Here is a 59,638-nt window from a genome sequence, read left to right as displayed (position 1 = left end):
GGATGCTTGGCACAGGCAGGCACGGGAGGCAGCCGGGGTTTGTAGGGTGTTAGAAAGCACCAAATGATTTACATCCCGGCCGCCAAGGGAAGCGGCGTCTGACCCGTGGCACCCCCACACCTCTGGCAGATGGAGCTGTGCCATCCACAGCCTAGAAATCACTCTGCGCCTGTGGCTTTTCCATTGAGAGACAGCTCCCTCTCTTTGCTCCTAATATTCCTCGTTAGTTCTCCTTCCTTTTCCTCCTATTTCAAGCCAGACGAGATGCTGCTGTGGACAGCGATGCTGTCTGCACCGAATCCTTGCTAAATCCTTGCGCTTGGCTCTGGAGGTCTCTGTGGGGCCATGGGCACACGTGGGTCCACAGCAGCACCAGCGGTGCAAAGCCTGGCTCGAGATACCCACAGGACCAGACACCTCTCTGACTCGAGGGTCTAGCTGGAGCAGCGAACGGGGTGTCAGGGTCCCCGCTGATGCTTGTCCTTCTCTCTTTGCACCTGCAGGGAGACGGGGAAGAGGACAGGAGCAGCAGCAGCTCCGACAGCGACTCGGAGGTAACCACACCAACAGCTCCATGCTGGGGCTTGGATGGCCCAAGGGATTTGCACCTGCAAACCCCCGCGTGGGCGCTGGCTGCGGGTGCTATTGCATAGCTACAGATACTGGGGGACGGAAAACAAAACACCCAGCACCTCCCTCACATAGTGTCCCTTTTTTTTCCTGCCCCAGGACCACGGCAGTGACAAGGATGAGAAGGAAGACAAAGATTAGTATTTCCATGCCGGAGCAGCAGCGTATGCCCTGGGCACACCGAGGAGGTGGGGATACAAATGGCAGCGCGTGCTGGAGGGGACCTTGGCCACTTCTAGCCAAATAAAGGTGTTTGTGGCCTCCAAAGAGAAATGCTATTTATTCATCTAGTCACACTGCCTCCCGAGAAGGAAAAGGCCAAGGAAAGGCAATGGGCAGGGAGCTGGGATCTGGGTGAGCACAGACAGGTTTAAAAATCCGTGAAAGACTCTGGAGAGACATCCCAGGCCTCTGGCTCCCTGGCTCTCCACAGTCCTCCAAAACCAGGCTCTCCTCTATCCTCCTTGTCCCCTCCGTGCCCCTTGCTGTGGGATGGAGCAGCCTGAGCCGGGACAGGTGCCTGGGGCTGTGCTGAGCTGTGATTTCAAATTTACCCAAAATATACGAAAAGCAGTTAGAAAGGGGGGGGGGAAACCCCAACACAACCTCCCCCTCCTGCAGAGCTGCCCCAGCGCGGGGGCTGAGCGTGTGCGGAGCGCGGGGCTGGAACCGGGAGCAGCGCCGGGGGGGGGGGGGAGGGTGGGAAAGAGAAAAAAAAAAAACCAAAACACCAAACCAGGGAAATATTGGGAAAAATGAGCTGGCACCGCCATCTACCGGGGAGGGGACGAGTGGCGGCGGGTCCCGGGGTTTCGTAACCGCTCGGCTGTTTTGTAAGGCTCCCGCAGCGCCGCCGGGGGCGGGGAGCGCACCGTCCCCTGCGGCGACAAGGGACATCGGAGGAGGCCGTTGTGCCCCTCCGAGCGGTGCCAGCACCCCGACCCACCGCTGCTGCCGGCGGTATCAGGCCGAGCCCAGGAGTCCCACCATCAATGACAACCTCAGTGCAAACTTGAGCCCAAGCTCACCCCGCCGTGTCGCTGCCTGGATTTGTTTTCCTGAAGGAGTCTATTTTTAAGGGCATTTTCCCGAGTAAGGCAGATCTCAGCCGAACTCGAGTTTAAGAGTCAGCACCACGGAGGATTTTACTTGAAACCACAGAATGTGGCTTTTAGATCTTGTTTTCATGGAACAAATGCAGCCGTCTCTTGTATAATCACACCAAACAGCAGGAAAGATGATGAGGAATGTTGTCTTAATTATCCAGCACAAAGATTAAAGAGACAACATGAAGACGGGAAAAACAAACAACCCCAAAAGCTAAACTGGTTTTCAACGCGCTGGTTTGGCTTCAGCAGGGAAAGACCGAGCCAAAGTGCCTTATTGCTGTGTGAACAAGGGCGCTTTAATGTAAAATAACCCTGTGGGGGGGTTATTTTACATATTTTACTTTCCCCTCCATGCAAGTATGCAGTACTCTTGCACAAGACACGACCTACTTCCAAATGGTATATGGAGTTGCAGCATTTTACAGTCCCCTCAGGCCATGCTCCCGCAGCACGGCAATCTCTTGGAATAAATTCTCTGCGTCTGGACATGAAAAGGGGAGGCCCTGCCTTTGCTTTTTAAGTTAAACGTTGGAAACTTTTCAAGCGTGCTGTGCTAGGCCATTTTCTGAGGTCAAGGGTGCCTGTAGATGCTCAGCTGGAGCCGAGAGGTGTGTTGCATCTCAGTGGCGTGAGATTCCGCTTTTCAGCTGATGGCAGATATCTCACCTGACAAGCTAAAAGCCCTAAAAATGTCCTCTGCACCTTGGGCCTCAGCTCCCAAAGTGGGTGAAGCTTGCAAGCGGCTGTCTGATACCCCACCAACGTGTCCTCACAGTGCCCAAATCCCAGCACCTTCATATCCTTGGTGCCAGCATGGGTGCACCCTGAGCTGGTGGGTGATGGTGAACACTGAGCCAGGCCGTTTTACTGTTTGTGTTTTACGGTCCCTGCTTCAGGCCTCCCCGCTAAGCTCTGTGCAAATGTAACATGTGCAGCCAGATCCCCATGGCACAAGAGTAAAAAGCGAAACACACCCTGGCATCGGCTGTGCGAACATCCAGGCGTCTCCTCCGGCAGCTGAGGCGTTCTCCATCCTGGCTCCGGCACCTCGTCCTGCACGTAGCTCGCTCCCCTCTGCTGCCTTGATTTGAACCGGTCAAGTTTCCCTGGAAAGTTGCAGGGGTGGAAACCCATTTCAAATTACCTGGCGTCCCCAAGTCCTCGTTGAATCTCAGCCCTGGCTTGAAGCCAGGCGACGTGAACGGGCGTGCAGCACGAGCGTTCACGCCAGCCATGGGGCTACGGGCTCTAAAAACAGCTAGTGGAGGAGGCAAAAAGCAGGTGGAACATTTGGGGGATGCTGAGGACCCTTAGCGGCAGGGGGACAGTGGCTGTCCTGTGGGACACGTCCCCCAGCGTGACCTCGGTGTGCCGAGCTGGGTGCTTGCCCGCAGACGTGACAGCCAGCAGCTTCCCAAGCGCTGCTGGGCACGAGGTCTGACTTCAGCGGGGTGTTGAACCACCTCATTTGCTCGAAGAAGCATCTGCGAGCTTCAACTTGGGGCTTCTTGGAGCTGATGTGCCTTCAGCCGGCCGGGAGAGGAGCGTGGACACCCATCACGTCAGGCTCGCGGAGGGGTGGAGTAGGAAAAGAAGACCAGCGAGAGAAACTGGCAGCCGTGGAGTTACTTAAGCAAGTCTTGTTTACACGCATTTGCTCCCCTTTATATAATAACCTCGGCTGGTTCTCGGGGAGCAGGAGGGGTTGTGCTGCCCCTGCTCACAACATCTGGGGGTACCCGCAGGGACCCCACATGGCACCTGTCCGTCCGGGCCCTCGTAGCAGCAGAGGTGCCAAGAGAGCTTAGGCATGGAGAAAGAACTGATTTCCATACCATTTCAGGCAGAGGTGCCGCCAGATGACGGCCTTTTTCTATAGATGCCAACAATTTCAGAACAGAAAGGTTAGACCTTTATGTTGCAGTGAAGTTTTTCATCTTACATCTAGGGGCTTTAGTATAGAAAGCGTCCCATTAGGGAAACGAGCCTCTCTAAGGTAGAGATCAAAAAGAAATCTTTCCTCTATTCCCAAGTGACCTTCTTCATGGGAAAATTCAAGCTGCTTTTTCATTCCACTGAAAAATGGAAACAGTTAGAAATCCTGACTTTCCCAGAAAAGCTGATTCCTGCAGCCCTGCTTATGATCTGCTAATCTCTACAGAGAGCCCGGCAGAGGTTTCCTGTGAAACGACTCTTCTATTTTTCGCCCTGACTAATAAGAAAAGCAAAACCCAAACAGAACCCGAGTTTTGCAAGCGAAGGGTGTTTTGGAAGGTCAAGTCCCCGCTTCTGCCCCCGCTCCCTGCAGAGCACTCACACTCGCTCCTCTCCGGGCTGCGTCCTTCTGCAGCTTGTCCCTTCATTCTGAAAATCTGTAAATGAAGACTTTTCGCTAGGTTAATTAGCAGTTAAAAGTTATAGCAGAGCTTTATTCACCGAACTGCTTGGGATTCACGTTCGTGAAAGGGACTCTAAGGATACACAACTTTCACAGCGCCCTTCTCTCTCCTGCAGACCTCTCTAGGACTCCTGCCTTTGCTCTTTCAGAAGAGCAGAGCGGGCTCTTTACTCCCCAAACCTCACCGCAATAACATTCATAAAATCCACACAGAAACAGAGCCAGGCTTCTTGAGAAGGGAAACCTGCAATTTGCCGCGGCAGATCCACCAGGGCAGGTTTCTGGGTGACAGACCTTTCTGCTGAGTCCTGACCACTTGACCTCTTTACAAGGCGTGCGGTCCGGGCGTTACGAAAGGGCGCGCTGGCGGCGGGGCGGGTGACTCACCCACCCAAACACGATTCACCTGCCGTCCGAAGTGCAGCGAGAGGTGGAGGCGAAACAGCCCGTGGAAGAAGAAAAAAAAAAAAAAAAAAAAAAGGGCACAGCCAGAAATACTCGTCTGCTCCCTGCCCAGGCCACCACCGCCGCAGCCAGCCAGGGAGCCCACAAGCTGCTATTTCTAATTGTGGTAGAGACACAGCCCTGCTCATCCTGCCTGAAATCCAGCCCAGCACCTGTGTCCAGGGCTTCGCAGCGGCTGGATGTGGGGAAAAGGGGCTGCAGGTAGAGCCTGAGCAGCCCCCTGCATTGCTCCCCCAGTCTTCAAGGTGCTTTGTTCTCCTCCATGCTCAGACACGGCTCAGCTGGAATTCCAGCCCCTGGCTTTGCAAGAGCTCTTTTGTCCTCATGAAAAAGGACACCTGCCATCAGGCTGGTGGCAGTGGAGATGCTGGAGCTGAAGGAATAAAGACCAGGGCAGAGGATGAGGAAGCTACACACAAAAGCTCACCTGGAAAGACGTCTGTACAGGAACCAACACCACGAGCAGAGAGAGGGGGAAAGATCTGCAGCCCCCCGGGCAGCACAGCCGGGGCGAGCACCCACCCGGCAGCTCTTGGCTGCTGGGGAAGGAGTATTCATGGGGGGGACGGATGCTCAGCTGCAGGACCTTGCAGCTTACCCACGCTCGCCCCGGACAACCCCACCAGCACCAGCAGATTCACTCCCAGTGGGTGCCCTGGTGAAGGGGAGCCAGGCTCCTCCACCAGTTAGCACCCCCCTGTCCCCCAGTGAGGCACTGGATGAGTGGGACAAGCTGGACCCTGGACCTGACCTGACCCGGGCAGGATAGAGGCGTCACTGCAGACCAGGCTCTGCCATCTGCAGAGCCCACCCGCCGCCACTTGCAGCCTCCTTTGGCAAAGTGAAAAGGAAGCGCTGGGTCCCCGCCAGCCCTGCTGGCATCTTTGTCAGGTGGGTGGGAGCTAAACACGAAGAGTGAAAAAGGGAAGAAATGAGAGAGGCGGCACGTACTCCCTTCTTGCTGGGGCAAGGAGCCAAGGCCACACGGGCTGGTGAATGAGCGGGGCAGGGCAGCCTGGTGAGTCCCCGAGCTGCGATGATGGGCCACCACGGCGTCACCCCTTGGCCACATGTCCCAGCTCAGCTTGTGAAGCCAGTAAGTTTTCTCTGACCCTGTAGTTACAACTGATTACAAATCAGCTCTCCCCATCCAGAAGATGAAGTGGGTGATGTGACCTCTGGGTTTGGCCCGCTAGGATGAAGCTCCCTGTGGACACCAAGTCCTTTGGAAGTGGTGGAGCTTGCTGCAACGTAAAGGTGGATTCATATCCTCAAAAAGTGGGTTCTGTATGGCTTTTCCTGCTCTAATCGCTTGGTTGTGTTATCCATGCCCTCATGCACTCCAGGATTAGATGGTGCTAAATGAGCCATACTGACTTTAGACCTCTCCATGGGATCTCCTACAGATGGAGGATCTTCACCTGCCCTTGAAGCACCAATGAAACAATTGCAATGCATCAAGGCAAGCTTATAGCACCCCGCACTGCAGACCGTGGTCTTATCGCTCATCCTAGGGCTTCCCCTCGGATAATGGGGACACTTCTGACCTTGCTTTTAGCTGTACTGCCTTCTCAGGAGTATGTGGCTTGTACATGACTGCCCATGGAAAAGGACATCTCCATGCATTTTACGTGGGACTTGCTTCCAAGACAGAGTGATAATGTTCTGCCAACCTCTTTGCCAAGATGTTTGGCCCAAGAGAGTAAAAGGAGGCAGATACGGATCTGGGCTCTCCCCCTGTGGCTCTCCAGTTTCCAGGAGTTCAGGCATAAGCCCAGTTACACAAGCAATGAGATAACGTTACATCGCGGCTCTGTGTCCTGCCAATCCGTGTGATAGTCAACTCACTCCTCTAGGAATGACGATGCCTCAGGCAAAGCCTGTATGACTCAGAAGGGAAAATATTAAAGTTTTCTTTAAAGGAAAATATTGACGTTTTCTTTAATTCCCCAACCCTGTTTACATCTGCTCCTCCTTACTGAGAGAGTCAGGGCCTCTCTGAGCTCTCAAGCAGCAGAGTTTCAGGACGGGAACAATACGCTGTAATTTAGATGATTGCTCCCTGCCCAGCGCCTCCTCAGCACAGTGCGGACCTCACCAAGGAGCCGGTGTGGCAATCTGCTTGCCTCTGCCCGAGGGAAAGCCAGGCGTGGAGCAGCTCCCCTTACCGCACACAGAGACCTGAAAGAAAAGGTGCTTGTTATAAAAGAGGAGCCAGGAGTCTCCCACGCCACCTGCTTCCACTTCCTTTTGCTTCACTTACCGGGACCAGCTTTGAACCGCGTGTGGCAAATGGAGAAACCTGCTGGTTGGATAACGTCCTGGATCTGGAAATATTGTGACGCAAAGAAAGCAAAAATTCCAGGAAGCTGATGTGTTTGTTGACAGGCTGGGAGGGGTATGATGCAAATAACTCCCTGCATGTTATTTGCACGTACTGAGGTGTAAAAATAATTCCTTAGACCAAGTCTTCAGGCTTGCAGACAAGCCGGGATCCAGGCACAGCGCTGCTGAAAGGGTGCTGTAAGCCGTGAGGTCAGGAGTGGGTCTGCACAGATGCTGAGGCTGGATTTGGCCCTGGCTCTTTGCCTAGTCACCTAGGCAGGAAAAAAACCCTAAAAAGCAACTGGAGCCTGATCCTGTGCAGGCTGCACTGGCTCTTACTCGTTCTCCTCCTCAGCTGGAATGCCGGCACGTTCCTCCTTCCACTGCTTTTGAAATGGGGAAACTAGTTTTACTTCTGTGCAACAGGTCTTTCAGGTCTGATGGTGAGAGCCTTGTCCGAGCAGGAGGAGCTCGGTGGGCAGAGCGGGGACAGCCGTGTGTAAAAGGGGTCGTGACATTCCCGGTGCAGGTGCATTTTCCTGTTTAGCAAGTGTTTATTATGGTGCCTTTGAAGACACCCAAAGGAGCACACGGGTCTCTCCTCTCTGCACAAAAAAAAGGCACCACTTGGTAGGTGCTGTCACTCTGAGTCACTCCTTAATCCCCAATGTGTCCAAATCAAACGTCAACGTTTGCAACAAATGTTTTTGCACGAAACACAGCTGGTGTGAAATCCCTGATCCCCATGTTGCCCTGTCAGCTGGCTGGACCACCTTAAGGAGGCTCTACTCCAGCAGAAGCACAAGTGGTGCATGTGGCTGGGAGCCAGAGGAGGAGCTGGTTTCTCCTGCAGCAACACCTGGAGCTCCTCACCCTGCACTGACCCTGGGCTCTTTCCCACCTTTAAAGTGAAAAAAAAATTAAAAAAAAATTACAAAATAAATCCTATTGTGCTTTGCAAATAGTTCCTAAACACAGTGTGATCTGTTCTGCGTTATGCAAAACGTGAAGTCCTCATCTGGCCAGCAGAATGGTTAGCATTAAGCATTTAAAGCTTTTTTTTTTTTTTTTCACAGTTATACTGAGTCAGCACAAACACATCAGTGGCAAAGCGAAAGCATTTGGAGTTCAGAACCAGCTCAGCTCTGGATGGAATGAAGAAAACAAATTGTTCTTGCACTGGCGCTAATGAAGCCTGGTTTCCAATGGACTCGCGTGTCGTGGTTGATTGATTTTTAAGTGCATTATGCAAAGGCAGCGGCACGTCCTGTCCTCACCGCTTACAGGGCGCTGGAGAGCCCACACACGTGAGAACACTTGTGGAGTGAATCAGGAGGTGAGGAAAAGAACGAGGCAGGTCCCAGGGAACAGCCCGGTGTCTCCCGGAGAATCTGGCTGGCGTGATGAAAGATGCTCCTCTCCTCTCTTGACTCCTGCTGCCCGTGGCGGAGGGCTGCTGCCCCCAAGCTGAGCCACATGAACAGGTTATGGGAGCACTCTTCAAGCACATTGCTGCAAAGTTGGCCACGATGGCTAAAATCACCCTCATTTCACGGCTCAAGAGCCATAAATGTGTCCTTGAGGGGTAACCTGGAGGTAAGACCGGTGAGAACCCCCTGGTGGCAACCTTTTGTTTAAGTGAATTGTCAGGTTTTGGTGGAAAAACTAGCCATGGCGAGAACTAAATCACGGGAGGAGAGTGGTGTGAATGAGCCTTGACCATCTGAGAAATGCCCACGGGAGAACTGCTGGGGGAATTGATGTGGCAAGTCCCTCTGGGAAGACAAGCAGAAGCTGATCCTGTGGATGGGGAACATGGAAAATGTCTCCCATGGGGCAGAGTCTGTGACAGCCCCGCGACGCTCCTGGGGCAGCCGTTGTCCCTAATGCTGCGCTCAGGAGGTGTTCGGGGCTGTGCTGCTGAACAGGGCCTGAGACTTCCCCAGTCTGAAGGGACCACTGAAAAAGATAATGGAACAAGCAGCGAAGCCTTCCAAGCCCACAGAAAATACTTAGTTGTCGAGCTTTTGAAACCACTCATGAGCTGTTTAATGTAATCACAGTAGGTTTTGAAACAAAACCTGCTCCACAGCCCAAACCTCTGCCAGCCACTCCCGTAGCGGGGCATGGGTTTCACCAGCACTCTTGTCCTACTGGTGATCTCCCTCCCTGGGCATCCCTTCCAGTGCGTGCATGGGTTCGGTTTGTTTTTGGGGACACGCAAACCCTTGGGGAATGTGCATCATCCTTACATAAAGTCCGATCTACTAAGCTCCAAAGTTGACAGATTTCACCTGTTTTCCCCAGCACCTGCTATGCAAGACTTGCTGGCTCCTCGCTGTACAGCTGTGTGGTGAGGGGATGTATCGCCCTTGGGACACAGAGCCCACCCTGGAAGTCTGTGAGTGAGGAGATCTTCCCAAAACAGGGTCTGAACTGGTTCAGTTCTGGATAAGCAGAGCATCTAGGGAAGATGCAGCTTCCCATCTACACTGGAGGGACACCCCTTTTCCCCAGAAACATCCTTCCATGACAGGTCTGCACAGTGGGGTGTGAGAAGGGGCCTTTGATGCACCCCAGCCTCGCCAGCCCTGGCTGCTCTGGGGCACCGCAACACCCTGCACCCCAGTCCTGCTCTGGAGAGCCTCAGCTAGCTCAGGCACCCTGCGCTGCTCCCGAGCACTCCAAACACCATGAGCATCCTGTGCCCCAACCACGCTGGAGCCCCCCATCCTCCTGGCTAGAGCTCCCTATGCCCCCCAGGACTTGTTCCACAGCACCCCAGATAGCCCAGGCAGCCTGCGCCATGGGCTGGCTCCAAGGTGCTCTGCTCTGGGGCACCCCAAAACATCTCCCAGCACTTTGCACCCTGGTCCTTCTTCAGAGCGCCCCAGATTCCAGCCCCTGGGGACTTCGTGCCCCAGCTGGTCCAGAGAGCCCTCCAGCACGCTCCGCGTGGCTTCATACTCGAGTACCCTGACTTGTACCTGCACCCCGGCTGCTCCAGAGCCCCCCAACACTCCTGCGTCCTGGCTCCAGGGGACTGGCACCAGAGCCCCCTAACACCCCCAGCACCCTGGCATTCCGGCTCCCGGGGACCAGCACCAGAGCCCCCCAACACGGCCAACACCCCGGCGTCCCAGCTCCAGGGGATTGGCACCAGAGCCCCGAACACCCCCAGCACCCTGGCATCTGGCTCCAACCAGCCCCCCAGTGTCCGGCTCTGGGGATTGGCACTGGAGCCCCCCAATATACCGGCGTCCCGCAGTCCTGGCTCTGGGGGATCGGCACTGGAGCCCCCCAATATACTGGCGTCCCGCAGTCCTGGCTCCGGGGGATCGGCACTGGAGCCCCCCAACACCCCGGCGTCCCGGCTCCCTAAAACACCCCAGTGGCCCACAGTCCTGGCTCCGGGGGATCGGCACCGGAGCCCCCCTGCACCCCCGCGGCGCTGCTCAGCAGCCCGTGCCCGACCCCACGCCGGGGTACCCCCTTCCCCCGCGGCCCCGCATCCCGCCCGCTGCCGCTCCCGCCCCGAGCCCGCTCGGCGGCGCCCCCGCTCCCGCCGGCTCCGTTACGAAACGCGGCCGGGGCGGGGCGGGGCGGCGCAGCGCGGCGGCGGCCGCAGCCAATGGCGTCCCCGGCAGCTCCGCCACCGGCGTCCCCCGCTGGGTCGGCTCCGTTGGGCGGGGGGGGACGACGACGACGGGTGTCGTGCCCCGGCGGGACGGGACGCGCCGGGAAGGATGGGCTGAGCCGGGCGGAGCGGAGCGGGGCAATGCGCGGGGTCCCGCCGGTGGCCGGGGCGTGCGGGCACCGCTGGCCCTAAGGGCAGCTCGGCTGCAGCCGCTGCCATGAGCCGCGGCCCCCCGAGCCCGTCCTCCCCACCCCGGGGGGGGAGCCCCGTCCGGCAGCCCCTCGGCGCCGGGCGGGGGGGCTTGGACCTGCTGCGCTGCCCCTCCTGCCTCCTCCTCCTCTGGGAGCCGGTGACCGTGTCGTGCGGTCACTCTTTCTGCAAGCCGTGCCTGGGCGGGGCCGTGCCCTCCCGCTGCCCCCTGTGCCAGGAGAGGCTGAAGCTGCTGGGCGTCGGGGCGGCGAGGTGCAACGTGGTGCTCTGCGGCCTCCTGGAGAAATGCGTGGAGCGGGAGAGCCGGCTGGCCTGGCTGGTGGCCCGCGTCCGGGACCATCTCACCCGTGGGGACACACGGGAGGCACTGAGGATGGCCCAGAAAGGGGTCGAGCTGGGTAAGCACCACCGGGCCCGAGGGGTTGGGATGGGGGTTGCGGATGCTGGGTGCGAGGGGCCGGCCCTTCCAGCCGAGATGGGGATGCTCCGGCTGTGCCTCTGGGGCAGGAGGGTACCACTGCGAGTCACTTTATCCCAGCACCGCGGTTGCCTTCTGAGCTTGCACAGTCCACAGGTGGGAGACCCGGGAAGCTGGAAATATTGGAAAGGCAGGTCTGGTGGGGATGGGGAGGGGAGATCCAGCTGCTGGGCATTTCTCCCAGTGTCTCGGGGTGATGGGAGGGGACGGGCAGCTGGAGAAGCCCTGCTGCTCATCCCGGGGTCCAGGGCTGCGAGCAGGACGGGGTGCACAGCCCGTGTCCCATCGGACACATGCTTCTTTCCGGAGAGGAAATAGCAGCAAACAGCTTCTTGCATCTTGCCGCCCGGCAGTATTTCAGGGTCAGAGGAAGAGCTCTGCCTGGGGGGGTGGCCATTACGTAAAGTGTTTGGGACTTTTCCAGTCCGGGACAGACGTGTCCTTGCCCCCAGAGCCTGGCAAGGACACAGCCTTGGCTGAGCTCCTGTACCAGCCCCATGGTGCAAGGCACAACCCCCCCTTCCCCCCCGTCCCCCTTCTGACACCGTCTCTGGCGAGACATTTGCCTGCAGGGTCAAGATTGGGCCCACGGGGGGTTGATCTGCTTTAATGTGTGGCTGTAAGTGGATTTCTTGGAAAGTAATGCTTAAATAAAAGGGGTTATACAAGGCGTCTGGAGCAGGAGATTGGGGCGACGGAGGCAGAAGGTCCTTTCTCCACCAGTGTTTCTATGACAGCAGTCAGCTCTCCTCCTGCAGCGCAGACACTTATTCATCGCCCGCTGCGAGACAAGTGCCGGAGGTTCAGAGTTTGCCTGGAATCGAAGGGCTGAGCGGGCTTGGCCGATGCCGGTGTTGGCAGCAGAGAGCAGGTCCCTTTATGCAACCTCCCGAAGCGTCTGTCTCATGCCCTGCGCACCCGTCCTCCGACACAAACGCACGTGCACGGTTCTCTAGTACTGTTTGCCTTACTGCCAGACTTTGATTGGGGCGTGCAATTATTTACCTTTTTTTAAAAAGCCTCTGTGAGTATAAAGAGGAGAAGTTGCCAGCTCTGTCCTCAGACTTCCCTGTGTGCTCCATTCCCTGAAGGACAGGGGAAGTCTGGCTCAGGGCAATAAGGAAATTGCAATCACAGCCCCAGCTCCCGTAAACCTGCCCTTGCTGGTGCTGCTCGGGCACCTTTCGGGACGCGTTTTACCACTCCAGCAGCCTGCAGACTGCTTTCAGGCTACACAACTTCTTACGGGCTCCCCTTCGCTTTCAAACGTAACCGCTGATAAATGTTCAACCCACGACAATGGGGTTTTTTTTTTTGTTCAGCATCGCACAGTGCAGCAGTTTGCAGTGCCCCGGCTCAGCGCAGCCTGCAGAGCAGTGCTCTTCACTTGGGAGAAAATCGATTGTCAACTTTTAATCTTCTGTTTTTCTAAAAAATGCACTGTAACGCGTAACACAGGAGACCTCCCAACACGCCTGGAGCCGGGAGGCTGGGGAGCGCTATCAGTCATTCATCAGCTGCCGGGGCCGCCAGCTGGCTGATGTCCCTGATGTCTAATGATATCATAGATCAAAAATAGCTGCAGCAGAAGAGAAATGCAGAATTCATAGTCCCATTTTACACATCTTGCTTTTACCGAATCGGTCGCTTTATTGCCGGGCTGTGCAAATGTTTGAATGCGTTTGCCCACATGGAAGATAAGCCTCTAGACTTTGTACCCATTTGGTCGGCTCTACCTGCCGTTAGGGGCTGGAATATTTCATCGTTGGATGCGTGCTTGTGGGGCGGGGTACCGAGCAGCAAGTTCCCATGTTTCCTGACTTGACCCCCAAAGTTCGAGCTAACTTTATGAATGAAAATAAGCTCTGAGGGATCAGGTGTTGCTCTGCTGCACAACATGGCCAGGGTACTTCGGTGCAGGAGCGTCTGTGGCCGGGCTCTCTGCTGCTTTCCGGGTTGCGGTGGCACCTTGAACCCCAGGCAGAAAGCAAGGTCTGCCTGTGCGCTGCGCTGGGCACGGGGACAAAAGGAGGCGATAGCCATGGCCGAACTTCCTGCTCCGTGATAAGACATGATGGGCACCTGGGCACGGTGACAGCGGAGGCAGGCAGGGGTGCGCCAGACGCCAGCTTCCCGCACCCTGCTGTCGTGGGGCTGCTACTCCGGACCTGCAGTTCCCTGGCAGAGCTGCATCAGCGCCGTGTTTGAGACAGGGCAGGAGGAAAGGCTGCCGGGGTTGGGAGTGCAGGAGACATCACCAGCAACGATGTCTCCCCATGATCGCTGCTCGGCTGCTGCCCAGCTCCCCCCGGACTCGGCTCACCCCAGGAGGAGCTGCTGGCCCTTCAGCAAGGAGGTGCTGCCAGCCCCGCTTTGGCACAGTAAATGCAGCACCAGTGCCTGCAAATGGTGCTTAATTTATGATGCAGGTCTGTCCTCAGAGCCAGCATCCTGCTGGTGATGGTGTGATTCGATGACAGGGGGACGGGTGCATGGACCCGTTGCCTTCACCGGCAGAGCAGCAGTGCGATGGATGTAGGTCGCCTCCGCAGCAAGCTGTGATATAACGGGGTGGGTCTGGGAATGCTCCGCAGTTCAGACCCACAAATGTAACCACACCTGGTTACTCCATGAGCCAGTGTGTGGGCTTTCGGGGTGCTGCTTGCTCATACTCCCCGACATCCCCACCTTGATTCCCCTGCTGGCGGTGCTGGTAGGAAGGAAGGTCTTTATGGGGTTTCCCTGAGGCAGGAGAGAAGAGGGTCTCACTGCCTGTTATTTAGGAGCAGGCAGGAGCATGTGGGGTGCCCAGCAGCAAGACACTTGGGGTGTCATGGCCAGCAGCACCTGCAGGAGCGGTGCCACCCTCCATGCCCCCAGGCCACTGAGATCCCATCAGTGACATCTCACTGACGAGGAACGGGATGCTCAGTTCCCTACCTCCTTTTTGGGAAATCTCAGCCTTTTCTCATAATTGGAAACCCCGAGTCACGTGATGGGGGCAGATCCTTGCACCCCTCCCTGGTTTCCCCTCTGCCCCCGGTGGCAGCCAGGTGGGTCGGGGAGGCTCCCTGGTGTTTTGGGATCTCAGGTCTCTGCAGCTGCAGGCTTGTTTGGTAACGTGTTATTGTGACTCCGTGGGTGAATCACATCGCAGAGCCTCCTGTGGCAACAGCCTCCACAGGGACTACGTGCACAGTACAGCCTTTTTTGGTGCACCCCAAAAGGATGGACGAGAGCCCAGATGCCCGTGTGGCTGAGCCCCAAAGCAGTGGTGGGGCCCCTTAGCTGAGGGTGTTCGAAAGAGATGGGGGAAAATGAAGGAAACGTCCTCAAAGAGTTTAAAAGTAGATACTTAGGGGAAATAACTTCCTTGCTGAGGCTTATGAGGGCAGTGATTCCTGCCGAAGAGGAGCGCAGCAGCTGGCGGTGCTCAGTGTGAGGCATCGTGGTGGCATCTCCCTGGCCTCATCCAGCCCCTCTGCCTCACTGCGGATGGACTCATCACACGGGTGATAACATTTCTCTTTCCAGCCCCGGACGCCAGCTCCCTGCGGCTGTGCCGGGCAGAGGTGTTGGTGGCGCTGGGGCAGCACTCGCGGGCGCTGGAGGACTTGGACGCTGCGTGCAGGGCTGAGCCTGGAGAGCACAAGGTGAGCAGAGGGCAGGCTGTGCTCGGAGCCAAATCTCACTGTACGGGAGCAGTTTCCCCCTTTCCTTAATTCTCCTAGCCATTGGATTCATCCTGCTCAGAAATACACTTGCCAAACCCATTAAGTTGCAAGTCCAGGCTGCAAGCTCTGCGTTGCACTAACGGAGAGGTCCGGCACCACATCCCTCCTTGCTCGCGTGCAGGTGGTGAGGGCACGTAGCCGTGCTGGTGTGCAGGATCGGACCTGGGGACTCGGGGAAGGGTTCACCAGGGGCTGAGCTGCCCTTGGAGAAATCAGCCCTGGGAGCTCGCTTGCTGATCTGTGAAGCACTCACAGAGTCGTAGGAGTTGGAAGGGACCTTCGGAGATCATCTAGTCCAACCCCCCTGCCAAAGCAGGTTCACCTAGAGCAGGTTCCAGGAATGCATCCAGGAGGGTTTTGAGTATCTCCAGAGAAGGAGACTCCACCACCTCTCTGGGCAGCCTGTTCCAGTGCTCTGTTACCCTCAAAAACACTCATTGGCAATAGTTCCATGGCTTCAAAGGCAGAAGCCCTTGACTCCTTCTCTAGGTCTCTATAGGGTTTGGTTGCTTGGCTTTTGCAACTGCTGTATTTTGGGAGATTCCTGTTTTATGGGTACCTGGCTGTGGGTGGACCTGTCTGTTTTAGACATCTGAGCATGGGAGCAGCACCGTGTCCGGGTCCTTTGGGTTGGGGACGGGAGCAGGCAGGAGGCTGGAGGCTCACATGGGAGCTGAAGGGGCATGTGCTCAGCTGGTCACTGTCTCCGGAGTCACGACAGGTTTTTCTGCTCTGCAGGGCTTCTTCAGGAAAGGCAAGGTGCTTCTGGAGCTGGGACAGAGAGCCGAAGCCCTGCTGGCGTGGGAGCACTGCCTGACGCTCAGTCCCCATTTCCATCCTGCTCGGAGAGAGATGGAGAAGGTGCGTGGGCCGTACCGCGGCAGCATCCACGTGATGGCCTTGTCCTCTGAAGGACTCGCATCCATCATGGTCATGCTGCTCTGGCCAGCATTGGGATTGAGGGAAGTCGTGTCCTGGTCCAAGAGCCTTCCTGTTACTCCGATACAGGTTCACCCGTGCAGAAAACTGCCCTTCCTCAGTATATGTCTTTGAGTCTCAAGTTTTGCAGGGTATAGATGCTGACATGGCGCAAGGTGGGCTTGGAGGCATAGTCACCCAAGGTAAAGTAGCCAGCCGAAAGCTGCCACTGGACAGCCAGTGTCTTTTCTGCACATGATTTCAAGCCAGCACCCGCTCGTGGAGCAAAATCACTGGTAGGGCCTCCAGCAGTGTCCCTGGCATGGGGACTTCATGCCTTGAGCGGTCACTTGCCCCCCAGGAGCGAAAGGGCAGGGGAATAGGCAATGACCTTGTACCCTGCACAGCTCACTTCCTTCCTGCTCTTTGTAGGTGATGGAGAACACGGGTCTCAGCCCTTAAAATACAGCATTTTTTTCACTGCCTTGTGCTGCTTCCTTCCTTATGCAATGCTAAGGTATTTGTTTGACAGAGAGCTCAGTCAGCGCTGAAACAAGTAACCCTGACGTGCCCTGTGGTGAGCAGGAGACTGCTCTGGGGAAAGAGGGAGCCTGGCAGCCCACCCACGTCCCTTCCTCCTTCTCCCAGCACCCCCTGAGCCCCACTTTCTCCTTGCAGATCCTCATGCGAGAGGAAGCTCCTCGGCCACGCACGGCTGCTGTACGCCAGGGCGATGCTCACCGGGGCTCGACTGGTGCCCAGGTGGATGGAGGGAGCCCTGCGCTCCCATCCTCCTCCCCAGGAGCTCAGGTAAGAGAGCCTGCAACCATCTGAGACTGCGATGGGACTTAATGTCCCTCTGGGACATCCCAAATTGGGTTTTTCCAGTGATGGGAATGGAGGCGTGATAAGGGAAGGTTGTGCAGGACCATAGCCATGTGTGTGTGGTTGTGTGCTGGGATGAGAAGCTGCAGGTAGCGGAGGGTGGGAGAGCAAAGACGCCATTGGAGCTGATGCCGGGGGGACTGGGGAAGGAGAGGAGGCTCTTTCTGTCTCCTCCTGTCCCAGTTTTATTCTGCAATACTTCTGGTAAGATTTTAGACTCATTGTTTTTAAAACACTCAAGTGACATATCATTCAGAAAAAAAAAGTCAGCTTTAATGTGTTTTTTTTTTTTTCCGTCCAGACCCCACATTTGAGAACAGTTCAGACCATTAGCAGCTAGTCAGGGAAGCTCACCTTTTGCTCCTTGCCTTCTATAGGGGAATTTGGCAGGTTTGGAGAGAGGGGGAAATCAGAGAAAATGCTCTCAGATACACCCAAATACCGTGTGGAACATCTGGACAGACTAAAGCCATGTTTTAACCATGAGGTGGGATGTCTGAAGGCCACACTGCCCCGTTGTCCCTTTGATGCCAGATGATAGTATGCAGCAATACACCAGAAAAACTCCCGGTGCCATCGGGCTCGGCGGGGCGCGTGGGGCAGCGTATTCAAAGGGAGAAGAGGTTTTGGGGTCGATTACATCTTTGCTGTGTCTAGGATCAGGAGGGAGAGCCAGCAGATGGCAGAGGGGACACTGGGCCTGAGCATGGCCGGGGAACAACCACCCTTTCCCAGCTGGGGCGACGGCAGGAACCGGAGACTTCGTCAGAGAGGCAGGACTGGCAGTTGGTAGGTGAGTGTCCTCAGAGGTACTAACATCTCATCTCATACAAAATACCTGTTTAAAATCTGCTTTGGCACTGAAAACTTAGTGCTGGGGTTGTGTGCCAGCTCAGCGAGCAGACACCCCAGGGACACCCCTCGGGGCAGCTCTGGCCAGCACATTTGCCGCTCCTCACGCGTGTGAGGAGGATCCGGTCTTCCTGTGCTGAGCTGGTGAACGTACACCAAACCTTTGGGTCTCACTTCATGAAAGGTTCTTGCTGAAGCCAGACATCCATTTTTCCCTGTGTGGAGCCAGGGAGAGGCTTCCTTTGGTTCCCATGGGTTTTAGCTCAGAATTTAAATTCCCTTGCGATGCACGCAGCGTGTCATGTGTTGGGAGAAGTGACACCTCCGTTGGCATTAACTTGCCAACAGTGTCCGGTCAGATGGCTTCTGTGTATGTGGATTTGCATAAAGCAGTGATGGTGCTTTTTGGCTGGTCTCCAGACACCTCCATCTGGGAGCTTCTTATGTCACTTCATCTCCCAGTGCCTCAGTTTCCCTGCCTGCAGAAGGAGGTAGGGGGATACCACCTTCCTCTGCCAAGCACCACGAGTCCCACTGATGTAAAAGCTATGGATGAACAGGGACAGGTTAATAGAGGGGTTTATGTCGCATTTCCTAGCAGTTTTGTTTTTAACTTTCAAAGCACTTCGTGTAGCAATTAACTACTTACACCTCAGAACAAGGTCAGAAAGCAAAGATTAATTTTGAGTATTGAACTGGGGGGTCATCTTCTCTTTCCTTCTCTTTTGCCGCTAGATAATGAAGAGGACACAGCAGCAGCAAAGTGCACCCAGCCAAGCCTGGAGGAGCTGCTGAGCGTGTCTGACTTGGAGTGCTCCCTCTGCATACGGTGAGTTCTCCAGCGGGAGAGCTTTTAGGATGAAGAATTAGCACCTGCTGGGCTTTCTTTCCTAGTGTGGATCTTTCCTCACATCTTAATAGCAAACTCAGTCCCCGATACTGCTGACGCGCAGGTTTCGGCGGAGATAAGAGATGAGAGGGGAAGACAGGGGCGTGCTTTGCCCTGCCAGGCTGTAAGAGCTCAGATTGCCCTGTCTCAGGGTGCAGCATCCTTAGGTCTGTATCGATGGGGACGTCGGTGTGGAGGTGGGGATGTCCAGCGGGGTCAAAGACTGAAAGCGATGTTTGCCCTGTGTACCTGCAGGCTGGAATGGAAAGGTGTTGCCCCAGGTACATACCATCCCTGATGGGGATGTTGCAAACCCAGAGGGGAGCGTTTCCGAGCTCTGTGCCTGCTGGAGGCGGAAAGGGGGACAGGGTAGAGCCCGTGTCTATCTGCTGGGGAAGGGCTGGGTGCTGCCACAGGGCGTGCTGAAACCGGGCTGTTTATTTCTGGTGTGTCCCAGGACCTCGAGCAGTTGTGCAGCTGGCTGCTGGCAGAGGTGTTGCACCGCTGGACCCGCAAGATGGTCGAAGTCTCTTGTGTCATGGCTTTGTCCAGGTCTGGGCATGGCACAGGAGAATGACAAAGTGGGGAGAGATGTCAAGATCTGCATTATGTGAATTAAAGTCTCTTCTGAGATCAGGGAAACATAATGTTTAGGAGGAGCCAGGGCTTAGTGCTGAGCAGGGCTTTCCTGGGAGCTTCATTTCATTTCTGATCCTGGAGCTCCCTGTGAGCAACCCGAGTGCTTGCTGCTGGCTCTGCCCTTGGAGCCCAGGAGAAGGCGGCACTTTCCCATTGACACCTTTTGGACTACACACCACTGTGGGTGTCTGGGGAACTGCAGCCCTGCTAGGACCAAGAGTTGCCGTGTGTGTACTGATGGTATCCATGAGGACCCTGCAGGGACGGGGAGCAGTGCTCAGGTCCGGGGCAGTTCTCTTCTTACATCATTGTGCAAGTCCAACAGTCTGAGCCCAGACTTCTAATTAAAGGAATAGTCCAGTTAGGAGTTATACTTAATTAACAGGAGTTACGAGCAAAGCTAAGCCAATGCAGCTTTAGTGAAGGTGAGTTTCATTCATAGCCATGGGCTACCAGGGCTTGGAAGACACAGAGTGAGATAGCTTTCCATGGCATTGCATTCCTGCAGCATCGCTGTCTTCAGTGCAGAAGGCTGGGGAAGGCAGCAGATTTCCCTTGAAATGGTAGGAGGGGACATGGGAAATGTCTTGTACCTGCTGGAAGCAAAAGCTCTTGTTCTCAGCAAGGGGATTCAAGGAAGGTGCAGGTACAAGGCTGGGGATAGCCAGAAGCTGCACCCGTGGCTTTGCCCACCCTGACCTGCTCGACCCTTGCAGCACCAGCCTGGGCCTCTGCAAGTCCCTGAGCGCTTTCTGGGACCCCAGCACTGTGGGGCTGAGACCAGCCGCGGTTTCCAAAGCAGGGTGCTGCGCCAGGCCTGGGGAACACCAGCTTTGAGGGTATCCAGCCCTGTGACAGAGGCTCTCTGAAGTCCCTCCGCTGGGCTTAGCTGTGCTTCTTCCCCCATGGTACTCTCCCCAGTCCATTAACTTTGGTCCCTTTGCAGGATGTTCTTCGAGCCAGTGACGACGCCGTGCGGGCACACCTTCTGCAAGGAGTGCCTCGAACGCTGCCTGGACCACCGGCCCAACTGCCCCCTCTGCAAGCAGAGCCTGAGAGAGGTGAGGGCATGTGTCCCGCGGGATGGAGCCCAAGGGATGGAGCGTGCCCAGGGCTGGGGTGGGAAGGTGCGATGCTCTTACATTAGCAGCTCCCTAGCATGGAGGTGTCAGCTCCACTCACGTGGGAATGACCAGACAGTTGATAATTAAGACCAAGAGATTCATTTCTACAAGATGCCACGGTGATTTAGTGAGATTGTAAACAGGACTGAGAGGTAGAGAGAGAGAGAGAAAGAAAGAAGCGAATGCTAATTACTTTTAAAAATGGAAATGGATGGAAAACCTGCTAGCCTGGAGATTTGATTTAATCTTTAATGAAAAGGGATTCGGATGAGACTGTCAGGGAAATTAGGTTGTCATACAAGGACTGCATCACTGTCAGAGATAGGACGCAGCGCTGGACGGGCCCTGGGTCTGAGCCGCGTCTGGAGGTCTCGGTGGAGCTGACATCCCATCCTGCTAGATGGCTCAACATCACTCAATAGATTTCATCCCTGACTTTCTCTGATCTAAAATTACCCTCAGCTCCAATAAAAGTGAGCATGATTCAGAGTCCGGCAGGGCCTCAGGGCTCCCCCCCCTGGCTCTTCTCCAACCTATTTCTGGGTCTCATTTCTTTTAGTACCTGAAGGCTGGAAGCTACAGCCCCACCGTGCTGCTGCAGGACATCATGCTGGCCACCTTCCCCGCACAGCTGGCCGAGCGCCGGGAGCTGCACCGGGCTGAGATGGCAGAGCTCTCCAAGTAAGCCCCAACCTGCTCCAGTGTGTGTGTGTGTGTGTATGTGTACATGGGGGCTGGGAGGGTCTCCAAGGGGCCTGTCCACTCCACACACCATTGCTCTGGCTTGGTTCTGCTCAACTGATGTCTGTCCCACTTCAAGGGCCATGTTACAGCAGTGCTGGATGGGTGCGGACGTGCCCCATGGGGCACCTGGGGATGAGGGGGCATCTCTGCAAGAAGCTGGTTTGTGGATAGAGTCTTGTCCTTGAGCTCTTGGTGGGCCTAGTGGAAGCTTTGGTCTTGCTCTGCATCGGAGCATCACTTCTTGGGGTAAAGGGCACATCTGGTTTGGGGGAGCAGCTGATGCAGAGCCCTTGGGATGGGATTTGCTCTGAGGGGTTTCATTGTGGTCTTTCTTCCTGTCCCTCAGCCTGACCAAGAACATCCCCATCTTCGTTTGCACGATGTCCTTCCCAGGCATTCCCTGCCCTCTGCACGTCTTTGAGCCTCGCTACCGCCTCATGATCCGGCGGTGCCAGGAGACGGGCACGAGGAGGTTCGGCATGTGTATATATGAGAATGGGAAAAGGTGAGCTCCTGGGCAAGGCAGCTTCCCTCTGTCCCGGCTGATGTGCCCCTCTCTGCCCCAGCGCCAAATGGCTAAAATCCAGAGTAGTTCAGAGAGAAGGAACCAGATGCAATTTTCTATCCCACCGCACCCCGCAGATAAAACCAGCAGGGAGGTGGCGTGTTCCCCACAGCAGAGTGAAACGGGATCTTGCTGCATCCCGGCATCACCACCGGCCAGGCAAGGAATGGGGCCAGCGCTGGAGCTGGGCAGAGCCAGCAGCGGCTGTTAAATACGATGGTCTGGGAACAGCTTCTGGCTCAGGACATCTCTGAGCTGCATCGTTCCCTGGCCGTGTCCTCCAGCTCCTCTTAGTGAGCACTTTAAAACTGCTGTATTTCTCATACTCTCTCCTTAACAAGCTGTGAGAGGACGCTGGGCTAAATGGGTTTTTGTTTGGTACAGCGTGGCCATCCTTATGTTCCTGGTGGCACCTCCAGATCTTGGGTGGGCTCAGTCTCCAGGCTCCTAACCCAAGTACTCTGTTAAATACCTGTATTTACATGACATATCCCCCCTGTGCTCCAGTCTTGTTCAAGTGAAATGATAAATAACATTTTCTGGCCTTTGGGAGGATGGCTCTGCAAGGGGTGGTGTCTGCAGGACCACTGGACATCAGGGCAGCGTGGGGACCTAAGTCCTTTTGGTATATGGCAAATCCAAAGGAGTGCAAGAAGCGTGCTCGCTGTTCCCTGCCCTCTTAGCAGCAAGTAACGCAACGGAGTTGAGTGAACCTCCGAATTTGCTCCCTTCCAGCCAGCTTGTTCCTGGTCCTTTTCTTCCTTTGGAGGTGGTGCCTTCAGGAGAAGCAGCTCTCCCAGCACTGGTATCCCAGCTCAGCCCTTCTTTTCTCTCCCTGGCTCCCTCCAGTTTTGCTGACTATGGCTGCATGCTGGAGATTCGGCAGATTGAGCTGCTGGCGGACGGGAGGTCCTTGGTGGACACCATTGGCAGGCGGCGGTTCCGGGTGCTGAGCCGGGGACACAGGGATGGCTACAACACTGCCGACATCGAGTACCTGGAGGACAGGAAGGTGAGACAGGGGCAGGGCATCAGCCCCCACTGTGGTGGGACAAAGCTTCCCCATGGACACCTTCTGCATTCCTCTTCCCTCCACGCAGGTGGCCGGGGAGGAGCTGCAGGAGCTGCAGTGCCTGCACGAAAACACCTACCGCTTGGCTCAGCGCTTCTGTGAGCACGGCGACCTTGCCTCCAGGCACATTTCGATGCAGCATGGACCGCTGCCGGAGAAGGAAGAGGACATCCAGGTAATGCCCTGTGGGAAGGGATGCTCTAAATAGACAGGGTACCAAGAGGGCCTCTGAAGCAGCACCGTTCCTGCACTGACCATAGAATCATAGAGTGTGTTGGGTTGGAAGGGACCCTTAAAGGTCATCTAGTCCAACCCCCCTGCAGTGAGCAGGGACATCTTCAACTAGATCAGGTTGCTCAGAGCCTCATCAAGCCTGGCCTTGACCATCCTGCTTCCCTGCTCGGCTCCCTGCCCCAGGATGAGCAAAACAAACTCTGTTTTCACTCCTGTTTCCAGTTATGGCATCTCTCACTCAGAGAGATGGTAGAGCTTATTTCTTAGAACCGTTTTAACATCTCTTTATGGTTTTAAACGGTTCTTGGAAACTAAGCACTGAGTTTTAAAAGTTTTCCTGCAGTCTTTTCCTAAATGACAACTGAGAAACTGAACTGCCTGGGTTGGAAAACACTTGGGAAAGAAACACAAATAGGCAAATAAACGAACCCCACAGCTCAGCGAGTGTGTGGTCTCCTTGCTCGCGGTGTTCCTCTGAGACAGCCGTAGCTGGCCAGAGGAGAGGAGCTAAGAGGGCAGGATCCAGTTTGCTTATTAAATTGCTCTGACAAATTCAGATTCTGGATAGAAACAAAAATCCCCAAATTTAGTTTTTACTCCTTTAAGAAAGTGTTTCCTGCCTGGACTGTTACAAAGACGCTCTTGCCAGGCTAAGGCTGTCCTGGCCAGCAGCCGCATCAACACTCAGAGTTACACAGCGATTCACCCTTCTTCAGCTGAATTGTGCATTTCCCTCTTAGTTTGGCTCGGCTTTTAAAAAAGCCGGTTTACAAAAGCGCTGCCCAGCGGTTGTGCCTGCCTGGCCTGCAGCTCGCCTCTTGGAGTGATGATGAGGCAAATGCCCCAAAAGACACCGGCCTCGCAGGATTTGGCTTATGTTTACAAAAAGCATTGCCTTAAACAAGGAAACGCACAAGATATTGCTTTGTCTCTTTAGTATAGTCCTTTTCCTGGTTACATCAATGTCTGGAGACTCCCTGGGGGATGCTTGTCTGGGAATTAAATTGGTTTATCCAGCAATTTTGAGCCTGGACAGACAAAAGGGCCATTCAGAGGAATACTTTAGCCAAAGCTGGCATTGCCGTCCTGACCAAAGCAACTGTTTCCCATCAGCGATGCCGCCCAAAGGCCACGTGTTCACCTTGCAGTTCCTGACTTAGGGGTCTCTCCCTCTCTCCCCTCCAGGCTTCAGCAGATGGTCCGATGTGGTGCTGGTGGCTCATCTCCATCCTGCCTCTTGACCCGTCCTACCAGCTGAACCTCTTCTCCACCACCTCCCTGCGTGCCCGCCTCACCCAGCTGCAGCGCATCCTCGCTGCCCTGCTGCAGCAGCCCCCCGCCGGCCACCCGCTGCCCGAGCGCAGCCCCCGGGGCCGCGTCTGAGCCCCCCCGGCCTCTCCACAGGGGGAGACCCCCACCCCCTTGGGTTTCTCTACGTGTTGCTTCATGGGTTTGCGTGTGGTTTGAGCCCCCCTCTCCCCCAAAAGTGACCTCAGTGATGAGCTGGGCACCCTCTGCCTGGCTCGGTGGGGCTGGTACCGCACCAGCAGTGACACTACACACACTACACCGTCCACGCCACCTCTGGGAGCTGCTCGGTGACATGGCCGTGCCATGCCATGCCACCACAGAGGGGACCGGGATGGAAAACTGGGTTGTGTCTCAGGAACCAAAGTTACTTGCTGAGCTGCTTCAGTGCTGAGGAGGATTCTCCTTAGGGCAGAGGGCCGAGAGCCTTGGTTTTGGCTTTTCCACTTTGAAGGACAAACTAGGGGATTTTGGTACATGGTCCTGCTCCATGCAGCAGATTTAGAGGCTTGGGAGAGGTGGCACCAGGAGGCAGAGAGGTCCTGATGGCTTATCCCAGCCTTGGGAGCTGATGGCTCTGCCTCCTCTTACGACTTTGACTTAATTTCTATTCAAACAAGAAGAAAAGTTAAATTAAACAATCTGAAACTCATGGTCCTGCTCCTAACCACCTCCGTGACCACACGACGAGGAGATGCTTCTCTCCCAATGTGCCCGGGTCTGGCCGTCCCCTTCCCACCGCTCTGCTCGGTTCTCTGCCATGTTTGCTGTGCCGAGCTCATCGGCCACTTCCCTGGGCTGGAGCCGGGCTGGAGGCTGCCAGACGCTTCCCAGCTGCCGGATCCACTGCCCTCAAGTGCCGTGGGAAGTGGGGAGGGATTTGGCATCGTTGGTGTTTTTCCCCCTACCCAAAGGCTGCTGTTCCTGAGCCTGGCTGGGTTCAGGTTGCAGGGTCGGACCTGGGGGCTGGAAGGAGCCGATGGCACGAGGAAAGTGGTTTTGTGAGACTTTCTGCTCCTTGGCTAGTGCAATTTTCCTGTGTTCAGTGGTTTTTTGTGAACTTTCTGCCTCCTCAGGATAAAAGCAGGATCTAAGCTGAGGCCAGATCCTTGCCCTTGGAACCCAGAACAGTTCAGGATCCCCCAAAAGAGCACAGAGTAAAGTCAGAGGGAGCTGAGCCTCTGGAGAGGCGGGGAGGGGGTAGGACCGGTGACCGAGGCTGTGAGCCCCCTGTCAGGGGAGCAAGTGCCTGTCTGCAAGTGCCTGGCTGCTGCTGGTCTCTAAACACGGGGAAAAGACTGTCCCCCCTGGACAAACCAGACTTTCCTCCATGGAAATCCTGAAGGTTTGGGATTTTTGGCTCACATCAACCCAGGGTTGAGTTTTGGGAGTGACGTCCATTTAGTCGGTGGGTTAACATTGCTTCCAGAGTTTTGTTCCTGCTTTTCTCAAAGGCTTCGCATCCCATCTGGGGGGTCGGTGGGCTGTGTGTGGGGGAGAAAATCAGGCTGGGGCTGATTTTCTGCATGGGTTGCTGGGCTGATCCTGGGGCAGGAGGCTCCGGACACAGCTTCCAAGAGGTCCCTGCCCAGAGCCACCGCCTTTCCCTGTCCTGCTCTCTCCAGGAGTGAGAGATCTCAGTCCCTCCTCTCCAGCAAAGTGCCTCCCTGGAGCGACAGTCAGAGGGAGGGGAGGGCTTGCTCCCCAGGGACCGGAGTGAGCGCAGGGCAGCTGAGGACAACTCAAAGCTGGATTTGCTCCTTGGAGCAAAGCTCCCTCCTAGAAAGCCTTGTCGTCCCCCAGGGGGCTATATCCCCGGAATGTCGGATCGGGGTGGGCAGGGGTAGGTGATGGAGGGACACCTCGCAGGCGCGTGCAGGTGGAGTGATGCCAGTGAAGTCTGGGAAGTGCCTTTCTTTTCTGCAGGGTCAATATGAGCTCACCCAGTGACCCCTCCACCCCGAGCCCCTCACCTACCCCCCGAGCTGCCTGTTCCTCGGGTGTGGGAGCTCCCTGGGCCACCGTGGGTCCCTCCAGCAAGGGGGAGGCATGGGGGGACGCAGGGGAGAAGCGTGTGTCCACACTGTGTCCACGCTGGGGGAGAGCCAGGGACCAGAGACACATCTGCCTGGCTGCTTTGGGAAGGGACTCGTGCAAATCCCTCCGGTTTGCTCGGAGCGCCTTTGGGGTTTGTATTACTATGTTTGCTGTTTGAATTAAATTGTCTTCCTGGTCATTGAAATAAAGACGGGGCTTTTTTGTTGTTGTTTTGTTGCTGGTGTTAAACCTTTAGCTGCTTATTGATGAAAGTGCTTGGGCATCACCGGGGAGATGTGGGGATGCATGGAGAGGTGAGACCCTGGCCTTCAGACAGCAAGTTAGACACGGTGAACACAGTCCAGCAGAGGTAGGTGGCAACAAGGGAAAAAATAAAGTGGGTTTGCTCACAGAAAGTGAGCACATGGAACAAGGCAGGAGGGACAGGCACCTGCCAGTCATTGCAGCTAAAAAGGCTTTGGGGAAGGATGGGAACTGGGAGACAGGTCTGATAGAGGTGCTGACCAGTGTGGGATGACCCTGGAGGCTGTCTGTCCCTCGGATGCTGGGGTGAGCATCTGTCTCTGTCCCACCTCTGCAGCCGTGGGCAGAGGGCTGCGAGCTGGGAGCAGGTTTGCTTTTGGCAGCCGACATTAGGGATGAGTGACAATCCAGGGAGACGTGCACAGGCTCTAAAATGAGAGGGTGGCCCTGGGTGGAGAGGGGACGGTCCTCAACCTTGAGCATGGGGATGTCCTGCCGGGACAGCACTCACTTCCCACCTCACCTCTTCCCTCTACCTCCCAAAAGTGCCATCCCAAACCAAGGGCAAGAAGGGAACTTGCTCTGCCCAGCCCTGCTTTGCACCCTGCCTGGGACCTGGAACAACTGTGGAAGAGAGAGAGAGGGCTCAAGTGGTCTGAGATGGTGGGTAACCCTAAAAATGCCCCAGGGCCTTTGCCAGGCCATTAATAACTAGCTCCATGAGGAATTATACCTTGAATTTCGCCCCCAGCAATTCTCTACAGAAACAGCCGTGCCCTGGTGAAGCCCAACTGTGCGCTTTGGCCGATGCCAGCCCCTTTGGTGGCTTCAGCAGCCCAGGCCTTGTGGCCAGCTTGGTGGCCAGCGTGTGTCTGAGTGTCCAGGAGCCTGGAGCTGGCACTGGGTCCCTTTGCCGTGTTGCCCTGCTCCCACTAGGTGTCAGGAGGAGGCTGAGTGCGGGCGAGGAGGAAGGCACAGCGGAGGGGCTGTGCAGCATCAGCCGCTGCCAGAGCCTTGGCCATGCTTTTCTCACCCCCAGCCCCAAAAGCAGCCCCGCTCTCAGCCCTGGCCCCGCACAGCGATTAGTCCTGGACTGCCCCGAGCTCTCCATCAGCACAGAAGTGAAGCTGGGGACCGCTGGAGTGCGTCGCTTGAGGCCATCTCCTCTTTCCCAGGTATGCAGTGTCTGTCCTGGGAGATCCTTTCCCCGCTCTGGCCAGCGAGGTCTTGTTTGCCCTCTTGGGACTGGAGCAGTTGCGGGTATCCTCCTCCCCATCCTCCTCAAACCACCCTGCTGGTCATGGCCTCAGCTCAAAGGTGGGACATGAGGCAACTTCTTGTCCCAGCACTCCACTGGGACATAACAGTGTCCCACAACCCTCTGCAAAAGCAGACCCGGCACCTCGCAGTCCCACTGGGATGATGGGTTTCTTCTCTGAGCAGTTGGTATCTGGATGGGGGCATCTGGGAGGGACCTGGCCTCCTCTACACAGCCATTCTCCCAACTCTACTCCAAATGCCTGCCTGGGCAAGGGAACCCCAGCATCCCTACCATCAGGTGGGTCTGTGGGGTGCATGTTGGGATTATTACTGGCTCCCACCAAACCATCCCCTCCAGAGATGCTCCTCCCTTCAAGATCCACTTTGGGCAGCTTTTGGACCCAGGCTGCTATGGCCTGACTGTCTGCAGGGACACAGAGAGCCAGGAGAGGCTCCTTCCCCAGCTCCAAGGGCTCCTGCTTCACCTTGTCCTCTGTCATGAGCCCATAGAGAGGTCAGATCTGGCCCTGCCTGGTACAGCTGGGGCTGGCAGCTATGGGCACCTCCAGCATCTCTGCCCCACGCTCAGTGGTAGCAGAAGCTTCACCCCCAAATCAGCAGCCAGAGCGGTGGGGAGATGGGTCCATCTATGCAGACATAGGCTTCTCGGAGGCACTTGGAGTCCGAGGGCAGATGAGCCACCCAACCGCACAGCACAGGAGCTCCATCCCGCCTGCACCACCATGCTTTGCTTTCTGCTGCTTGGATTTGTTTCCTCCTTGTATTTTTCCATCTCCATGTGTGCTCCTCCCCAGCGCGTCCCAACAATACCTAGTAATGATTTCTGGCCTTTATATAACACTCGTCATCAGCGCTTTCCAGACAAAATCCGTCTCTGGATTTTACAGGCATGAACCGGGGATGGGAAGAGGCAGCACGTTGCCCAGGGTCGCCCAACAAGGTCCCTGCTAGTCAGGGGAACTACTCTCCAAATGGGTCCCTCTTCCTACCGCATCCAGCCCCCGCCTCTGTGGATGCTGGGACATATCCTGCACCTGGATTTTACATCCCTGGGGAGGTGTAAACCAGAACTAGCATTGGCCCCGCCGTCCCAAAACTCATCCTCCGGGTCCCTGACCTCTCCAACAGCACCGTTTCCTCCCTTCCCATTCGGCACCTTCAGCTCAAGACATTAGTGACAACTTCCCTCACCTAATATTGTGGGCAAGCAATTAGCTAAAGAGGCAAGTAATTAATACAGCAGGTGTCAGGCTGCGCCTTGTCTTTCTTTAACAAATGGCGCATTTCCAAACTAATTAGACCAGCTGGTACTTGAGATAGCGGAAAATCAACACGAGATTGTTTGAGCTAAGATCTTCTTCTCTAGCAAGGCCAGGCTCATGCTAGAAGAGGAGCACAGTACATGTTGAGGTTAATGAAGGTGGGAAGAAAAAGGAGAAAACCAGCACCTAATTTTTTCCCATCCTTTAGCAACAGCAGTTGGTGCAATGAAAGATGGATCGTATTGTTCCTGCTTTTTCAAAAAAACATAAAGGAAAGGAATGAAGACAGATGTGCCATCTCTTTCAAGAAAACTCACCCACGGGATGTATTCAAAGATGGAAAATGACAAGTGATGAAAAAAGTGACTCAAAGCCAGTGATGGAGCAGTTGGAGTGGGACCTGCTTGTCCTCCTGAAGAAACGTCTCCATCGCCTCCTCCATCCAGCCTGTGCCTGGCGTGAAATCAGCGTCTGTCCTGTACGGAGAAGGGCAGGGTGATTGTGGGCATGCGCTGAGGGCAACCTGGAGCAGAGATCAAGTGGCAGCTGAACAAATGCCTTTGCCTCCTGTTTGGTGGCATTTTGGAGGTGCCTTGCTGGCACATCCCCATGCCGTGCTGCACACAGGAGCCGTGCAAAGCCAAGCCCTGATCCGAGCAGGAGCAGGAGACCTGGGAAGATACATCAGGTGGAGCTGTCTCAGTGTGACCATGGGTCATTCACACCTTTAGCAAGCAGATTTACTGGGACAGGCTTTTCCTACAGGCCCCGTTTGGGCCCATCACACCAGCAATACTGCCAACCTGCAGGTGGGGAGCCCCAGATTTGGGGCAGCCGCATGGGGCTGCCTCCCAGCCCTCCCACACCGCCCGATTCAGGGCCACCTTTCAGACCCCCAGGGGGAGTCTGGAGGAGGAATTAACGCCCCCCAGTGTGTGACTGTCCCCAGTCCCACGACAGTGACACATCTGAGGTTGAGCATGGGGCGGGGGGGGGCAGGATTAGCCCCATCACCGCTCTGTCCAGCCCCTGCCATGCCACGGTCCAGGGAGGACCATGTCCCTGGATGGCAGAGTAACACAGAGAGCTGTCAGCGATGCTAACCGCTCTCTTGGGGGCTATCAAAGCCTTAGTGAACACCAATTAGAGTCACTCCAGATGCGCAGGACTGTAAGAGCCGGAGCTGGCAGCTGGGAATGGGGAGATGTTTTCTGCAGAGGGTGGGAGCGACGGGCACTGCCCGCTCCAGGAGGTCTCCCTCGGCGTAGGGCACCACCACCCAACCAAAGCAAACCTCAGCAAAGCAATCCATCGCCAATATTTGGTTGGAGCATGCCAGCTTGTGGAGAGAGGGAGATTATACAGGGCCATATATATATGTATCTCTCCATATATGTATCTCTCTCTCTATATATATATATACACACACATCCATACACATATACTGGCCCCTCCCCTGAGTCTCTGCCCACAGCCCATGTCCCCCCAAACACCCGGCGGTGATTCGGTCTCTCCCTGCCCCATGCCCTCCCCGTTGATTTCTGATTTCACAAAATCGTTTCAGCCCAGGCAAAATATTTACAGGACTGATTAAACATGGAGGAAATGGGAAACCTGTTAAAAGCGTGGAACTTTAAATACAGCCCTATTGAAATAAAATGTGACTTTTAGCAAGGACAGCTCTCTCAGCTGTGCTGTGTTTACCTTAATTGTTTCCCTCCATTAATTACAGTCTGAGAGGGAAACTTGTGCAAATTGAAATAAATTAATCGAATTTGTTTAGAGTTTTGTGTGGCTGGCTTATGGGGATTGCAATTAAGCCAGTATGTTTGGGGTATTAAATTACATTGCCTAGATCTGTTCTTCCCTTCTCAAGCACCAGGAACGTGAAAAGGCAGGCGTCAGCGACAATTAGAAGGTAAACAGGCTGGGCGAGCAATGGGTATTTTATCTCCTCTGCCTCAGGAATTTCACTCCTTGAAAGTATTAAGGCTCATTCCTTAATAAATGCAGCCTGGCTCTGCGCAATGAAAGAAAAAGGGGCGATGGTGGCGTGGAGACCAGGGCGCATCTCGGCTCTGCCCTGGCAGTGGAAGCAGCGATGTGGGCGGGAGTTTAGTCCGATTCTCCAGGAAAATTAGGCTACGTGACTCAGCAGCCTGGTGTGCGGTCTCGCTGGTTCCCACTAGCAGCTGCCCAGTACCACCCACGTTTGGTGCAGGGGAAGAGGCTTCCAGATATATCGAGGTCCTGACAAGGTCTGTGAAAACGGGCAATGAAACAGAGAAATGCATCTGCCAATGGGGAGGGGAAGGGGATGCTCAATCACCAGCGAATCTACAGCGCAGTCTTTTTCCAGCTAGGTATTTAAGAAGAAACCTGGCTTCACTGGTGCTCTCCATGAGCTCCCGTCTTGTCCCAAACCAGCCAGAGGAGCGGGCTACGTGGGAGTTTGCTCCGAGATCCTCTCGCCCATGGAGAAGAGCAATCAAACTTTAGGGAGGGATTTCCGCACAAAGTAAGGAGAAAGGCGTAGTTTCTGCTCTAGAGAAGAAGGAATTTTTGGGAAGAGGAGAAAGGAAAAGAATCCAAATTTCGGTCTTCAGAGCTGCACCCAAGGCGACGCCTCAAGGAGGAAGCTTGCAGCCCCGGCTCGGGCGATGGGGTCAGGCAGGAGATGAGGAGGGTACGCAGAGACCCAGGGAACCTGCTGGTCAGAGACACAGCCGGGGTGGGAGGCACTTGGTTCCCCCTCTCCTGCCTTGTGGCTCATTCATAAAACCACAGGGGATCCAAAACTCACCTCCTGTCGCTTCTCCACAGATCCCTCTCCCCTGCTGCCCTGAGCCACCTCCAGTCCAGCAGACTTGTTGCTGGCTCCATGTTCGTGTTTGAACGGGAGCACCTGGCCAAACCGGTTTCAGAACACAAAAGGTGAGGTGCAGGGAGTTGTCATTCGACTCAGCTCCATCTGGCCTTGGCAGATGTTTATTGATCCCTATCTGTGCAGAGATGACTTGGGGGGAGCTGTGGAAATGGCTCAGCCCGGGGTGGTCTCAACACTGCATTACAATAAGAGCCGAAACCCGAATTGTGCCTTTAACAAAAAAAATGCCCTGAGTGGAGATAACCATCCCAGACAGCGTCATCCATTCAAGCACAGTCCTGAAACAGGATATTTAAGTCCAAAGTTTTGGGGAGCAAAACGGGGGGAGTCTTCCAAAGACACAGCTGACCTGTAGGAGATTCTGCCGCCCCTTGTCCAGGACGCTGTGCAAGGTAACTTCCCAGGATCGAGTGGCCTTACCTGAGAGAGAGAGAGGGCAAGTGATTTAATAACGTACGTATGATGTCTAGCATGCTCTAAGGTCGTGATTTGTGCACTCGTTTAAGGTATTCATATCTAGCGCGCTGGTGGTTTGTGTTGTCGCTTTTCAGGATCACTCGTTAGGTGGTAACAGTGTATTGTGTGAATTGCTTTTGTTCTTTTCCCCTTAAATTGCAATAGTGCATTCTTCCATTGTATCTGTAAGAATTTGCAATATTGGCATATCGGACCTGTGAGTGAAGTCCAAATAAATTGTTAATTTGAACCTCTCCATAAAGTCTTTTTCTCTCCGTCACAGTGTTACTAGTGAAAACCCATCCCTCGTGCCCCGACAGGAGCAGATTCCCGTGGGAAGCCCCCGTTGGCATTGCTGTGCAGAGCAGCCCTAGACTGTCCTCGCCTCCTCCCGCTGCTCTGGGCACTGCTGGGAGGGCAGAAGGACGGCGACCTCCTCCCTGCTCATAAATTCCGGGTGGGCAGGGATGCCAGGGACAAGCAGCGCCTGGCAGATGTGTTCTCCGCAAGCGAACCTCTTCACCTGGCCGTTGCCTGCGCCCGGATGATATACGGAGTGGCTGGGCTGCAATAGGATTTCTACCCAGAATATTGGCTGGATGATAAAGGAGTCTGTCTGCGGTGATAATTGCACCATAAATAGCGCTGGGTTCGGCAGTGACGAGTGAGGCACTAGAAAAACCTCACCCTCTGGATTCCTCCCACTTCCTTCCATCTTCCTGACTGCTAACAAGCTGGAAGAATAGCTCGTCGGTTTTTACCAGCCACAAGAGGTTTATTGCACTCAGATGCAGCTGGGCGCCTTCCTCCACATAAATCTTAATAGCGAAAAAGGATAGAGAGAGAGAAAAAAAAAACAAAAACAAACCAACTAAATTGGGTGATTACTGAAAAGCAGCAGGTAGGGCTGCAGCGTGGCGTGGCTGTCGCTCTTCATTCTCTCCACTGCAAGGACGGCACCGTCCCACTCCCTCCTCCAGACTTCCCCTGGCTCCTCTGGGCGCTCTCAGGCCCTGGCGGGGGGTAACCACCCGCTTTGCTCCACTGATGGAAACTGAAAACCTGCCAGCTAGCCCCAAACACTGAAAAATGAGGCGCTCAAACTGGGGAGTGCTGTAGGAGTCAAGACGGGAAAGAAACATAATTAATATGAATAGATTGGAAGCGCTCTCCGGCTCCTTGCTTTCTGAGCCCGCAGGAAGCACATGGACCCTTGTCTTTTCTTCAGGAAGAAAAGCTGGGAAATGGATCTGACTCCACTGGCACATTAACCTGCTTTTGAACTCCAAAAGATACCTTAAAAACAAGGGGTTTAACCTTAAAAAACCTTACGTTAAGGTTTCTCACTCACATCAAACTCAAGTCCAGCTGAGCTCCCACTTCTGGGCGGATTTGCTCACTGTTCGCAACCAGGCGCCAGGTACTTTGGGGGGTGTGGTGCAAGTGGAAAATGTAGCCAGGAGTGAATGGAGGCATCTGCTCATCAAATTTTGTTTATGGTTCAGTGAATTGCTGCTGCGGCTCCTCTTTTTCTTACATGCAGTGCCCTGTTCTGCTGCAAATAGCTAAAAGATGGACCATATAGCACAAATTCTCTTCACACCCCCAGAGAGCTTGCAGACCCTGGTCAAAAATTAAACCTCGAGGAGTCAGGCATGATGTACCCCAAATGCTCGGAAAATCCCATTCTTGGTTCCTATGTCCCAGCTCTGACCGAGGGGTTATAACATCCCATGGAGGACGGCCCCAAGCAGCGGGAAATGCCCCGCTGCTGGCAGACTCGCTCTGTCCTGCTCCCAGTGGCTTGGAAAACTCATTTATTAATATTAGAGAGACAGGATTTGGCCCGTCCCCCTTTGTGTCTGCCTCTGGGAAATGGCTCAAGCTGTCCTTGTCCCTCCGGCCGGGCTTTGCCTCAAGGTCACAGCCCCTTCGCTCGTGCCCCTGGCTGCGCGTCCTGCAGCGCAGAAATGCCGTGGGCGATGCGTCTGGAGTGTGTTTCCGCAGCAGGGGACGCAGGCGGCGGGTGCCCTTAGGCTGATGCAAACGCCCGGCGTGTGCTGTCAGAGCTTGAAGAGCGGCGGGATGAAAATCTGCGCTGGCGGAGGATCCTGCGCTGACAGTCACCTCGGGCGCCGCTGGCAGGGCACAGCTCCCCGCTCTGCCCATCACAGGCTGCTTCGGAGCTGAGACCCGTGGGGATCCTTCAGGGGCTAGTTACCAGGCTGTCTCCATGACCGCTCCTGACATCACTCAGACACACTGACATCACTATTGTTTTTCTAGGAAGATGATTAATTTTTTTTTTTTTTTAGAATTTTGAAGGGCCCAGGAGTGAAGGAGGAAAACGATTCTCCTTCCTGGACACTTTATAACGCTTCCACAAATAACTGCATCAGGAGAAAGGCAAGTTTTATTCTGAGGTGGGAAAAGGGATGCTTAAAAAGCAATTTTTAAAGGCATTAAGTAGAGCTGGGGGAAAATCCATCCCCAGTGCCCACGCTGCAGCAGGACCCTTCGGCAGGGATGGACGGGCAGCGCTGGGGCTCACGCTGGAGCGCAAGAGCAGCAGCTCGCTCCTTTCAGCGTGCCTTGCAATGAAGGCTGCTAAGCAAGCACGAGCTTCTCAGCTCCTGCACAAATCCCTAAACTCCCCCAAACCTTTCTCTTCTGCAACAAATCCAAAGGCCAAATATAGAGCATGATTTTTCTCCCTTTTCTTTTTCTTTTTTTTTCTTTTTTTTTTTTTTTTTTACCATTCTGGAGTGTTTGAAGCAAAACTATTTACCCTGTTTAAGCTTCGGATTTGCAAGTTTAAAGCCTTCACAGCACCAGGTGCACCCAAAAAGATAAGGGAGCTAGGAGCTGCACTGCTGTACTTAAAAATAAATAAATAAAGCTGAGATTAATTCGAAGCTACTCCTTAATACTCAGTATTTCTCCATTACCTACTGCTACTATTATATTGACCTCGCCTAAGCTGACATGGGATAGCACAAAACCCTTAAAACAACAAAAGCAACGACCACCCTTCAGCTCTATGTTTTTCTCTTGGTTTTCTTCTTTTTTTTTTTTTTTTTTTGTTTTTTCACTCCGTGTCTCTGACACTTGGCAGAAGCGAGGGCAGTGGTTTTGTACCCTCCTAGGCGGGAGGTCCCCATTAATGAACACCCCAGCAGAGGAGTGGGCGGGTGGGGGGAGCTGGGGGGCGGCAGTCTGGGGAGGTGTAACAACCATTTGAAAACGCCGGAGACCCCGAAAGCTTAGGATCAGGGAGGGAAGGACTGGGCAGAAGAGAGTGGTCTGTTCCCCCGCGTCGGCTGCTGCAACGGGGCTCCTCTGCCGATGCCAAGAGCTGCACGGGGCGTGCTGAGCACCGGATCCCCTTTGGAAGCTGATACTGGGATTCCTGGCAGGAGATGGAAAACCCAGCCCCAACATACACTTGGCTGGTCACAAGGGGAGGGAAATAACCAACCCAGGCTTGAAAAAATATAATGAGACTGGAGAAACACCCAGGGAGTGGAGGGGTCTGGACTGTGCGTGACTCAGTGGAAAGCGGCGAGTCAGGGCTTTGTGGAAGAAGCTCTGGGAGAGTGAGGCTGGAGCCGAGACGAGATTAATCAAGTAGCAAGAGCTGCGCAGACATGGCTGTTCTTGACTATTCTATTAGGAAGGAGATAACTGCTTATGGTTCCTCAAAACGAGCTTCGAGGCAATTAAGCGGGCTGTAATGACGGGTCCCCTCCTTACTCGGCGGCTCTGTTCATTCAGCACATCTGGCACAGGGGTGTATTTATGTGAGGATGGATGCTCTGGGTCCGGAGAAGCAGGACATCCTCCTGGGAGCTGCGCTGGTCCCCACTTAGTGAAAAAGCACCTCCCCCAAGCTCTGTACCCTGCTTCTGAGGGCCTTTCCCTGGCAGCAGCTCCGCTTGTGCCGGCCGAACAGGCAGCTCTTCCTCCTGCCTGCATGAGGAGGACTCAGATGTCCTGCCCTCAAGAGGACGGGGAGCTGGCACACGGCATTGTGCTCCTGGCATCCCGGATCATTGGTGAGGACACACGGCTGGAGCACCCACAAGCCTACTCTTGGGTGGGCACAGCAAATACAGCAAATTCTTGGAAAAAAAAAAAATAAAACGGGCCCACGTGACACATCTGTAGCTGCAACAAATGAAATTCGTAGTTAGGAGCCGGAATAAGCTGTCAATGTTTGTCTGTCTCTGGGAGTTAAAGCTTTATGGAAATGGTAGTGGGATCTTAGTCCAGGTCAGGAAAAACATAGTTCTGAAAGTTATTCGTTTTCTTGCCTTTATTTTTTGAATGTCATTCGCTGCATTTTATTTTGTCAGCTTTCTCTCCCTCAAAAGCTCAATACCACCCACAGGACTGGGTACTGCTGAGCTCTGGCTCTCAGTCAAATCCTCTTGCCTTCAGGGAGATGGAAACTAATCAATGAGGAATATTAAACAATATGAAAGTCACAACGATTTAACATTTCCCACAAAGGTCAGAGTCCCCCGGCAGCTCCACGATAACACTGAGCTGAAGGAGGCACAGGGAGATGACATATCTCGGAGATAAGCTCTCATTCCTCTGTTTTCTGCAGGAGACCTTTTTGTACGTGATGGAAAAGATCCTGCTGCTGAGCAGGCTCAGGCTTGTGCTAGACTGAGCTTAGGTTCCCCAGGTGCTCGTGGGGAGCCTGGGCTGTCTCAGCCCTGGGTTCGCAGGGCCACAGGGTCCCATTGCAGCACATTCCTGCTTCAGGGCCTTTGCCCAGTCTGAAAGTCTCCAGTTTTGCGGGAGCAGGGTGATGCACTCCGGTCACCCCAGGGATGCTCAGCAGAGCTTGCTGCGGAGATGTTGGGATCCCTCAATTGGCGGAGCAGAACTCATCTGCCCAACAGCAGCTGCCTGAGGCTGGGGGTTTCACTGGATCCCTGATAGGAGTTTTCAAACCAGATTCAGCCCTGGGTTCAGGTCTTGATTTGGCTCCTTACCTCCCTTTCCAAAGATGCGAGGTGTTGGGAGCCCAGGAGGGCTCTCGTGAGGTTCAAGGCAGGGTGCAGGACGCAGGCCAGCCCGTGGGAGCAGGTGTTCCTGTTGACCATAGAAAAGTAATAGAAATATAAATCCTGAAGTCTACTCACATCTCCGTTGTTTTTCTCTGTACAGGTCCTGCGTCTATTTCTGTGGCAGCAACGACAATTTTAAATAATCCCCAGGTGGAGATTACATTTCTGGTTCGGCACTTATTTTTCTGAGCAATCTTAACAAGTCACTTCTCACTGGGTCTGGGACTTCTGCCTCTGCGTGAGAAGGATGATGACACTTAACTTTCATTTCTACAGCTGTTAATATGAAGTGGCCGACAACGTTTAAGCACCCGTGTCAGCTGAGAGCCTTCCCTAAGTGAGACCAGTAACCAGTTGATCCTTGTTTCCATTCTAACAGCAAACCTGGTTAAAATCTAACTCTTTCATTTCGAGCATCACTGGCAGGGCTGAAAAGATGCAGACACAATAGTTCAATCCAGCCAGACTGCTCAAGACTCTCTTGTATTTAAGTTTGAACAAGGGTTTGTAAAAAAAAACCCACAGCAATTAGCATCAGCGAGTGAGAGAGGGGAGCGGGAAGGACCTTGAAGGATGCCAAGCTGCAGCAAGGCAGAGCCCACTGGATGGAAACCCAAGGAGCCGGGACGTTCTGGAGATTGCTGTGAGCCATTGCGTTTTGCATTCCAATTATTTTTTCTCAAGTGCATAGTTAGCGGATGGTAGTTGGTCCCCATCGAGTTTCCTGACAAGCAATTTACTGTTAGAACGGATGAAACTCAGCAGGTGCTAATTCCATCACAACGCCCCTCCTTTCCCATCCCAAATCCTCCCTTCTTCTTCATTTGCTCCTCTTAATAAGATTTTGTATATTGCGACTGCACCTGGTTGCACACCACAGTTACGAATTTAATGTGCAAAGTTAAATGTAAACAGGATTTAAAAAAATCTTAGTAATTATAAAACACTTGACAGCATTCTCCCTCCCCCACTTTGTTTGCGGACTCTTCATTCTGCCTGTCTTGCACATCCAGCTATTGCAAACATTTCTTGGGGGTAGTTTAACTCGTTCCAGACCTTTCAGCCAAAAAGGAGCATTAATTTCTATGATAAAAAGTGGCAGGAGAAAATGGCAAGTGTTTGCCTTTATTCAAAAGGAATGGGAGAAGGCTTTGTTAATCTAAATTCAATAACGCTGGGTGAAGTTTTGTCTCCTTAGAACCAAGGACAAAAATGTCTTAAAAACTCTGTGACTTCAGACAAAGACAAAACCACACAAGTGCGTGCTTTTACCTGGAGAGAATCTGGCTGTCAACCTGCACTCCTCAGTGATGTGCTTCTGTGCTGTTGTAATCTGGGATTTTTGGTTCTGAGGGCTTTCAGGATCAGCAGAGGCGTTTCATTACCCATCTCATTTGGAGTAATATAAGTTTTGGTGAACAAAAGCACCAGAAGCCTCATTCCCATGGGATCAGAGTTTAAAGTATACGTGAGGTCGGCATTTTGGGATAAAGACAGAGTTTCTGTGGGGTTCAGATCCTCCTTAGCGTAGTTAAACAACGGTTACTGAAATATTGTGCATTGGTGGACACATCTGTCATCGGACCATCACAGTCTGCGAAGGCAACTCAAGTTGTTTGACCCATGGACCGCCCGTGGGAATGGTTGTTTCTGAACGTGACTCACTTCCTTCTTCAGCTGCACAGCGAGGGATATCTTGCTGTCAGGAGAAAAGACAGATTTAGAAGCATCACAATTAGGTGGAATTGGGGGGGGGACATTAAGGAAAATCCAAGATCTGTCTTTGGGCTGTGCCAGCTAACAGGGACGCTGCTCAGGGACGCTACTTAGTGGATGCAGTAATTTCATTTTCAAAGCAGGCTGTAGCAGAAGGGTGATTCGCCGCGTGCGCTCACACCAGCCAAAGCGCCCTGCAGATCCTGCCCAGAGCTCCCGCTGCGCACGGGGCAGGGGCTGCCATTTTGAATTTTTGGCTAGCTGTATTTCAAAGCCTTCTAAGACAAGCAGAAGGAGCCTCAATCTCGCTTTAAGAATAGGCGTAACAGACAGGAAGTCAAAATTTTGGCTGGCGGGAGGAACAGCTCGCAGGGAGTGGGTGCAGCATCCCTGCGGGTGCTCCGGTGGCAACTCCCACCCGGCCACCCGCTCCCTTGCCTTTAGCACCCGGCCACCGCAGCGGAGTCATGGGCTGGCCTGGAGGACAGCAGGGAGCTGGCTCAGCCTAGGCAGCAGCTGCGGAAAGGCACAGCGTGGCGACACGGCCATTTCGTTCTCTAATTTGTCTGAAATCTCAGCGGGCGGACACCTTCTAATTTGCTGTTTGCTGCCGCTCTCCTAGAAGTCCAGCTGATCGCTCTGTCGGTGCCCGCAGATCAATCTCGCAGAAACAGACTTTTTTTTTTTTTCTTCTGGTCTTGAAGAGGTTAGTTTCCCAAACATCTGCGCTTACCTGCTGAGCTGAGCAGGATTGCTCCCGCTCGTCCGTGCTGCCAGGCACACCCTCAGCCTGGGGCAGAGCTGGAAAGGAGACTTGGGTCTGGCACAGCAACTGGATTTTTATGTGCGCGGCGGTCCTGGTGGGAGGCTGGCAAGGGAGAAGCATACAGGAAAAAAGTCCATAGAGCTGTTTTCAATACCATTAGTTTTATAGTTGTGTTAAATTGAATTTGGCTGGCCAAGACGTGGTGGCAGAAGGATGCAGGGTGGGCTTGCACAGAGCAGCCATGGAAGGACGCGTTGCAGCCCAGCGCTGCAGAGGTGGGGCTATCCCACCTCTCAGCCCAGGAGAACTTTTGGGACCTCCAAATGTAAAGACCTGCAAAATCCACCTCCCTGGGAGCGTTTGGACGTTGCAAACATTTTGTGAAAGGAACTCATCTGCCGTATTCCAGCCCCGCCGCTGTCCCTCTCACTGAGAGCAAATACAGCGTCCTTCTCCTTTCCACTGCCCACGCTTTGCGCCGGGCTGGTGGAGCACCTGTGTCACCCCACGCCCTCCTCCGGGAGCAGGAGCTGCTCCAGCTCTATGCATTCGTGGTGTTCGTTGGCACCCCTGTAGGGCACAGGGTGGATTTCGCATGGAAGGTGTCATCTGCCCTTCACGGGACCATCCTCCAAGGAGAGGTGAGAGACCCGCTGCAGCCTCCTGTGCCAGAAAGGGGCTCGAATGCTGCGTGGGGGCGGGCAGGGAGCAGTCCCTGCTCATCCCCTGCCTCCTCTCGGGGTCCACACTGACTCCAGCGCCTTACTAATGCAGCAAAGCTTTGCTTCTTTTATCTTAAGAAGGGTTAGGGAAGGAATATCCTAGAAATCCAAGAAATAACCCTTATAAAGGAAAAGCACTTAATTTAGTACTTTTTTTTAAAAAAAACCCACCCAAGTCATTATTTCCTCAACACCAGAATTTGCTGAAAGCACTCCAAGTTCTGTTTTGCGAGCGCCACAGAACAAAATAATTGTGCAATTAGTAATGCGTTTCATACTTTGTGAAACGAAAGTTGGTTTTTTTTTTTTTTTTTTTTTTCACTTTCAACAAGTACAAAATGTAACATTTTGCTTTGCCACAGTGGGAAAGCATTGGCCATTCTGTCCCCCTCTTCCCTATTTTAAGTGCACTGCAGTATGTAATTAATAAAGATAATAATAAATATCCTCCACAAAGCAGGAGGAGAGCGATGCCAATGGCACAGGCACGATGTGGATCGCTTGGGATTGCCAGAGCGGCCAGCGGTTTCCAAATATCAATTATAGCTCTCTGAGGAGGAGCTGTGTCCTCGCCAGCCCTTTCCAACGCACGGCTCCCAGGCACTGCGGAAGCGGGGCCGCTCGCCCAGGGTCGACCGGCAGATCTGTGGCCGAGCCGGGATGGGAGCCCAGCTGCTGCCAGCACAAGGCTTGTGCACACAGACGCGGGCTCCCAATTACACGAGAGGGCTGCTGTTAATTCAGTGACTGGAGCGATGTTTCTGCAGCCCCAGTGACCCTGCGCTCAGCGCTCACAAGCGACTAACCCGTGCGTGTTAACAGATGCCCCCTTGCTGTCTGCCTGGCCCAGGGGAAAGGTTCTGCCGTAACTTGCCTCTCTTGTATTTGGGGAGACAAACAGAACTGTTGCCTGGGCGTTCGCATCCTCCTGCGCTCCTAGGTACCGCTGGATAAACAGCTTTCCCCGTCTCTTCACCTCGTGGCACCGAGCCTGCGGCTGTGATGGGAGGCGCTACCAAACCCCTTTTTTTAAGAAGATTTTCCCCAGCAGCGTGTCTCTCCCCCCAGTTGCTCCACTATGGAGGCCAGGAGCATTGCAGAGTGGATCAACTAGACAGGCGGGATGCAGGAGCATCTCCTGGCAGAGCTCTGCCCCAACAGGAGCACACTTCCACCACTGCCCCAACCCCAGCAGAGCGATGAGGCTTTAGTGTGGGCTGGAGAAATGGGGGGGGGGACCAGGGGCACAGGGAGGTGCGGTGGGCGGGAGAGCATGGCAGGGCACAGCTGGGGACAAGCTGCACCAACATGGGGAGGTACAAGTTCCCGCGCAGAGCCCACGCCAAGGGATGTGCTCCCACCGGTGACACGCGGGAAGGGGCTCCAAGTATGGGGCCTGCTGGGCTCAGCCCTCCGTCACCCCAGGTGAAGCTCCAGACATGCTGCATTGACCTTTAGCTGTGCCATGCAAGCCAGTTGACTTAATTATACATCTTTAAATTGCTTACCATGCCATACCATACCATGCCCAGCTGTGAGAAGAGCAGTGGCAATTTAATTCTGGAGCTGCATCTCCGTCTTGTGGGCTCCCTGGGCATCTCTGGAGCCATCCCTCGTCCCTCTCCCTTGCACACTCGGGCTCTGCTGAGCCTGAACGCTCGGTCGGCTGTTTCCATGGCACGCCGGCGCTGTCTTGGAGGCAGGGCAGAAGGGCAGCCTGGCAGGGATGTAAGCAGGGGCTTTTTGGTGCATGCTAACGAGATGGTGCCTGGCAGAAAAACGGAGCCAGCAGGGGTGGGCAAGCAGGAGCCAAGAGCGGCTTATCGCTCCTCCGCAGAAAGGGACTCTCGCAGAGAAGGTGGCTGCTAAATAAATAAATAAGGTGAACATCAAACACCTCGACTTCCTGCAGCCCCTGGCCCGTGCGCCTGCCCGGGGCTCCCAGCCGCGTTTCCCCCCCAGCAGCTGACGAGCGGAGCGGCTGCTCTGATGCGGGATGCTGCAGGCAGGCGGCAGCGGCCAGGGGTGATGAGATTGCTTGTTTGCCCAAAACTAAATTGCCTTAGAAATTAAACGCTGCTGTAGTCACAGAAGAACCGGAGTCCTGGGGGCTGGAGCAGGGCCTGGGGGTGTGATAAAAGGCCCACGGACTATTTTTCCCTGATAAGGAAAGGCTCGTGCTGAGAGAGGGCTGGATGACAGGCGACCCGAGGTGCTTGGATTGCTCTGGGTGTGAAGCCAAAGGCAATGACAACGCAGGACACGGCACGACCGGTGCTGAGTGTCCCCTCAAGCCTAGAAACATGGAATGACGTGTAACTGCTGAAATCAAAGCCAGAACAAAAGCTCTCCCTAAAATGGTCTATTTTGGCATAGGACGGTCACAGGCCACCCAGCGACAGCCACCACGCAGGCAGGGACCCTCCTGGCTTGGTCCTCCTGGGGTAAGCTGCTGCTGCAGGGCAGCATTTACAGGGGAGCACTGGGGATAGGGGTCACAAATGGGGTGCGAGGGGCTGGGTTCGACGGGAGAGGGCTTTGTGCTGCCCTGCGTGGGCTCCTCTCCTGGGCTTTGTCCCCACTGCAGGGCTGGTGGTTGGGACACGGCCTCTGACTGGTTTGCACAAGCTTCGGGTGAGTCTGGGCTTCAAGGCAGCTGTGTTCTCCTCTATTTTTGTAAGGGCTCAAAGATCCCGCTGGAGAAATGTACCCTCTCACCCTTTGCACAAACACACGTGCACAGCACATTGCTTCTGCAAGCGCGTGGAGGGTGGCTGGTGTCAGCAAAAATGGCCTGTCCTCTTTGACCCGTGTCAACATCATCCAACTGACTAAAAGGAGTGTCTTCCCTAAAGACCAAGAGTCACATATATTGTTTGAATCTTTGGGATAAACCAGAGTCCTAAACACGAGTGGACACTAGGTGGCAAGGAGAGAACTAGAGATCTGGCAGGAAACCCGGTGGGGAGAGCGGGTGAGCTGCCAGCTGGCTGTGTGCCCATCACACCAGGGACTGGCCAGGAGACCTGTCCTTTTGCCATAGAAGCACAGCCTGCCCCAGTGAGATCAGGTCTCCAGGCGGGGAAACATGTAAGAGGAAAGACAGGGATGGAAGAAATGGTCACAGGAACTATGTAAAGACAGGAGAAGTCATTTGGGTACTCCAAGAAGGCTGGATCAGCCATCCTTAATACAGAAGTTTTCCTGTAGCATTTCTGTGCTCCACAGCGGCAAACAGAGGCAGTAACGCTTCTTCACATGGCTACCAAGCATTGTCCGTGGAGGCTGACCAGGTTTCCTTCCCTCTGGAGGGGAAGAGGCAATGCTGTCCCAGTTACCTATCCAGGACCTACTTTAAGCTCTCTTTTTCCAATTGCTCTGCATCATTTTGGGTTCCTCAGCCTACCCGGAGCAAGTTTCCTCATGTCCTTCCACCTGCCACACTGTCCATTTTCAGCTTGTGGCTCACCTCCCCTGGCTCTCGTGCTGGGCGAAAGCCAAGCTGCATCGCACAGTCTCCTGTCTTGGTCTTGTCTTCCAGCAAACTTTTGTTGCCTCCGCAGATTGTGTTTCAGGCCTGATGTGAAGCTTCACTGTAATCCAATCAAACCAATAGTCCCCGGCTGGCTATTCCTTTTCTGGAAAAAACATTTCCAGTGGTGTTATCGCTTCAGCGGAGTCAGAGGAGAAACCTTATGAGGCACCTGAGGATTTTCATGCTAATGAGTTCCAGTCCATCATCAGTTCCTCACTGCTTGTGTTTCACCTGCCTGTGCACCAAATCAGTGATTTCTTCTGTCAGATCTGCTTCATTCATCATCTCTTGCCATCCTGGAAGGACCAGATAACAAAGGACTGGAATGAAAAGAAAAAAAGAAATATTTTAGCCCCAGACTAAGAGATATGACAATTTAAGTCACAAAAACAACAGACATACTTTGTGTCTTTCTTCCAAGAGGTTTGTGCTACTTTAGACGCTTTTAATGTAAGCCATAAGGGAATGAAGATCATAATCTGTCATACAAACAACCGGGAATATCAGGTGATTGAGAGCTCAGAAAACCTGCTCAAGGTTTCAGAAGGAGCTAGAAGGACCACGATATCTTGACAGGTCCCCATATGATTACAGGAAAGTTGAACACCTAGTTAGTACGTCTCCTTCCCACTGGCCAAGCTTCAGCAGTGATAAAATCCACCTGTTCTCTCCTCATCCATAAAAAACACCTCAAACCCTTTCCCCAGAAAGGCAATACTAGGAATGGTTGTTATCGATGGGTGGTGAGGAGGATGAATTTATTCCGATGACAAATTTATCTCTAAGATGCTTTCCCAGAAGGTCTACAGAGGAGCAGCCAACCTGGTCCATGGCCTTGCTTGATACCCACCTGCTTGCCTCTCTCCAGAACATTTTGCCTTTTGAAATCAGCAATGACAACAACAAAAATCATCACAGAACTGTGCTTGGAGGGCAAGTACTATTCTCTGAGTGTCTCAGTGTAAGGGTGCATGCCCAGTGCTGCCTGGTTGGACCCACCTCCATCCCACCTCCCTCCCCTCCAGAGTGAGCTGGGCTTATCAGTCTCCTTCTAATGGTGCTTGTTCTCTCCTCAGTTTCTGGAAGGAGGGTAAAAAAAAAGAAAAAAAATCGAGGCTCATCTTTCGTCTTTCAGACTCTTTAAGTCTTGATGCTCCTATTTCTTTCCTTCCCCTGCCTCCTTTCCTAGTCCTGCATGCCACCATCCTTTGATGAGCCGCACTTATTAAAGACTGAAGGGGATTTGCCACGTGTCGCTTTCAAAGGTCCGGGGGCAAGAAGCTTTAATTGCCAGATTTTTCACACAGGGTGTTAAAATTTATTAAAGTCAGTTTCTCTGATTTCCCTTTAATGAGATGACGACTGTGTGTATGAGATAACACTAGGTTCGATTGGTGGGAAACTCACAGAGGGGGTTTAAGTAATCAGACCAAGAAAGAGAAAAAACGAAAGCCAAACCTGTGCTGGATCTCGTGTCTTAAGGACTTACTTTGCAACTTAATTTAAAGGTAAGAAACTGGGATCGTTCTTCAAGCAGTACAGCATGGCTGGCAACCTTCTTTTTAAGGGCTTTCCTTGGGAAATGGAGCAGGAGGCAGGCTTTTGGGGTTGTTTCCTTTTCAAGACGCTTTTGACATTTCAACCACTCCTCCAGGAGCATGGCTGCCCCTGTGAAAACAAAGAGGGGATGAATTTCTCTGGCACCCGAGAAAATGCATTAAATGCTCTGTTTTACCCAGGCGTGAGCTGCTACTCCTGTGCTCCAGGGGTCCCTGCCAGCACCGAGATGTCGGAGGGAGCAGCGGGGCACACACAGCCCTGTGTTCACGAGCCCTCGCAGCATGAGCCAGTGCCCCCCGAGCACAAATAACCCCACTGAGGCCGCACAGCCAGCTGGAAGTGGGACCACACCAGTCCGGGTAAAGAGAAAAGCCCTTCCAAATCAGGACACCCTGAAAGCATTGAAACCATCGAGGAAAAAAGAAAGATAAAGCCTGAACTTTTTCCCTTGGCCACCCTGGCTGCTCTCCTCCCTCGGCTCCGTTTTCCCCCTCCTCCTTTCACTTGGCGCTACCTTCACACGGGATTTTGCTGCCCTACTTTTGTCCAGCCTCCTCCTAGAGATAAGATAAACGCTATTTTCAATTAACAAGACTTGATTGCTGAAAGCAATAGGAGGCAGTTCATTTAGAGCCAGCAAATTAATTGAAAGCTAAATGTACATAGTCAGTGTATTGCTGGGAGAGCAATTATCCCAATCATTTGGCCCTTGCCACGCACGGCAGCGTCCGCGGCACCGAGCCGGAGAAGCTCGTGTTGCTGTCATCTTTTCTGAAGTTCCTCTCCCAGCTGCCTTTAGCCCACTTTCATCTTGCAAGAGAAAGCTCACCGTGGCTGTAACTAAATTAGCGCAAGAGGATAGGATACATCCTGGGGCTTTGGCGCTGATGGGAGCCAAAGTTGGTCTCCAAACAAGCGGTCAGACACGATGAGACCTTCCTCCTCACTCCTCTCCTCCTTTGGGAGGGCTTTTGCTGCCATGTGAAAACAGGATCAGTGCAATATTCACTGGCCATCTGGATCCCCTGCCCTTTGCGGCGGTCACCAGAACAACCGTTTATGGACATGGACGCACAGCGGGATCTGGGACCTCAGGAATTCATTTTTCCTTAGAATATGTTTACATGTGACAGATAGCAGAGGGAAGGAAGGCAAAGCAATCAGCCAGTGAAAGAAATATCTCATCATAAGAAAGACTTTCCATGGCTTTTAAGGTCCAAATGCTTTTGGCCCTGCTGTTGCCCAGCAGTCGCTGATTGCCGAAGGAGCCACTGCAGCTGCTGCACCAGCAGGTCCCTCTTGAGCTGGGCTCGTCCCCTCCCATCACCTGGGGGGACATGTCTCCCCATTCTGATAGCATCAGGGAGAAATCTTGGGATGTTTTCTCTCCTAAAGTGTGTGGAAGTGGGAAAACCTCATAAATAGTCCAAACACTGACCTGAGCCATGGAAGAGCACCTAGGTCTCCAAACACTTTCAGGGTAACTTGCGCTTTTGGCATCTCCTCTCCTTCACTGCTGGTGGCAAAGGACTGCTGAGGGCTTCATGACCATGGCGAGGGGTGCATTTGGGATGGGCAGCACCTGGGTTAGCTGGATCCGAACAGCGAGGAGACACCACCTCGCTCCATGGGGTCATCCCCGGCCTCGCTGCCGGCATCCCACAGCTCTTCCGAAACACCTCGCTAAAAACCTCCTGCTCCACAATTTACATATCAGGGCACTGTAGGAAACAACCCACTCTAACACGCGATCCACCTAGAAGTGGTAAAAAGCAGTAATTACGAGCCAGTCTCTACCGGAGAGATGACAAACCCACCAAACAAAATCATGTTTTCCCTGCTGCACCTCGCTGCCTCCGAGCCAACTGGCACAAAGACACCGCTTTTTTTATTCCTGGACAAATTATGCTTTTAAGCCTTCCCTCCCTGCCAAGCGTGGGAGGAACCCCACGTGTCGGCTCAGTAGTATTTCCGAGGCGGGCTGTTCTCAGCCCAGCGCCTCTCAACGCCAGCAAACCTGGTGCTCGTAGGAATTTTCTCTCACCTTCGAGAGACGCTGACAACGGGGGCCGGAGCGATGCCCCAGTTACAGAGCTGCCACCTCTGAAGGGAGCCGGCACGTTCACAGGGAGCAGCCGAAGCTTATTAAAAATCAGAAAAGTAACACCTCCGGAGCGTGGCGGCGCTTTCCGCTCCCTCCCGGCGCCCGCAGCCCCCCTGTGCCTTGTAAAGCGGCTGGTTGGGGACGGGCTCCATCCCAGCTCATTACAAGGCACTCGTTATGCATCAGCGTCTGTTTTCTCCTCCTCCCTTCTCTCATTTTCTCCTGTCTACCAGCTCGCTGTGTCCTTGGCCCCTTCTCCATCTTGCTTTCCTGCCTGCTTATATTTCAGGACAGATTTCCCAGGCAGGTTAAAAAACTTTTTGGAGAGACAGTTTGGGGCTAGCTAGCCCAGGGAGGGGACATCCCTCTTGCCCTTGGCAAGTCTGTGGCGCAGTAACCTCTGGGACACCACAGAGAAGGTATTTAATAGACAGAGGGTGTTTAGGTGACAGCGGCCACCACACTGCTGGTAGGCAGGAACATAAATGAGGCTGGAAAGGATTTCCTGCACCGTTGCATTCCCAGTTATTCCCGTTTCAGGTCAGCTTTCTCTATGGTGGCTGGCCAGGATTGTGCATAACATTTCTGGGATCACCAAAGGTTTCTCCCAGCTGAAACTCTCTGGCTGTGACCCTTGAATGCATTTGCTTTTTTTTCCTTCTGTTGTTTTTTTTTTTTTTTTTTTTTTAATAGCTGTAACATCTTGTCCCACTGGTGGCAAACATCCATGTGGCAATCAGCAGGTGCACCCAGATCTTCATCTGCGCTTTCCAGCAGCAAGGAGTCTTGCAGTCAGCCCCTCAATCACGGTGTTGAACCACTGCCTTTCATCCTGTCTTTCAATCCCCCAAATTTGAAGTCTTTCAATTCTTCATGTGAATCAACAGTGGTTGCAAGATAAATCCTTCAGAGAAACTACACATGTACCTTTCCTTCCACTCCGTTGTGCTTTGCAGTACAACTCATTATCTTCTCTTTAGATGTCTCACTTTGACAACTCTTCTTTTATAGTCTTCATTTGAGCTAATGAGCATTCCCACAAAATCAAATGTTTTTGTGAAGCTCCTTTACATTAAGCCTACCACACCTCCCTCACTTAGAAACACAAGCGTCTTCAGGAGAAAAACAGACAAACAAACCAAATCACAGCAGTCTGTCACGGTCTATCTTTGGGTAAGCACACAGGGCTTTCTCTCTTGCTGGCAGACTGCGTGCCTGAGTCGGGATGTTCCTCTCTGGCCCGGAGACAGGCTGTTTGCTCCGCCTGGCACACAGCGCTGCCTGATGCACTACAGTTACCAAAAACTATTTCCTGGCCTGGGAAGCAGTTGGTTTCTCTCACTTGAGGGCATGCATTTCTAAGTTTTGCCTCTGCTCAGTGTATATAAATTCTCCCTTGCTGTGCCCCGATTCCCATTACTATTAACGCCATTCACCTGCCCCCCCCTCCCAGGCCCAAGTCTCCTGTGAAGCCCCAGGCACATTATTCAGCAGTTTTCAGGATCTCTCTTGACCCTTTTAAATCTGCCTTCCATTATTCTTGCACAGCAGCCTCCTGCCTCCGTGGACAGCTGAGGAACTTCTTGCTATTGAAGGGATTAACCACTAGTCCCACAGCCCAGGATAAGGAATCCTTCTTTCCTACACCCTTGCTTGGAGACCAGCTCAGCAGCCAGGAGGAGGAAGGCAGTGACCGAGTTTCCCCTCTTACCTGTGGTATTAAAAGCAAGCAGGTGCCTTTTCTCCATCTTTTCCATAGGTCCAAGAGAGGATGCAGGCAGTGATTAGTGCAGGGAACTGCCTGCCTTATCCCTTCCTAAATCCCAGCCAGGCCTCCTGCCCCATCCCAGCTCTTCCAGCAAAGCTCTCCCTGCCCTCCCAGCACGCCTTTATAGCTGCTGGTAATCTCCCAGTTCCTCCCAGTCTGGCCCAGCTGGGCAGCTAATAGCTGGGAGTGGGGTGGGGTTAACCCTTTCTCCACCATCCTCCAGACACAGACCTTCACAGCCCTGCGTTTCTGGAAATACTGGGCTCTGGGTTCCATGGAAGGGCCAGGATGGTCTCGGCGGGGTGACCTGCTGCCTGTAGGAGAGGAGAGCCCTCTGAGAGCCAGGAGACCGGGTAGTGACCTGTCCCCCTGCCTGGGCTTCTTGTGTAGCACTGATCCCATGGGAATCTTTCTGTGCCTCGTTTTTTTTTTTCCAGAACCTTGCAGCCCTTTTTGTACTGTAAAAGAGGATCCGGGAGTCACTGGGGCAGCATTCCGGCTCTCTTAGTGCTTTTTGGATCGTCAGCAAATGTACTAAAAAGGTGGCATATGGTCTGTGAGGGGTGGGTAGATTTCTCTTACACCAGAGCGAAAACACTTCTTCGAATGAAACCTAAGAGCTGATCACACTGCGGTCCCGTCGCTGCGTCGGGATCCTGTCAAAATACATGGCAGCGTAGAGAGAGATACTTGATGTCTTGCCGAATTCTGCCAGATGTCTAATGAGGTCTCGGAGAGGGTTGTTGGAGCCTAAGACTTGCTTATGAGTCCTTGGGGAATATACGGCTCGTGGCTGCCGAGGCTGGAGCTAGAACCCGCCTCCCACCAGGGATGCCAGTGGTTGGCCTGGGGCAAACTGGCCGCTGAGGGGTTAATTTAGATCTCCCTTTGAGCCTGAGTGGTTGCAGTGCGAATAGTTCGGCTGTTTCCCTTTGGCAGGAACAATTAGCAGCAGCGGGGGTTGCCCTTTCATCTTGCCATATGGATTACCGAACTGAAGGGAATTGATAGCGAGGATATAAAGGTCCTGACATTTCTTTCTGCAAAGAACTGCTCCTTGTGCTCATCTTTGATTTTTTTGGGGGGGCTGATGATTTATTGTCAAATGACACACAGACGCGCGTGTGTGCAGACACGAATGCATACCCTGCTCACTTTGGACATATCAATTGCTGCCCCTTTGGAGACATCAATGCTTTCTCCAGAAGGCCTGATGAGGTTAGATAGCTTCCAAATATCTCCCCAGATATTCCCCGGCCAAAAAGTACATCAGCAGCTAAGCGTACACACAGTTCACTACAAATCAGCTGCTTCCTTAGAGGAAAAAAGTTTCCCCAAGCCTTTGCCACGTCTCTTCCTACTTCCCAGCTGAAGCAGGACTCCGGCTTATGTTGGCTGTTGGCGAACAGGCACACCTCAGCGCACAAGTGGGAAAGAAAATCACAGCAGCCTTTAGCCGGTCTTTCCCCACTTTTATTAGATTGAAATTAGAAATGCCGATGACCGTCGTCAGTTAAAAACCCTGAAAAACAGAGAACACGGAAACCACCTCCGTGGCAAGTAAACAGCCATGGGGTCCTCCGTCCCTCTCTGTGAGACCCTGTGGGCAGGGCAGAGCTGGTGTCCCACAGCATTGCAAAACGGGGGGCAGAAGGGCTCCCCCCACCCCCGGGCTGCTGATCCCCATCCCATCCCCTCCTGGACCCCACGGCACGGCCTGCCCTGACTGTGTCACCCTTGTCTGCATGAGCACGGAGGAGATGGGATGGGGGTGGCAAGGGTGGAAATGAAATATGGATAAAATGGGCTGACTGGTAGGGATTTCCTCTCTCTCAAAAAAAAAACCAACAACCCCCCCCCCCAAAATCAAACCAAAAAGCCCTCTCCAAACCTACATTAGCAGATGCTTTACTCAGAAAACTTCCTGGAAATCTCAGTTATTGTCTAACCAGTAATTGTGGTCCATTTGGAGCTGGCCCTTGGCTGCGAAAGGTACCTTCAGGAAGGTTTTTACTCCTGCCGGTGGGGTTGTGCCTCCGTCGCTTCCCCATCGCAGCCCTTACCCAGCTCCACGGAGGAGAGGCAGCAAGAGGCCCTTATATTTTAATCGCAATAATATTCAGCACTTAGGCAGGTGTTAGAGGGCTCAGTTGAGCTGTTAAGCGTAAGCGTCTCCTGCCCGTGATGAGTGCCAGTGAGCACGGGGCTCTCGAGTTCCCTCCTGAACCTCAATTGCTCCTGCGCTCGCTCACAGCTGCCAGGAACGCCTTGTGCCGGCGTTCATTGACATCTTCCCCTTCCCAGCCCGCTCCGTCTCCAGGGGAGGGGAGGGGACGTCAGCTGAAATCACCCTGGAGCGGGACTGGGACCTCAGCTTAGCACAGAAGCTCTGGGAATAACCTGCGGCAGGTAAAGGCTCAGAGTAAATTCACCCCTCTCCGGAGCAAGGACGATGGGGGTGAGGGTGTGGACCCGTGGGCACTGTGGTTCAGCAGCATCCCGGTGAGGTGCATCCCCCCTGGGACTGCCCCCAGGAGCTGGGAAATTAGTTACATTCATTTTACTGCCGCCATCCGGGCTGGGAGATGCCGCTGAAATCGCTCCGTGGGACAAGCCCATGGCTACAGGGTCCCCCGTACCCCCGCTGAGGAGCACCGAGCCGCAGCAACCTGGGTTACCTGCGGGGCTCAGGCTCAGTTTTGTCGTCCCTGCTGCGGTGATGCTGCTCTGGGGTGTGAGGGGCTGCAGGTCCCAGTTTGTCCCTGCGACCCTGCTGTGGGGTGAGGGCGGGGGTGGCAGCCCACGGCTGCTCATCTCGGGGCTTGGCTCCAGCCCCACGGGTGGTGGTGGTTTCCCTCCCGCGCAGTGGCTTCGCAGAGCAACGCAGGGGGTGGTTTGCAGTGCCGTGCTGCTGGGAAAAGGGACGTGCCACCCTCCCTGCTGCCACACCGCAGCCGCGGGCCCCTGCCACTGCCCTCCTGGCGTTCGCGCAGAGCTGGGCCAGTCCTGGGAGGAGCTGAAACAATTTTGCTTTCATTATTTTGGGGCGGTTTTGTCTTTTTTTTGGGTTTTTTTGGTTTTTTTTGTAAAGTTGTCCCAACTTACTCTGCGGCCAACAGCGGCTGGAGTCTGTGAAAGGGCATCAGCCACGCTGGAACCACCCAGTTCCGTCCCCAAGCACGGCTGCACTGGTCTAACTGGGTCGTGAGGCCACCCACCCACCCGGGACTGGGTGGACTCCCGCAGCTACAGACCGCTCCGGTGGTGCCAGCTCCTTGCAAAGGAGATCTGGGTCCATAATGGCTTAAACCACGGCAGCTCCTCCCCAGGGCTTGGCCGCCGGGGCGGAGGATCTTCCTGCTCTGTTTCTTTTGCGTGCTTTTGTTAACCTGGGTGTGCAATGAGCTGAGTGAGGGCTCAGCAGCGTGCACGGGGGCGACGGGCAGGGAGGAGGGGAGGGAGGCGGGAGGGCAGCAGCCCCCGGAAAACGATGCCGTTCCTCCAAACCCTATGGATCACTTTGTACTGACACTTATAGACGAGGAGCATTTTCTTCAGCAAATATGAATCTAATGGATTAGGTCTGATCTAATTATGCATTCTGCATTAAGACGATGCTCCCACTGTCTGTGGCTGCTAGCATAATTAAACTTAATGTACTTTTAATGATGTCTTCTTAACTCATGCATTCATATATGATTAGAATCAAACGGGACGAGCTGTCACGAGTCCAGGAGAGCTCTTTCGGCAGCTCCTGATGGGACTCGTGTTGAAATATTAATAATGCAGATTTCAAGGTTAACAACATCGGTTTTGAAGTGAGGAAAGCTTGTCACACAGTTTGAGCTAATCTGAGGCAACAAAACGGCTCACCTTTCAAGTTGAGCCTCTTCCCATCTTGCACATGTGCTCCAGTGAGACGGGGAATTTAAGTTTTACTTGGTAAAGATGCCGTTAAGTGAGCGAACTGCACTCTGGGCAGCAGCTGCCAAAGAAGCTGGGACGGTAACTCTGTGGGCACCTTTTGGAGGGCGGCTGGGTGCTCTGTCCTGGCTCAGCCTTCGCTCCTCTTCCCCTTTCCTGCTGCTTTTCTGCAAATTGGGAGCAGTTTGTTCTAGGGTCTGGCAATCAGAAGGCAAACTCTACTTTTGTCTCTGCTCCTATTTGCCAAGTGCAGTCAGGCCGTGTTCCCCCTCCCAGCCTCTCTCGGCTCTGTCCAGAACCTCCCCGGAGCAGGGAATGTGCTCCCTTCGGCTCTGCACCACCTTGTGCCATGGGGCCTGCTGAATCCTTGGCGTTGCTGCCCTGGCTCCAGCATCCTACACAAAGCAGGTAACAATACTGCATTGAAACGCGTTTTATTTCTCCCTCCTTTTTCTGTTTTTACGGATTTTTTTTTTTCTTTATCAGCCCGCCCATGGCCTGGCAGACAGGTTGTCTTTTGAGTTCCTAAGAGCGAGTTGTGCAATCGTCTAAAATCCTTCCAACGGGAAAGCATTGATTTATTACACTGTAATACTGATGTGAACAACACCATGTACCTTTCATCTAAAAAGTCAGGACTTACAGAACACGACATGCCATTAATTTTGATGCCAGCTCAAACAGAGGAGGAATTACTGCCAAAGGGATCCAGAGAGCATGTTAAACCAGCCCTGCAGAGTAATGAACGTACTTTGTGGCTGTTACATTATACCATATTGATCCTTAGGAACGAAAAGGTACCTTGGCAGCTAATTTGGGCTGTCAAAGACATCTCTTAATATCTGTGTATGCATATGTGCGTGCGCGCGCGCTATATAATTAGTGCGTGACAAAGGGATGTGCAAAAATTGGTTAGTTACGCTTCTGGGGGTAAGGATTACTGTGTTTCACTGCTCTAGAGACAGCTCCCCCCCTTGCACACGGTTGGCAGGCGAGTTCGCTCGGGTACCAGCTCGGGGGAGATGATGCCCAGCGCCCTGCCTCTCTCCATCCCCGAGCCAGGTCCACCTGCGGGCAGGCAGACAGCGATGCCTCCTCGGGACAAGCGCGCACCGGCGAAAGGGGGATTAGTCCCAGTGCTCTGGGAACAGCCAGATAACTCGGCGCTTTGCAAGACTGTGGCTCCGTATAACAACTCCTCATTTGCAGAAAGTCTCCGTGCTGCCCCAGTGCAGTGTGATGGGTTATGGGATCACTTCTGCCCAGTGCGGAGCGGGATTCACATCTCTGCCCCCAGCCCAAAGGAAGGTGCGCTCATTTGGTTTCTAAAGCTATGTGGTGATACAGACTTATCTGCAATACAACAACCACCATGTACATACCCAGAGCCTGTTCCAGGTCCTGGAGAGGAGGAGCTGGCAACGCTGATGGTGGGACTGATGTACAGATGAAAGAGAGATGGGGATGGGCAGAAGAGAAATGGGAGGTGATGCTGCAGGTCAAGGCTGAGTGGAGAGTCCCAGTGGGAATGGTCACGATTTTGATGGAGAGATCAGTCTCGAGCTACCCCTGCATGCCTAGGAGAACCTTTTCCAGGTTTTTGCACACTGAATTCATCCCTCTTATACACTCAAACCATCAGGACCAAGTGCCTGGAAAAGAACAGAGGAGCTGGGAGGGGTGTCATCTTCCTAATGAAGCTGGAGCAACACGGAGCCCAAGCAGTTTTCTCTGGCACTGACCGGCATCTTTTGATCTGGGGTGTGCATGTGGGTTTTGCCCCCCAAAGCCCTGCCCTCCGGCGGGCTGGCGGGCAGCTGTGCATGGCACAGTGACACCCCTGTATTTCTGTTAGTTAATTAATTAATTAACTGGGTAGCAGAGATGCAAGCATGGGGCCTTCAGCCAGCAGTGGGCTGCCAAGACACAAAACCAGCACTGGTGGCTGACAAATTGATTTGTGCCCATAGGTAACACGAAGGCAGCAGAGGAATCTGTGTTTAACAGAGGTCAGCAGGGGTGAATCTGGTACCTTTGCTGGTGGGAAGGGCCCAAACTCATCTCTTCCATTCTCCAAGGTAGTGCTTCAGAGCAACCTCCAGTAGCTAAGCCCCAATCTGTGCTGTTATTTCTCATGCCATGGCAGTGAAGAGTACCAGCAGTGTCCTACGGGTACCACCCACCACTGTGATGGGTCATCTAAGCTCCAACATGTGCCTCCATAGTGGACCGTCATGTTAGTTAGAACGTGCGCACTTAGAAACGTGCTCTTGGGGACCCAGAGCCGTATGTGAGACTTGGCTCACTGACCATGTCGTTTAGAAGTGAGCACAAACCTGTGTTCACAGTGAGAACTTGCCCATGTCACCCAAAACTGTTGATGGAGGTATGTGGCTGAGTTGCTGGGGCTGAAGAGGTTTGTGGTTAGTAACCTCCGGGCTACAGCAAACACTGACGTGCCCCTGCTCCGTCCCCTCACTGAGCTTCGATAAGGATGTCCTCCTTGCATTTGATGGCAGGTGGGCACATGGACAAACAAGTCCAGACAAATCTTTCTGGAGCATCCCGGCTTTGTGTCATGATGCCAGGGTTATTATCCCATAGCAAAAGGATGGACTGGGTGATGCATCTGTTCCTCACCTGCTGCACTTCCAAGGTTTGGTGTTTTTTTGCTCCAACAACTGCTGAAGATGGTTTTGGATTCTCGCTGGAGATTTTCTTGCAAAGAATATTTGGTTTTCTTTGCCACTAGGAGGGAATTTTGTCCTGTTTATGTCAAGATATAAAGGAAGTTTCTTGAGTGTTTCTGCAACCTCACTAGGAACCAAGAGTGAACCACTGAGCAAGAAGAATGTTTTGAGACAGGGTCCAAGCCCACTGTACAGTACTGGATGCCTAAGCATTTGTGGAAGACCAAAATGGGCTGATCCAGCATAGTCTGCCCATGGGAAACCCCTCCTTGAGGCCCCATGGATTGGGAGTCCCTTGTGCTTTGAAGCCTGAGGGTTCACAGCCCCTTTCAAAATGTATTAATTCTGCCCCTTGCTGACTCTATCCATCTTTAAAACCTACCAGCAGGTAAAAAAGCCCCTTGTGAATGTTGGAGACCTTGAATCTATAAGCATGGCCCTGTGGGGTCAGCTGGGACGCTTAGTCCAAGGCACTTCTGTGTCTCAGCTTCCCCAGCCGATAAATGTGAATGGTGATACGGGGAAGGGAAGTCCTTCCAGATCTGTGACACCAAACGCTACGTAAAAGCATGACATTAATGATTATAGTTAACCTCAGCAGCTGCATGAATGTCCAAGGCCCTTTAAATCCTACCCTCTATCCTCCTTCAACAGACTTTTGGATGAGGAGTTTACCAGGATAGTTGTGTAAAAACCAAGTGAGAAACATCTTAAATGTCCAAGCCTCTGAAACAGCATGGGAGCTCCTAGGAAAGCTGATCCTGGTGAGGATTTTTGGACCAGTGCTGGTTCTGAATTATCTCTGAGCTGACCATGTCTTCTCTCTCTGTAAAAACAAGCTAAAATCCTCTAATAGCCCTCCTCAAAGAACAGCCCCATGAAACTCCAAAGGAAGCAAAATCATTAACATTGAACCCAATGAGTGTTTAGTTTCCTGACTCTTGGGTAAATATTAGATAGATTCCCAATTTCAACCTGAAGCAGTTTATTTGGCTGCTGTTCACAATTCAGACACAGCAATAATCAAGGAAATCTCGTTTGATTCAGGTTGGGTAATATTGCCTGAGGGGTAACATCATTTTCATTTCCACACATCCAGCACTGGCACAAAACGGCATGGACAGGTATGAAAAATGGATCATGGATCCTCGGTGCTAAAATTCCAGGTGATCACTTCATTTTTGTGTAAATAATAATTACCAATAAAAACGTTGCTTGAAAAGAGAAAGAGAATATGAAAAGAAAAACACTGTTGCATTTGATAAAGCAAAATCCTTTGCAGTACTGCCAAAAGAAAAAAAAAAAGAAAGAAAAAACAAAAGAGAGCTAAAACAAATATAGCTGTTAAATAAAAGATCCAGGTACCAAAGAGCAAAATTTAATGAAAGCCAAAACTGTTAAATATGGATTCCTGTTGAGAAAAAATGTCAATGTCTTTAAGAGTTTTACCATTACTCTATTTTTAAGAAAAGTGTAGTAAAAATACATATTACAAGTTAACATTTTCCACGCTTTTGTCCTAGTCATCTTTTTTTTCTTTTTTTTTTTCTTTTTTTTTTTAACCCCTCCACTGATCAACAGCCTTTGAAAACTGTATCTCACATCTTCACGTCACGGGCGGCCAGTCCTAGCACAGACGCGCTGCTTCTCACGAGACCATCGAACTGCCCGGTGGGGCTCCCCGCGACCTGCTGCCACGTAGTCCTGTCTTTGGAGGAGGACGGGGCACCCATGGGTCTCGGCACCTTGCTCCCACCGCAGCGCCTGGCGGTGCACTGCCGTGGCAAGGTTCGGGACGCGACAAGAGCTGGGTGAGGAGATGCATCCGAGGGCTCTGGGCACAGAAACAGGCTAGCTTGTGGGATGCCTCCACTGTGCCAGCACTTACACATAGCTGAAGTTAAAATTAAGAAAAGCGCATTAAAAATAATGATAACCAACACAAAGTCACCTGAAGAGGTGTTTGGAGTGGCTGATAACAGAGTTCATGTTCGCCGATGAGAGGTGAAGATCACAAGGGTTTCCAGTGGTGGAGAGAGAAGAACATACTGGCACAAGACATGCTGTGCCCGAGCTTAGGACCTCGACTCTGACTTGCTGGTCTCCAAAGTGTTGCACGACAAGTGGGTAAATGGAACAGATACTTCAGCCCAGGCTGGTGTTAAAGGTGATAAACGTATTGCTCTTCGCATTCGTACACTAATGGAAACTGGTGTTCGGGCAGCTTCCAGCTGTACTTACGGACAGCTGGACAGACAGATCCTCCTCATAGACCCGTGCCAGTCATTTGCCTGCATCACTTTCTCTTCACCTGCCTCCCTTCTTTTCTTGCTCCTCTCTTGCTACGTTGCAGGGGAAAAAAAAAAAAGGAAAAAAAAAAGAAAAAAATGAGAAAAAGCAGCTCAGAACGCTCCAATAGCAGCTCAGTCCACAGACAGATATTTGCTGGGTCCTGTGAGAAGCTTTGAACTTTATTTGCCATCAGTGATGGGCCTGTGAGATGGGACAAGGCTAAGAGGGTTCACTGTGGTCCCTGCCCCACAGATCTTCTCTCACTCCAGATGCTCCCCTGGGAATTCTTCACTTCTGGGGAGGTGTCTCAGGCCCACCAGGGTGGGAAGCATTTGTCTGTCCATGCCAGTGATTCACAGAACGAACCTTTTGTGCAGTTCTGGAAAACCATCCTCGCCCCTTTGATCTCCATGCCTGTGGTTGGATGCCCAGCTGCCTGTCTGGCAGTGTGGGTTTCTGCAATACCAAGTTTGGGGTCAGCAACCTGCTCTCCTGGCTTGTGCATGCTTCCCTCTCCCTAAGGATACATGAGTGGGAATCTGCTACTTTTGGCTTTGTACCCAGACAGGCCACAACTTGCCGGGAAGGCTGAGTTTGGCCAGCCCTGATGCTGTCGAACGTCATGGATGCTTGAATGAAGCTCTTGTAGGGTCTCCTCCTTGGTTTGCTTCGGCAGTTCTTTCCAGAAAGCTATTCTGGCCAGCTATCTACAAAATGTTCCTCTTAATTAGAAAAATGGCCGTAAAGGGATTTCAGAGCAAAAAGGCAGGGATATTCCCATTGCAGCCCCATGACTTCTAGCATGTTTTACTGGTTAACAGGCAGCCATCTAGAACTGGATGTCTTGAGATGGTCTATTCCCGGCTCAAGGTGGTTCCCTTATGTGACCACCAAAAAGGGAGCACACACAGAAGCTAAGCAATGAAGAAATGGTTCACAATTGCTCATTAGCCCCCAATAACCTAGGCAGGAGAGTCACGTGTGAGGGGAACGCTGCATTTACTTTCTCTCTTCCATAGAAAACAGCAGCCAACCATGATTTTAGACCAACCATCTGCTCCCGTCTGCCACGCATGG

General features: G+C 53.3%; 2 protein-coding genes across 4 annotated transcripts in view; one reads left to right on the top strand and one right to left on the bottom strand.

The window, feature by feature from the left end:
- The first annotated feature begins 10,594 nt into the window (after positions 1 to 10,594).
- Positions 10,595 to 26,464, top strand: LOC134521959 (LON peptidase N-terminal domain and RING finger protein 1-like). 2 transcript variants are annotated; one of them, XM_063349113.1, is made up of 12 exons: positions 10,595 to 11,172; positions 14,787 to 14,905; positions 15,725 to 15,847; positions 16,583 to 16,714; positions 17,447 to 17,582; positions 18,377 to 18,470; positions 20,116 to 20,230; positions 20,853 to 20,974; positions 21,384 to 21,542; positions 22,452 to 22,614; positions 22,703 to 22,849; positions 24,094 to 26,464. In XM_063349113.1, the coding sequence occupies exons 1-12, from the start codon at positions 10,782 to 10,784 to the stop codon at positions 24,289 to 24,291; spliced, it is 1,899 nt and encodes a 632-aa protein (XP_063205183.1). In that variant the 5' UTR covers positions 10,595 to 10,781; the 3' UTR covers positions 24,292 to 26,464. The 2 variants fall into 2 exon arrangements, with proteins under 2 accessions (XP_063205183.1, XP_063205184.1); XM_063349114.1 differs by lacking the exon at positions 21,384 to 21,542.
- Positions 26,465 to 53,283: 26,819 nt separating this feature from the next.
- The window catches only part of GRIA1 (glutamate ionotropic receptor AMPA type subunit 1), a 132,898-nt gene continuing 126,543 nt past the window's right edge, over positions 53,284 to 59,638 (bottom strand). For both annotated transcript variants that reach the window (XM_063349576.1, XM_063349575.1), the window contains exon 16: positions 53,284 to 59,638. This exon is cut by the window's right edge and continues 983 nt beyond it. The gene's annotated coding sequence lies outside the window, so the exon portion shown is untranslated.

Source organism: Chroicocephalus ridibundus, chromosome 11 (assembly GCF_963924245.1).
Source record: "Chroicocephalus ridibundus chromosome 11, bChrRid1.1, whole genome shotgun sequence".
In the NCBI taxonomy this organism is placed as follows: Eukaryota; Metazoa; Chordata; class Aves; order Charadriiformes; family Laridae; genus Chroicocephalus; species Chroicocephalus ridibundus.
Note: the sequence above shows the minus strand (reverse complement) of the source record. Positions and strands in the feature narration are given on the sequence as shown.

What these genes read in the sequence shown, in the direction of transcription:
- LOC134521959 (XM_063349113.1), top strand. Translation starts at nt 10,782, where the DNA reads ATGAGCCGCGGCCCCCCGAGCCCGTCCTCCCCACCCCGGGGGGGGAGC. An exon ending in GCAAGCAGAGCCTGAGAGAG is followed by an intron (nt 20,231 to 20,852) that starts GTGAGGGCATGT and finishes CATTTCTTTTAG; the next exon opens with TACCTGAAGGCTGGAAGCTA. An exon ending in ATATATGAGAATGGGAAAAG is followed by an intron (nt 21,543 to 22,451) that starts GTGAGCTCCTGG and finishes GGCTCCCTCCAG; the next exon opens with TTTTGCTGACTATGGCTGCA.